This window comes from Macaca fascicularis, chromosome 7, assembly GCF_037993035.2.
Source record: "Macaca fascicularis isolate 582-1 chromosome 7, T2T-MFA8v1.1".
NCBI lineage: Eukaryota > Metazoa > Chordata > Mammalia > Primates > Cercopithecidae > Macaca > Macaca fascicularis.
This window is the reverse complement of record NC_088381.1, coordinates 165,112,629-165,184,717: the sequence shown is the minus strand read 5'-3', so window position 1 is coordinate 165,184,717 and position 72,089 is coordinate 165,112,629. Positions and strand designations below refer to the sequence as shown.

General features: G+C 45.1%; 1 long non-coding RNA gene across 5 annotated transcripts; it reads right to left on the bottom strand.

The window, feature by feature from the left end:
• Positions 1-30,669: 30,669 nt before the first annotated feature.
• On the bottom strand, positions 30,670-53,068 carry LOC123574637 (uncharacterized). 5 transcript variants are annotated; one of them, XR_010576878.2, is made up of 4 exons: positions 52,218-53,068; positions 45,803-46,012; positions 43,901-44,075; positions 30,670-35,954 (listed from the first exon to the last, which is right to left on the bottom strand). It is a non-coding gene; the product is annotated as an uncharacterized lncRNA (long non-coding RNA). The 5 variants fall into 5 exon arrangements; XR_010576876.2 differs by lacking the exon at positions 43,901-44,075; XR_010576879.2 differs by lacking the exons at positions 30,670-35,954; positions 43,901-44,075 and adding an exon at positions 36,983-37,886.
• Between the last annotated feature and the right edge of the window lie 19,021 nt (positions 53,069-72,089).

The window sequence follows — 72,089 nt, the reverse complement described above, 5'->3', positions numbered from 1 at the left end:
GCCATGGGGCTGAAATCAGTTGTGACACAGGCTTGCCTCCCTTGCCTGGTACTAATTCTGTAAGGGAAAAGGTGGGATTGACCTTCACAAGAGATTTAAATGGTCTTTAAAAAAAAAAAAATCCAGCAGGCCATCCCCCTCTAAACAGGAATGGGGCCCCTCCCACCTTCCTCCTATGGTAAAGGTTGCTCCTCAAAGTCAGTAAGTAACTTACGGTAATGGATTTCAAAGTCAAGAATCTAATGCAAATCTAAGTATTTGCTTATACACTCTCTGAATTCTCGACAGATTAAGTTTGGAAGTATTTTCATAGATCATATCTACATAATCTAATAGAGATGATTTCAGGAACACAGAAGACGTTTCCTGTGATGTGTTTGCCGGCGTGCCGCTTCTCGCCAATAACATTAATAAAGTATGTGTTTTTGTTTAAATTTTTTTATTTCATCCAATTTATAGAACAATGTTGAGAGGTTTTAAATAATACTCTGCTTCTGTTGAGGTCTTTATCTTGACAAAACTACTGGAGAGAAATGGACGATTCTGAGGATAAGGGATCTTTGTCTCTGTTAAGTTTATGTAACATAATTGACTTTGTTAAAGGACGTTTCGGAATCGTGTGATTTACATCTTGGGAGAGCTTAATACATCACCCACACGAGGTTCCACTTATTTAAATATTTCATTTTAAAAGGTGCAGCAGGCCCGTAACTTCATCAGCACCCACCCTTCCCAGCTGAAATGGATTCTCTAGCTCAATCATTACACCCGCGAATCGAACAAATGAAGTCTCTTCGCCGCTTCCCTTGACAAGGACCCCTGTGCTGTTGCATTACCTTTCTCCATCAAGTTACATGAGGCCCAGGCAGGATTTTCCTAAGCTAATGTCACTGGGGGGATCAGAAAAGATTAGACTCTTGAAACTTCAATTTTTCTTTTTTTTTTTTTGAGACGGAGTCTCGCTGTGTCTCCCAGGCTGGAGTGCAGTGGCGTGATCTCGGCTCACTGCAAGCTCCGCCTCCCAGGTTCACGCCATTCTCCCGCCTCAGCCTCCCAAGTAGCTGAGACTACAGGCGCCCGCCACCACGCCCGGCTAGTTTTTTGTATTTTTAGTAGAGACGGGGTTTCACCATGTTAGCCAGGATAGTCTCGATCTCCTGACCTCGTGATCCACCCGCCTCGGCCTCCCAAAGTGCTGGGATTACAGGCTTGAGCCACCGCGCCCGGCCGAAACTTCAATTTTTCTAGTGTAAGTCATTTTTTCAGGTGTAAAGCATGTCAATGCATGCAAGTCGATGGGGAGGTGAGGAGGACAGAGCAGCATGTGCTTAAATGCATGCTCTGAGTGCCCTGTCATTCACTCCCAGCTTCATCGTTCATCAGCTGTGTGGGCTTGGGTGTGTTGCTTGACCACTCTGAGATTCCCTTTTCTCTGCTGTACACTTACGCCAATAGTACTGAAGCCTTGCACCGTAAATGCATGCACCAGATGATGGGCACAGGCTCTGCCAAGACTAGTGTCATCAAGATAGCCAGCTCATGTCCTCAAGGAGCTCCAGAGAGTCCATTTCCTTCTCCAGAGCTCCCTCCTCATCAGAGCTTACATTACTGGGAGGGTCTAGACCATAGGCAAGTCAACAGACAACTGAAGCAGACACTGTCAGATTGGAAGAAGCATTGTGAAGAACATCAAATAGGATGACCCCCCAAAACGAGTAATGGGGCTGGGGAGATGCTTCTTTCAAGAGGGTCAGCGGAGAAGTCCTTGCTGAGCACAGACCTGAAGGAGTCTGGCCAGGCAGAGACCCAGGGATGAGCACTTCAGGCAGAGGGAAGAGCAGGTGCCACTGCCTCACGGCAGACCGAGCAGGTGTAACCAAGGCAGAAAGCTGTGCAGGTGGCACAGGGAACAGAGAGGGAAGGGAAAGCAAGAGTGGAGACGGGTTCAGGTGAGGCTGAGCTCTGCAGGTCTTGGAACAGAGCTTGGCTTTATTCCGAGGGCAGTAGAAAGCCACTCAAGAGTTTAAGGGTGGAAATGCCATAAATGAGTAAATGAATAAGTAGGAGTGAATGAATGAATGAATAAGGCCCATAAAAGAACTTTTTAAAGCATTACACACACACACACACACACACACACACACACACACACACAAAGGAGCTATGTGTTTATTGCCCTTGTATTCTGCAGAAGCCCAAATACAAGAGAAAGTTAGATCTGGGACTGCTGCAATAACCTGAAGTGACCTCAACTAAGGCTAATTTGGGATGCTTAGAGAAGTCACAGGGTATAGTCATCCCTTCTACGGGCATGAGCTTACAACTATAAGTGCTGAGCATCATTTTAACAACTATGCCAAAAGAACAGCTCAGATCACAAATACGCACTTACAGGAGAAAATGTGCAAATGGTCACAATGTTATGTGAGTGAGCACCTGTGCCTTGGGATACAGCCGCCAGAGGAACATAGATTTGAAGGGTGCTGTTCCTCAAACAACTCCGACAATCATGCTTACTGGTGTCAAAGTAGATTATGCAAGCTTCAAGTGACATGTAAATATGCACATATATATTATGTGTAACTAATATGCAAGGCCCCATGAAACGTAACAGAGCCAAAAAAACTTTTTAAAATTACTATTTTATGTTGTATGAGACCTTAAGTATATGTTAGTAAATTAATAAATTGATTATTCCAAGTTGATTTTTTAAGTAGTCAGCAACACTTTGTGGGAGATCTTTTCATTGAGAAGATAAGGGATGACATGACACTTGGGTTAATCTCATATTTATGTATGTGCAACTTACATTGAAACTCACCAATGTGGTCATTTCTAAGTCAGTGTGTGCTTGCTCAACTACTCCTTATATGAAAACGCTGGGAGAAATGTCAATGTGGCATCCAGAGTAGACAATGTATGCTGGGCAATCTCTTGCTTTTTTCTGTACCATCTCCTCTACTGCAGAGACTGGAAACGTGGATGCTGCATTTCTCAGCCTCTGTGACCAGCGGGCTTACACAGGTTCTTCCAATGAGAGGTGCTCATGCAAGATCTGGAAGATGGGAAAGAAGGAAGAGTCATTGTTACCTCTGAAGGGCCATAAGGAGCCAGAGCTTTTGCAGGCAGCTGGCATGAGGCTTTAGCACTGACGGGTCTCTGGGCAGCCCCCCATGAACTGCTGATTTCAGTGCTGCAGGAGCTGAGATTGCTGGCAACTGTCCCTGCAATTTCTGTAGCTCCTGAGCTCCTAAGCTGTTTGTAGCGGTGGCTTCCCTGACCTTGCAACCCCAGGTCTTCTAGTCATTTCAAAGCCTCTACTTGCTGTGTTATCTCTTCCTCCTTGAGATAATCAGGGTTACTTTAGTTTGCCTGATGGAAGTGTCACTGATACAGATTGTCAGTAGATCTCTCTGACTCAGGCTTCAGCTGCCCCGACCTTGGTTCTTGGCCACTGAAGCTCCTCAGCACCCCCTGCTCCCCTTTTATAAAATGCTAGAGCAGCATGAAATGCATCAGTGAACAGAATGCAGAGTTCCCCATCATTGTTGGTGTACCAACGAATACTGCAAGTTCACTAACCAACTATGTGACGTGGGGAATCTCCAGGAAGGGGGCCCTGTGGGTCTATGAGTCAGGCCCCACATTAAGACTCTGAAGCCAGAAACCTGAGCTCTAGAACAGGCTCAGCGCCTGGGGTAACCACTTCTAACCTCCTCCCCTGGATGTATATTTTACCCGACTCCTCAAAATTGACCTGTGTCTCCAAGCCCGAGGTAAGTGCAATTTTAGTGCCAAAGCAACGCCTCCATGGATGTAAGGAGGCTAGACCTGAAAGCAGAGCAAAAATGAACTCAGAGAAAGTGAGAGCTTTCTTCGCAGACAGCACTGACTCGGGGCAGGGTTCACCTTTTTAGAGGAGGGAACTGGAGCAGTCACTGTCCTTCCAGAAAATACCCTCCCCTGGTGTGTTAGTCTGTTTTCACACTGCTGATAAAGACATACCCAAGACTGGGCAATGTACAAAAAAAAGAGTTTTAATGAACTTACAGTGCCGCGTGGCTGGGGAGGCCTCACAATCATGGCAGAAGGTGAAAGGCACGTCTCACGTGGTAGCAGACAAGAGAAGAGAGTTTGTGCAGGGAGACTCCCATTCTTAAAACCATCAGATCTCGTGAGACTTATTCACCTAGGAAGTCTTTTCTTCCTCCTATTGCTGCCAAGCCAGGCGAGGTCTCCCTGTTCCTCCACCCCTCCCTGGCCTGTCATCTACTCAGTCTCATTATCTGTCTATATAGCAGTCAGCATTTCCCAAAGCCAGCATGTCTTCAAGGGAGCAAGAAATTATCAATTTATTTATATTTTTGTAACTCAACTGAATCTGTATTTGGGGTCTATATTGGTAAAAGCACAGCTTCAGTAGAGACTATAGAAGTATAGGTTCTTATGACATAGAGTTCCCACAGTATTTCCTTAAATAAGAGGGAGCTTTATTTCTCTCACGTATCACAGTCCAGAGCAGGAGGGAGCTCTGCACCTCTCCCTGGGGTGCCCAAGCTGGTGAGATGTCTCTGCCATCCTTGATGTGAGGCCCCCATCTCTGGCTGTAAGTTGGGTGGTTCAATTGTTGTCATCACATGGTCAAGTGCGATTCTTCCACTGTAGGTTTGAAATTGCAGACTTTGGAGGGTGGGAGACATACAGAGGGTGGGAGAAGAAACTTCATTTTTAAGTACAAGAAATGAAAGATGCACACACCACTGTTTTCATATCCCATTGTCCTTGAGACAATGGGCAGAATAGTGGTTCCCAAAGATGTCCTTGACTTAATCTTCAAAACCTTGAATAGGTAGCCTTACTTGGCAGAAGACATTTTGCAAAAACGTTTAAGGTTAAGAACCTTGAGATAAGGGGTGGTCTTAGATTTACCCAGGAGGGCTCAATGTGATTGTGTGAATCCTTAAACACGGAGAAGGTTTCCTGGCTATAGTCAGTCAAAAAGGCATGTCATGACAGAAAAAGGATCAGAGAGAGAGAGAGAGATGTGAGTTTTGAAGATGGAAGAAGGGGCCATGAGCCAGGGAATGCATGCCTCCTCAAGAAGCCAGAAGGATTAAGAGAATGAAGAGAATGGATCCAACTCCGGAACCACCAGAAGGAACACAGCCCTGCCAACACCTCAATCTTAGCCCAGTGAGATTGGTATCAGAATTCTGGTCTCTGGAACTGCAAGAAGGTAAAATTGTGTTGGTTTAGGTGGCTAAGTCTGTAGAAATTTGTTATAGCAACAATGATAAACTAATATGCCTTGTCACATTGCCCTACCTAGCTACAAAGGAAGCTAGGAAATGCAATCTCCGGCTTGGTAGGCATGTACCCTCCCTCAGGTGTAAGAGTTGACCTCCCATATCTCTCTGGGACCATAGGAAATGCAAAGTATTGGTGTCAGACCCTCTGCACTCACCCAACCCATATACACGAGCAAACCACTCTACATAAAGGAAGCCTACACAGCCTATGCAGGACAAAATCCCACCATCACTACAAGGCTGGGAGCAGAAACACTTCCCAGGATGCCAGCTGGAAAGTGAGGCACAGGCACCCTCTTGCCTGAGATTCCCATGTTGACCAAGGGTCTATTAGTTCTCACCCACCCCAGCCATTGTCTAATCAAAAGAGCAGTGTGCGACCCTTCTGAAAAAATGCCCCAATATCTAACTTTCTTATGCCCCTCTCCCCAGATCCCCAGCTCTCAGGATCTTTACCTGGGCTCTGAGTATAACTTCTTCCAGCCCATCTGTGCCTGGACTGAGGCTTTTGAATTTTGAAGCTAGGAAACTGATGACTTCATTTTTTAAACTCCCACGGACAGTGTCCCTTTGGGAGCCTGGGAGTCTGGTATCTGGTTGCTGGGGCTGCAAGGTCACCTTCATCTATCAGGGGGGGAAAAACACAGAATTTCTGAGTAGGAAACACATCCTGAGCTGACACCACCCCTTCACTCTGCCCCACACACTCACATCTCCTTGAGAGCAGACATGATTTTATAACATCCCTGTTGTCTGAGTTTCAGTGGGTGCTCAAAGGAAGTTTGCAGAACAAATGAGCATTGAAAAGATGGCCAGACAAGGATTACCAGCCTATTTGGAAGACGAGGAAACTGAGGCTAGACAGGTTACTTGATGAAGCAGATGCAGACCATCTTTGAGCCTGCACATCCTCCAGCCATTCAGCTTCAGGATGGGATTCAAGGCAGATGTCCAGCAGCCACTGTGGGCAGCTCTCTGTTGGGGACTGCCTCCAAGTTCACATGGCCACACATCCAGGAGGCATGGGCTGGAACTAAACCTCACCCCCTCCTTCAAGCAGCCTCGACAATGACCCACCCCTGGCTCCATCCCTTATCAGGTGGGATCATTCTAAGGCACATGGCTCACACTCCTGGCACCCCTGGGGATAGCTGTTGAGACCATGCGCCTTCTCTCCTGCCTCACTTCCTTACTACATCGCCTGTGCTCCTCAATCCCCCAAACCCTTGTCTCAAGTCTGACTCTAGAGAAACTCAAGGTAAGATGCATGCCTTGACGATAGGTACAGTGCTGGGAGGTGGCACTGTCAGAAGTCAACATGAAGGAGTCCACGGACTGACACAAATCATCACTCCTGGTAAATAAATGCTGCCCGGCGAGGGAGATTCTGAGATCAGTGCCTTCCAGCAATTTCTTCCCCACTGCAGGGAAAGACACCTCATTCCACTGTGGCCAAGCAGGCTCTTCTCTGTCCCCTGAGAATCAGCATCCACATCTGACATTTAATTTGGTCACTGGACTCCCACTCTGCACCTACCATGCACCAGAGGACACCAAGAAGGAGGAGAGCCGCTGGCTCCAAAGCTGCTCTGGCTCTAAGTAGGAGGAACAGCCAAGAATGCAGGTAGAACAACAGCAGCAACCGTCCTTCCTGGGCCAGCCAGTAAGATGAGGGCAAAGTAAAAGATGGCAGTCCCTAACAATTTCCAAGGGAGGTTTTGAGAATTAAATGAGAAATTGGATATTCTCACGCATCTGGCTTAGGGGCAGCAGTCCATTAATTTTAGCATTCAACATTATTATCTACACACTCATGTATTTATTCATCTATGTCATGATAATAATATATCACAACAAACCCACGAATCCATGATATTGCTTCCATTTTATGGATGGGGAAATTGAGGGCCAGAGAGATGCCACAACTTGCCTGAGGTCACACAGCTGCCATGTTGGGCTTTGAACGCCAAATCTCAGGCTAACATTTTCCCATCTCTCATTTTTGACACGACTCACTGAACTCCCTGGAACATTAACCTGAGATCACGTTTGCAATCCAGTCTCCATTTTTTGAGTTTCTCTAGGTTTACTTTATGGCAAGCTCATGGCTTAACTCTTAAGAGTGGGCTTCTTGGGGAGACAGAAGGGGAAATGAGGACCTGGTCACATCCTGCCTTAGTTCCTAATACACACCATTTGCCGCCCAGGCCTGGGGGTTTCCTTGACTCTGTGTAAGTGACGAATCAGCCAACGCAGCCAAAATATTGTTCCCACTAGCTCAGTGCCTCCCCATCCGTGAAATCCTAGGGTTTTGGAGACAACATCCTCCACCCAAATATATTTAACAAAGGCAGACAGTTAAGTGGTCAATGGGAATACCCACAAGCCCAGAGGAAATAAGACTCACCTCCCAAGTCAACAGGGTGTCATGGCTCTGCAACTGTCCTCTGCATCTACTAAGATGAGAAAAATCAGCAAAGTGGGACAACAACATACTCCGGATCCCCTGTGGTCCCCACTCTAGCTAAGTTAATTAGAGAAGTCTTGTCCTGGGATGCCTCCATTCTGATCTCCCTCACATGTCACCTCCCCCGGGAAGCCCTCCTGGTTTATCCCAACCCAGAACAATTCTTTCTGCTGTATGTGCCTCCTCCTAACATCTCTTGCCCACATCACCTGCTACTTACAGGTGCTTGTGTCATCTACCCAGAAAGCTCCCTGAGAACAGCCAGAGCTCATGCCTTTGGACATTACCACCCAGAAAATGGGGCATGGCAACCAGAAGGTACACCCAAAGACATTTGCTGATTAATTGAGTGATGAACTCCTATGCATCCTTCAACACTTAGGAAGCCTTAGTGTTTGCTTCATGTGCTCCAGGAAGCCTTAGAAGGATTAGGACAGACTCCTTCCCAGGTTTCAGCACAGGACCTGGCATGGAGTAGATTATGGTGTGGAATCTACATAGCTCTCATCTCAGTCCTTAGACTTGCCTTCTTCCCTTGAAGTATGTGGTGGACACAGGGTATTAAGTCTTTTGAAGACAGGGGCTGTGGTTGTGTGTCTTTCTCTGACACCCTAGCCTGTAGCCGGTGATCAGTAAATACTTGATTGCAGAATGACTTAATAAAGGCATGAGTCCCTTCTTTCTCTTCTTCAGCCCTCATTTACTCGTTCAACCAGACTTGATGGGTGCATTGTACTAACCTGGAGATAAAGGGGGCTACACAAATAATCTCTGCCCTCGAAGAGGGGAAACAGGGAGAGAGAAACTAATGGATAGTGAGCCTGTATTTTTTTTTTCATTTAATCCTCACAAGTGCTTCCTATGTTGGATAATCTCATTCTTTTTTTGTCGATGAGTAAAAAGGATTATCCAGACAGAGTCAGTTGTCCAAGGTTGTAACACTAATAAGTGATGGGGCATCTGTTTGAATCAAGGACTGTCTGACTCCAAAACCCATCTGGCTAGGCTTCCTTTTTGGAGGGAGAGTTAGAAAACCATTTTTAAAAGAAGACAAATAATAATAGGGGGAAAAGTGTGAAGCTACAAGACAGATAAACAAATTGCTGCAATTGACCAGGTCTGGTGTCAAAGGAATCAACTCCACTCCAGTCCACACCCCACAGACCTTCCTCTGGCATCCAGTCCCCACAAAGTATAGACAGGCAAACCTACCCAGGCATGAACCACACCACGGGCATCCCAGGAAGGTGGAATGGAGATGAACTCATGAGCCTCAGCTTCCCCGTTGAAAATTATTTTTAACTTTCATCATTATTATCTACACACTCATCTATTTATTCATCTATGTCATGGTAATAATATATCACAACAAACCCACAAATCCATGATACTGCTTCCATTTTATGCATGGGGAAACTGAGGGCCACAGAGATTGACAGCTTGCCCCAGGTCACACAGCTGCCATGTTGGGCTTTGAACTCCAAATCTCAGGCTAACGTTTTCCCATCTCTCATTTTTGACATAATTCACTGAACTCCCTGGAACATTGACCTGAGATCATGTTTGCAATCCACTTTCCATTTTTGGATTTCTCTAGGGTCACTGCTCCCCTCCCATCAGGACAGAACTTTCTAGACTCTTTAGGAAACTTCTTTTTCTCTTGGCATTTTCTCCCCTATCACAAGAGCAATTTTAATTTTTTCCTGTTTCCTCTTGTCTTTTCAATGTCCTGGTCCCTCCACATGGGAACTGCAGTCTCCTCCTACTCCTGATGAAGCTCTGCTCTTTCTTCAGGGGGCCACGTGAAGGTCTTCCCCAGCAGCAACTTTTTCGGCCCTTCCCCATCAGTTTCAGGGCCCTGATTCCCCCAGCCTCTCGCAAGCCCTGCTGTTACACTTGCCCCTTTCCCTGCCTCCCCCACCTTTCTGCTGGCTGCTGGAGGGGCTGCTGGAGGGCAGGGCTGTGTGCATTCATCAGACATCTCCTGCGCTTAGTGCCCACCAGGCACACCATGGGGTTGAAAGAAGAAGTATTTAAACCGGCTGTCATCATGGCTTAAAACTTTTATCATGGTTGATTTTTTACCCAACATTCTATCAATTTGTCTATTTTTCAACAAGGTAAATCATCCTCAACATTTTCAGTAGGTGTCTAATGGTCAGTCCAGTCTCCAGCCCACACACATTTACGGTGTGGCTGCCATGAGCAGGCACTGTGCAAGGCACAGGGAATCCAAAGAGAGATGCCATTTGCATCTTACCTGCCGGCTGTTAGGGCAACACACCAGCACTCAAAGATTCAAAGGATCATGAAATGGAAGTGGGTATCTACACAAACGCACCCATTTGATGGATGAGAAAACAGAGGCACGGGGGAATTTGTACCAGGTCTACCTGCAAAACCCTAGCAGAGCCCTGACTGGTCCCTACTCAGAATCCAGACCCCTATCCAGGCCTCTCGCCAGCACACTCCTCTCTCAACAAAGGAATGCACTTCTTTATTAGACTTCCACAGAGTCCTAAATCAAACCAAAGCATTCAAATTTTTAAAGTTTGATCAGCTGAGAAATAAGGATATTAAATATGATTAAATACGATTGCATTTGAGGGTACAGACTGTTCTTCCATTACCTGCTTTGATTAAAAAAAGCTATCTGGGCTGTGAGGTAGAAAAGTTAAATGCGACAAGAAGAGAAAAGTCTATCAGTTTGCTGTCATTCCTACTTTTTGTAAGAAAATAGTATTGTTTAAGATGTGTTCGTCGCCACATCAAGAACACATGAGTTAGCATCTGCAGTTAATATTTTTCTCTCCCCTTTAATTGCTAAAAATAAGAGCGATTAGGAAGAATAAAAAGTTATTCCTATGATTCTTCAGGGACCATAAGAAAGGCTACATTTTTTTTTTAATGGAACATAGACCAGAAGCTCGGATTCCTAAGCTGAAATTTAATTGGTGCAATATTGAAGTTTAAAGAGTAATAAAGTTTTTTGTCCTCAGGTTACAAGGGGAAAATTACCCATAACATTGTTTGGATTATAATATCTTAGCTGCTGCCCTGGCCTATCTTTTTCCTGAGATTATTATTATTATTACTTTTCTGATGGTTTTCCCCATTTCACCCCTTCCCCTCCAAGCTTTGCAAGTGGAGCTGAGCTTCCAGGGAACTTTTCAGGATGGCTGGGACATTATGCGACCAAAGCGGATTTGGACAAAGGAATGTTGTGAGGAAGTGCCAGTAGGGTCTTTTCAGCAATGTCAAATGTCATCTTCTTGAAAGATGAGATAAATGACCAAAAAAAAAAGGAAGGAGATAGAGAGAGAGAAAACCCTCGTGTAATAGCGCACTTATTTCCACCTTCTAATTGAAGAGTTGGCTGGAGCTCAAAACATGGCTCTGACCAACTTCAGCCCTTAAGATGCCTGCATCGCCACCAGAGGGAAAAGTAATCAATCATGAATTAGCCTTTTATTAGTGAAGGTTGAGAATGTTATTGAACGAAAGGGGGAAAAAACCCACAATGGATCATTCCTACAGTTTAAATAGTTTAAAGATGTATAAGCATCATCAGGAACTATAAAAACAGTTTATGTCAAAATCATTCAAAGATCTTCAGTTCTTAGAAACCTACACTACAACCAAAATTAGAAACCAGACGTTGTTTGGAAAACATGAGACCTGCACTCCGCGCCCCCAAGTGTTCGTGGACTTGGCATCAGCTAATTGCTCTACAGCAAGCGCCCGGGTGACTGTTTTCCCAGGGTTGTGACGGTGGAGACTTAAGTCTGGGACTTTTTCAGGACCCACTTCATCTGCAGAAGTATCAGGATGTAGGATTGCTGGATGTAGTATCAACACAGGATGATCAGTTACGTTTGAATTTGGGATCCACAACAAATCATCTTTCAGTATGTCCCATACAACTTTGGCAGGCTAAGGTGGGAGGATCACTTGAGCCCAGAAGTTTGAAACCAGACTAGGCAACATAGGGAGACTCCCATCTCTACTAAAAAATAAATTAAAACTTAGCTGGGCATGGTGTCATGTGTCTGTGGTCTCAGCTACTTGGGAGACTGGGGTGAGAGGCTCTCGTGATCCCAGGTGTTGGAGTGAGCCATGATGGCACCACTGCACTCCAGCCTGGGCAACAGAGTGAGAGCCTGTCACTATCAAAAAACAAAACAAACAAAACAAAAGCTTACAACATATGTCTACCTAAGCATTTTTTCTTGTTTATCTGAAATTCAAATTTTACTGGACATTCTGTATTTTATCTAGAGGCCCCAGGCCAGAGGCAAGCTGCACTTTAGCCTACCTTGTCTTTCCTGCATTTCCTCCTGGGGCCCTTCATAGTTGGGCCCCTGAAGACCCACAGAAGACTCAGGCTGTCTGGGGTCTCAGGCAGGAAGGAGCTGTTAATATAAGCAGGAGCAGCTGGGCATGGCGGCATGCAGCCCTAACTACTCAGAGGGCTGAGGCAGGAGGATCAGTCCTGCAGTCCTGGCTACTCAGGAGGCTGAGACAGGAGGACGGCTTGAACTCAGGAGTTCAAGTCCAGCCTGAGCAACACAGCAAAATCCCAGCTCTAAAAGAAAAAAACAAAATGAGCAGAAAGAATGAGAACAAGACCTATTTCCAAGGGTGCAACCTACAGTCCTGAGGCAGAACTTTCCAGAGAGCCCCTCCTCCATGTTTAGATGCAGAATAGGAGCAGAGAGTCCTTGGGATTCCCTGTTTGGAGTCCCAAGATACATGCTGCCTGCTGGGCTCAGGGCTGTGAGACTCTGTATTTTTCTCTCATTATTAGGCACCTGCCACCAGGTGAGGAGCGGTGCTCTCAAAAAGCCCAGGTGAGAGATTCTCAAAGTTAAAGGTGCATGAGCATCATCAGGAAAACTTGCCAATAACCCAGAGGCCCTGTCCCTGTCCCTTGTAATCTCTGATTCAGTAGGTCTCAGGTGCACCCTGTAATCTGGATTTCTAACAGCCACCACCCTCCCGCCTGTCCCGCACCCCCACACATCCGGGGATCCTGATCTAGGTAGATTCTCTGAGAAACACTGACCTGGGTTTGAGGCTCTCCCCAAAGTCAGATGGAGAAAAGCGTCCTTTGTAAAATACAGTATTAAAAACATTTTCTGCAAAGATAATATCATTCATGAATCTGGCATTTCACAATCTGATTACAGATAAATGTTATTTTAACAATATGATGTAAAAATCACAGTAAACAGTAATTTTTCTACAAATGGATCATTCTTACAGAAATCAATTTTCTTGTCTCAGCCTATATTTTTGTTTCTTAAACTTAATACAATTTTTTCCATGATGAGGACTAAAGTTGAATTATTTATAATAGTTTAAAGACAGGCATATATGTTACTTCTGTGCTTGTTAGATAAATGTAATTACAAAGTTTTAGAATAAAAAAATGAAAATTATAAGATGAAAATAATTGCAGAATTTTAGACTCATGATGTAAAAAGAAAGCCGTTGACTTACAAAAATGCAAGTTTGACTTTAAAGGGCATTTTCCAGATTAAGAATTAAGAAAATTCTCCTAATTATGTAAGTAAGAACTGGTATTCTTGTACATATATGATAATATAAAAATAATGCAACTATATTATTAAATTCATATGTAATATCATTAGACAAACCACTACTAGATACTAATAAAACAAGCTCTTCTCATCAATGAATGTATGTCAAAATACGAGGAGGAATTTTGCCCTTACTGTTTTGAAAGTTCCATATGACCTAGACATTCAGTGTCAGAACAACACAGTATTTTCCCACAGGCTTTACACAATGGCCTAGCTAGGAAAACTTTTGTTTATATTTTAAAGGTATATAGAAAGTTCTTGGACTATTTTGAATACAGCACTTAGATAACACTAGAAAACATCATCTAAAGAAAATAAATTAAAATTGGAAAGTGTGGTATTATGAGTTGGTCAAATTGCCGCATCCAAAAAGATATGTTGACGTTCTAACCCCTGCTACCCGTGACTCCAGCTTTATTCAGAAATAGGGTCTTTGCATACGTAACCAAGTTATGATGACTTCCTGAGGGTGGTCCCTAATCCAATATGACTGGTGTCCTTATGAGAAGAGGGGAATTTGGACACAAACTCACACTCAGAGGAGACACAGTGGGAAGACGGCCATGTGCAGATGAAGGCAGAGATCAGAGTGATGCTGCCAGGAGCCACCAGAAGGGGGAAGAGCCAAGAAAGGATCCTCCCCTAGGGCCTTTGGAGAGAGAAAGACCCTTCCAACACCTTGGTTTCAGACTTCTGGCCTCCAGATCTGTGGAAGAACACGTTTCTGTTGTTTTAAGCCACGCAGTTTGCGGTGCTGTGTAGGGCAGTCCTGGGAAACTCATGTATGTCGATTTTATTACAAGTCCACGGAAAAGGCTTCATTTTCTTTTTTCAAAACAATAAAGTGAAATGATTAAAAAAAAAAAATTTAAGTCCTCCAGGGACAGTGGCTCACGTCTATAATCCCAGAACTTTGGAAACCCGAGGTGGAAGAATTGCTGAAGGCCAGGAGTTGAAGACCAGCCTGAGAAACATAGCAAGACCCCTGCCTCAACAAAAAATTTAAAAATTAGCCCAGCATGGTATTGCATCCCCGTAGTCCCAGCTACTTGGGAGGCTGAGGCAGGAAAATCCCTTGAGCCCAGGAGTTTGAGGCTGCAGTAAGCTGTGATCACACCACTGCACTCTAACCTGGGTGACAGAGTGAGATTTTGTTTGTAAAAAATGAAAGACAGAAAAAGAGGAAAAGGGAGGGAAGGAAGGAAGGAAGGAAGGAAGGAAGGAAGGAAGGAAGGAAGGAAGGAAGGAAGGAAGGAAGGAGGGAGGGAGGGAGGAAGGGAGGGAAGAAAGAAGAAAGAACAGAAGGGAAGGAAGGAAGGAAGGAAGGAAGGAAGGAAGGAAGGAAGGAAGGAAGGAAGGAAGGAAGGAAGGAAAGAGGGGAGGGAGGGAGGGAGGGAGGGAAGGAAGAAAGAAGAAAGAACAGAAGGGAAGCAAGGAAGGAAGGAAGGGAAGGAGGGAGGGCTGGCGGGAGGGAGGGAGGGAGGGAAGGAGCGGGGAGAGAGAGAGTGAAAGAGAAGGAGAGAGGGAGGGAGGGAGGCAGAGAGAGAAGGGCAGAGAGAGAGAGGAATAGAGAGAGAGAAAGAGAGAAAGAAAGAAAAACTTGGAGTGAAATCCCTCCCAAATCTGTTAGAAAATAACAGCTTCTTGGGCAGCCCCAGTTTACTCTCACAAATGGACCTTGAGCTGCCCGATGGGTTGGTTCTTCCACGTCGGTCGGAATGCTGCGTTTACGGTCCTTGGCGTGTCTCTTTTTGTCTAACTACTCCTCAATCTGCCTCCCTTTGCCAAGGAACTACAGTTCTAATGTCCCCTTCAATCCTGGAGGGGCTAACAAGGGTGCATTTTGCTGCCCTCTGGAGCACTGTACCCAAACACACTCCCTGCTGTGAAGCAGGGTCACCCAGCACTGATAACCAGCTTGTTTGCATCCAGTGAGACAGAGCACCCCTACACAACGACCTACAGGAAGAAGGTTTATTCCCAGCAGACAGGCAGCAAGGGACAACAGATGTCTAGGATTCATTGGAAGCTGGTCCCACACAAGGCTCCAGTAAGCTGCCCAGGGCAGATGGAGTCTTATCTGCATGTGCCCCACTTGCAGCACAGCTGAGGGGCCCAGGAAAGCCATCTGCCCTGGTTTTACACCGTGGGGAATGTGACTCACTGGGCTCAACTGTTGAAGGACATACCATTCTTAGGGGGACTGGAACAGGGCCTGGCCATCTCCCCCTTACCTCAAGGTGTTGCATGCCCAGCACCTTCCACAGTTACCCCTTTTTTTTTGGAGACAAAGTCACACTCTGTCACCCAGGCTGGAGTGCAGTGGCGCGATCTCGGCTCTCAGCAACCTCTGTCTCTCAGGTTCAAGCGATTCTCCTGCCTCAGACTCCTGAGTAGCTGGGACTACAGGCGCCCACCACCACACCAGTAAATTTTTGTATTTTTAGTAGAGATGGGTTTTCGCTATGTTGGCCAGGCTGGTCTTGAACTTTCAAAGTGCTGGGATTACAGGCGTGAACCACTGTGCCTGCCTCCACAGTTATTCTTGACAACTACAAGCAAGAAATGGAGAAGTGGCTCAGTCCAAGGCCACCCAGAGAACAGCCCCGCACCTGCCTCTCTCCAAAGACCCTTGATCATGCTTTTCTCACTCTAAGCTTTCAACTCCTCTCTCTAACCCAGCTCCAGGCTAATTCCCTTCTTGCCCAGTATTTCTCAAAACAGCAAGACCTTTATTTTACGAACGTCTCGGCCTGCCTGTATAAAGCCACACTAACTACTGCTTATAGGACAGTTGTACAGAAAAGATGAGGCAGGCAAAGCAGCTGGCCCCGAGCCTGTGCATGGCAGGTGCTCAACAAAGGCAGTCGTAGGTGTCTTTATATCACACAGGTGGAAGGCCTGCTCAGCCTGAGCCTTAGAAACTGAAAGCCAGACAGAAGGGAATGGGATTCTCTTTATCTGGCAACACTAGGACACATATCAAAAAGGCAACATGCTTCTTCACTGCCTTTTATTTTTGAAGTCCCCATTTCAGATACTTTCAAAGTCACTCAGTCAGAAATTATTGCAAGCCTGACTTGTGTGGGCCAGTGCTCCAGGCTCCTGAGGGAGAGACATGGAAACCAGGCCCCTGCCCCAGGACACTAAGGATCTAATAGCCGATACACTTGACAAAACCTGCAGGAAACATGGGCCTTCAAGAATAGACTTATGAGAGGATTCGTTTGAACACTGTCAGGTAGGGTCAATCCTTTTAGGCTTCCTGGAGGAGGTGCTTGAGGTATGTCTCAGGGCCTCAGAGTTCATTGTCAGTGTGAGGACTGGGCTCTCCTGGATCCTCCCAAGCATTTGTGGAATCCAGTTCATGTGCATTCCATACAGAAAGCAAATTATTTGTGAGGTCCCTGGATGGGAGAGGGGGATTTTGATCACCAAGATTTGCCCTTAAATATCTCTTCACGTCCTACAGGGGCTAGCCTTTCCTAACTCCAACCTCCTGGCCCCAACTAGCCAGAGCCCTGAATTTATGCCCCCATGGCCCCCTTCCTTCTCCTCATGGAGCTCATCACAAATGTGATTGATCATCTGTGTGGTCTTTGCCTCAATGTCTGTTCTCCCCAAAGGGTTGTGATGACTGCAAGGTACAGATATTCCTGACTCCCATCTCTCTGTTCCAGCTGAGCCTGGTACAGTAACTCACACAGGATAGGTTCTTTCAAAAAAAAAGTTTGCTAAATTGATAAAATCCTCCAAGGTCTTTCTTCTTTTTTAACTTATATTTTAGGTTTGGAGGTACATGTGACAGTTTGTTATATAGGTAAATTCATGTCACAGGGCTTGTTGTACAGATTATTCCATCATCCAAGTATTAAGCCTGGTACCCAATAGTTATTTTTTTCTGCTCCTCTCCCTCCTCCCTCCCTCCACCCTCAAGTAGATTCCAGTGTCTGTTGTTCACTTTTTTGTGTTCATGAGTTCTCATCATTTAGCTCCCACGTATAAGTGAGAACACGCAGTATTTGGTTTTCTGTTCCCGTGTTAGGTTGCTAAGAATAATGGCCTCCAACTTCATCCGTGTTCCCACAAAAGACATGAACTTGTTCTTTCTACGGCTGCATACTATTCCATGGTGTATCTGTACCACATTTTCTTTATCCAGTCTGCCATTGATGAGCATTTAGGTTGATTCCATGTCTTTGCTATTGAGAATGGTGCTGAAATGAATGTTTGTGTGCAAAGTGTGGTCACTTAACCAGCAGCATGGATGTCATCTGGAGCTTGTGAGACGTGTGTCATCTCAGGTCCCACTTAGAGCTGCTGAATCAGAGCTGGGATTTTAACAAGCTTCCGGGTGATTCACGCACACTGACATCTGAGAAGCCCCAAGGCCCAAAGGAACATCTGAAACTTGGAGAGGGGTGGGGAAATAGCAGTGGAAAGGTAAGAGTTGGATGGAACTATAGACCTTTAGCAATCTGCCCAAATGCCCTCCACTGACTGTCCTTCCATCCCTCATCCCTCATTTCTTTGGATCTTAAGCACCTCCTCCAGGAAGCCCTCCCAAGTCCCACTGGATTGAGTTAGAGACCTCACTGGCACGCACCCTCCACACTACAGTTTTATTTTAAATTTCCACCCCGCCCCAACTCCTCCAGAGGCTTGGGAGCAGAGGGCAGAAATTCGTTTTGAAAACTTCGTGTCCCTAGTGGCTAAAAGAGTCACTGGAAACAGGTAGGTGCTCAGTAAATAATTACTGAGTGACCGATTGATCCTTAAGTTTCAGTCTTCTGACTCTACAGCCACGTCCTTTCCACCTCCCCAGCGCGCATCTCAAGCGGAGGACAGGCTGGGGTCCTAGCCGCCAGCACTTCATCTGTGCAGGGATGCTCAGATGAGGCACGTGCGTTTATTTAAAAGTGGATGTTCCCAAAGGGAGAGGTTGTATTTCTTGGTGTTGAGTGAAGTATGAAGGAAAGGAAAGGGTGCATGGCTACGTGGCGAGAAGCTATCAAGTTCAACTCTAAGACATCTGTTTACCCAGGAAGGGTAAACAGAGCTCTGAAAGAAAACACTGGAAATCACTCCAACGTGGGGTGGGCTTTCCTGCCAGGTGCCAGTCACTGAAGCAGCTGCTGACGAATCACCAGGCAGGGACTCCAGCACGCACCCACAGGGTCAGGGAGGGCACCTCCAAGGTTCTTTCCAATTGAGTTTCAACATCTAGGCCAAGTCTGCAAATTTTCTTGGAAATGGGCAAGGAGGTAAAAATCTGGGGTTTGCGGTTGACGCCGTCTTTGCTCCAACTACTCCCCTCTGCCACTGTGGCTGGGAGGCAGCCTTAGATAAGATGCAAACCAATGGGCGTGGCTGAGTCCCAGGGAAATGCTAATGACAAAAGCAGGTGGGTGCCCCACGGACCCTAGTTTGCTGACCCTTGATCTAAAATAAAACTGAGACAAAACTAAAGTAAGAGTAGACTGCCCACTTTGGATTCTCAAAGGCTAAGGGCAGACGCTGTGGTTGTCTCTCTGTGGAATTTACCCCATCTTGAACTGATCTTTTACCAGGGGACATTGAGCCCTCTGGGAACTCTTCCAAGCCTTAGAAACAGCTGATGAAAACAAAAGTATTTTAACTAAAGAAGATAAACCAAATATGCCCCCACTCCCAGTTGAGGATAAAAAGAGGTTGTGACACCCACCTCTTTGTATTGCAATCAGTTATTTCCGTCAGTGAGGACCAACATTTCTTGACCATGCACACACAGAAGGGGCACACACCAGACAGAGAGAGACAGAGAGAGAGAGAGAGAGAGGAAGATGGAGATTAGACATGATGCCTATCTAGTGGATATTTAAAATGTTACAATTAGTATTTCCCTCCAGTTAAAGAGGCTCTCCCATAAAATGTACAAATGGCGTTTGGACAATAAAACTGATGGGTTTATAGAGTCAAGTCATCGCCCTGTCCAGGATCCCATTAAGAAGCTCTGCTACTTTGATGCAGAGCTATGGCCTCCTGCCTCTATTATATTACCCTCTCTTGCCTCCATCCATAATCATGCTTCACATCCACATTAGAAGGCTGAAAATGCTTGGCTCGTAGGCATCCTGTATGACGAGAGCATTCATTTTATTTATTTAAAGCTTGGCTTGCCTAGATGGTCCCTAGAGATAAAGCATCTTATATTCCTGGGGGTCCAGGTACCGTTGGAAGAGCATTTATTCCAGTATCACTGCCTTTGAGCCAAGGCTAAATGCACTTTCTCAGACATAAGGAATCAGGAAATCTACAATGGGAGCGTAATGTTAATATCTCTGTTAAAATAATACCCAATAGCTCTTTCAAACGAGTATATCAAATGGGTGCTTCTCGAGCCATGAGTCAACTAGCTTCATTCATCAAGACCAGAGAGGGGATGGGTAGCAGGAGAAGGCTGCGTGCTTCCTTCCTGCGAAGCTCTCTTTGCAGCGATGAAACCAGATAATACCAGGCAGCTCGGTTTTCCCTTAGGTTCTGTTGCTTAAATAATTCATATGGTCATGCACAGAAAGCTCAAAACACAAATGAGAGCAATAAGAACTCACTTTGGGTGACTTGATCTGTAAGTTTCTTCAGCAAATACTCATTTCATATGAACTATGTGCTGAGAACTATTTAGGCTGTAGAAGCAGAGAAAAAGAATAAAAATAAAGCTTTTCTCTCCCAGTCCTCCTAGTGAAAATGGGGAAATAAACAAGTAATTCGAATATAGACCAAGCTGAAATAAAAATAGTACGATGGTAGAGGTGCATAGAAAAATGTTAAAGTTAGGAAGGGGTGTGAGTGCAGAATTGGCAGTTGCATAGAAGTGATATTTAAGCTGGTTTTTGAAGTTTAAATCAGAGTTTACAAGGCAGAGAATAGCACTTGTCCTGGGCAGTAATTCTCTTAATTTATTTCATGGATATATCTCCACTGACATTGTGATAGATGTTAACCAACTTCCGCGGAGGAATGAAGCCGCCTTGCAGGGCCACGCGGACCCGCTGGGAAAAGAGCAAGGATTAAATAGCCAATTACAAATGAATATTTACCTGATAGATTGGGATAGATTAGGAGGGGAAGTAAGAAGGATGAGTGAAAATTGCACACACTGAGAATGAAGAATGGTCTGTAATGGGAATGGGACAAAGGGCCAGCGGAAATGAATTTGGAAAGGCAGCCTAGAGGTCATAAAGGGCTCCACTGGCCAAGATAAGGAATTCAGGGCTTATCTTGTGAGCCAGAATTTACCAAAGTATGCTCCATGAAGCAATTCCATAAGGTACTAATAGGTTTTACAAAAATAAACTTGGGAGACGCTAGGATGAACCCTGCAGGACTTCTCAGAGCCTTTAATATTTTAGTGCACACAGGCATTCCCAAGAGGGATACAAAAGATATAATAGCTCCCCAATATTTTATCATAACATCTTCTTTTGTTATTTTAAGAGAGAGATCTCATGGGATTTGTGTTCTAAAGAATAGAAATTGGGAAATGCTACTAAAGCCGCACAGACCTGTAGAGTGTTTCTGGGAAGAGGAGTAATGTGTAGAGTTTTAGGACGGAAGCGTAACCCTGGCAGCAATAAAACACTGAAACAGGATGGGAGAAGGATAAAGTTTTGTGACCGATTTCACATGCAGAATCAGGAGCCAGTGATGATTCGTGGTTCTGACTTTGTCACTGAGAAGATGCTGCAGAAAACTGAGGTAAAGGGGAACCCAGGAGGAGGAACCCGTGAGACTGAGCCGTTTTGGCCAAGTTAATCCAAGAATGCCCCTTTCACCATATTACTCAGAAGACAAGTGACTGATAGGCTCCATCATTATTTTAAGCTCATTTTCTTCTGAAAAATCGAGGAGGGTGAAATTTTTAATGGAATGCTATGAAACGCATATTATTACCAGGACTTGAGTCTTTTAGTGAAATACATATTTATAAACCTTTGTGGAGCATAGATCATTTACCTAATAGAGCAAGACTGCTCTAAAGTCAACCATCCTAATCTATCAGGTAAATATCCATTTATAATTGGTTATTTAATCCTTGCTCTTTTCTCAGTAGGTCCGAATGGCTCTGCAAGGCTGTCTCATTCCTCCGCGGAAGTCTGTTATCATCTATCACAATGTCAATAGAGATATATACATTAAAGAAATTAGGAAAGTTACTGCCCAGGACAAGAGCTAACATTTAGACTGAGAGAAATGCAAAACATAATGAAACAGCTGCTGTGGGTGAGGAGGACAGAATTTTTCATTTTAATAACCAGTCATACTCCAGTGCAGAGAGGCAAAAATAGAAAGATGGCAGCGGTAAGCTGTATTTTGGCTAAAATTTTCTGATCATCCTGAACAAGTTCCTGGACAGAACCCCTACTCCCACAAAAGGAGAAAGGCATGGATTCTGTACCCCTAAATCCTTCACTTTGTACCACCACCTCCTTATACACACACACACACACACACACTTCATTTTATTCTATGTATTTCAGGAATCTCAAAATTAGGCCGTTCATTGAGCATCTATTTATCATGTGCTGGGTGCTTCTGCTTGTTAGATCTCATTTACCAAAGAAAAATCATAGTATTCTTTACACTATTGGGGAAATTGAAGTTTGGAGAACTGGAGGGACTGCCCTCAAGTCCCACAGCCAGTAGTGGCAGAGCTGGGATTTGAACCTAGGTACTGCTGCTTTCCCTACAGTTGCTTCTCCCCCTAGGACAGGATGGTCCAGGAAACACTCCAGGTACATTGGTCAGGAGGAGACCCTGGAGTCAGGAGCATTTTCTGAGCCAAAGGAGACTTGGGAGCAGAATGCTTGGCAGAGAGGGAGTCAGAGGTCTTTTGTGCCCCAACACAGGAAGGCACCCCACCGGTCTCAGTGGCCTAGAGAGACAACCCAGAGGAATTCAAAGATCCTGTGGAAGTTGATAATTATTCAGTTTCCTCCTGCTAATCTAACTGGTCCTGAATCTGAGACTTGAAAACTTTTGTGTTTGGTTGTTGCTGTTGTTTTACAGGACTCATTTTGTCAGTCACACTAACATGGCACCCACCCCAACTGAGAAGCACATCAGACAGCAGCTACTGCTAAAGTGTGGTGAGGGCCTGGAACTCAGGATTTATGCTCCCCAGTCCCCCACAATGGTGCCCCCCCCCCACCATCTTCTGTGCCCCTGGTGGCTCCTAGGACACTTCCATGGAATCCTGGTCTTGGAGACCATTGATAGCCATGGCTCAAAACCACCAAGTAGGGCTGGCCTGCAAGTGGCCCACGTGGCTCTCCACTTGGGCATAAAGGCCACCTGAGAATGGTGAGGAGAAGGGTTTCCAAATCTATATAAGCCCGGCTGATGTTCACTCCCTTCTGGTGTCAATGTTTTCAACATCAGAGTCCTCAGTTGTATGCTGTGTGCCAGGACTTACAGATAGTTGTAGAAAAGGATGCTTGGGATCAAAGACCAGCCACACAGAGCCAGAGGTTTCAAAGCAGGCTGAGAGTTTAGCTTCAAATGCTGTCAGTCAGACCCCTGGTAGGACGAACACTGTTTGCAACTCTGTGGGAAATTGACACAGGTGGTCGAAGGAAATGAAAGGGCGTTGACTGAACCTCCATGGATCTCGTTTCATCTCCACTGTAGAAATTGCTGTTCCCTTATTATAGATGGAGAAACTGAGGCACGGGGAGCCCAAGCCTATATCCGAGGTCACAGAACTACTGAGCAGGGAAACCTCTGAAGGACTGGGCCCTGTCTGTTTGCTAAATAGTCTTTCTGCCATCAAGTCCCACTGTATAGAGAAAATACGGTAATATCTTATTTCTCTGGGATCGTCAGAAAATGAACTGTTTCACCAAGTAGATTTTCCAGGTAACTGAAACATATACCTTTGAGCCCCAAAACGTTTTAAGATTTTAATTATTTTAATGGAAACATTTAGTCTGTTCTTAAAACAGCCTATTCAGTGTGATTAACCTTGTCTCGTTGGCTCAGGGCCATCAGTATGAACTGCGGCTGTGTGCTGGGGTGTAACCCAGTGACAGAGCAGCACCAGGAGGTTCTAGCAGCAGGTCGTCGGTCACCTGACCATTGCAGCAGTTTCCAGCTTTTTCCCCCCAGCCCTTCCCCAGTAACCCCTTCCCCCCGGCAGTCAGAGGGCACCTTCCAAATGCCAGCTGCCCATGCATTCCCTGCCTAAAACCTTCAGTGACTTTCCATCACCTGCTGGCTGTGGCATGGGCCACCAGGGATCTGGGTCCTCCCCACCCATCACTTCAGGGACCCCTTTCCACTGGGGCCTTTCCCAGTATGCTCTGGTAATGCTGAGCTGCGCGTGATCAGTTCCCCAAACAATGCGGGCTGTGGCCTGCCTCCTGGCCTTAGGAGAGGCTGTCCTCTCTGCCTAGGGTAGCCATTCTTAAAGTGTGCCCTGAGGACCTGAGATCACGTAACCTCTCAGGGGGCACCCAGGTCCTCCACTTTCCTGTTTGCTTTGTGTATAAGAACAGATCTTTTTCCTATATACATCAGCTGTACTTCAACCAAAGCAACATCTTACAAGAAATGTGGAGCTGGATACGAAGATCCAACTGCCTTCTGATAAGTCAGGCATTGAAGAAATGTGCAGAAATGTTAAATGAGGTCATTTTTTCACTAAGGATTTTTTTGTTTTGTTTTGGAAAAAGATTTTTGTAAAAAAAAAAAAAAAGAAAGAAATACATGTATATTTCAATTTACATTTGCAGTTAATGGATTTATTATTATTTTTAATGAATTTGTAAGCATTTTAATAATTTCTCAGTTTTTATTTCTGACATAGTAAATATTGATAACTATCACCCACATAAAAGCTCTTTAAGGTTCTCATTAATTTATAAGCATGTAAAGGGGTCCTAATGAGGTACGAGGTGGGATTCTAAATGTGGGGTTTCGACACTGGACCAAATTGAGGACTAGCTAAAACAGGGCCAGGACAGAAGCTGCTTTCGATAAGACATGCCTACCAGTGCACCATGTCAGTTACCACCGCCATGGCAACACTGGGGACTTCCTGTCCCTTTCCATGGCAATGACCTGAACACCCAAAAGTTATTACCCCTTTCCTAGAAATTTCTGCATAATCCACCCCTTCATCTACATGTGATTAAAAGTAGGCATAAATACGACTGCAAAACTGCCCTCAGCTGCTACTCTTTGCCTTTTGAGCCCCAGAGTAGGGCTTTAGAGCACATCTTTATGATCACTTTTTCAGCTCTGGAAAGACCTTTGTTTATGCTTGAGTTCATGGGAGTAATGTGGAGAACTGAGATTGTCAGGAGCCTGTCCTGTAGATACCAAGGGTGCAGCTGTGATGTAAGAAAAGAAGGGAGGCTGGGCGTGGTGGCTCACGCCTGTAATCCCAGCACTTTGGGAGGCTGAGGCGGGCAGATCACGAGGTCAGGAGATAGAGACCATCCTGGCTAACATGGTGAAACCCCGTCTCTACTAAAAATGCAAAAAATTAGCCGGGCGTGGCGGCGTGCGCCTGTAGTCCCAGCTACTTGGGAGGCTGAGGCAGGAGAATGGCATGAACCCAGGAGGCGGAGCTTGCAGTGAGCCGAGATCACGCCACTGCACTCCAGCCTGGGCGACTGAGCGAGACTCCGTCTCCAAAAAAAAAAGAAAAGAAAGGAAACCCTGGGTGCAAAGGGAAATTCTACCACCAGGTGCAAGCTATATGACTTGGGGCAAATTGAATCTCAGTTTCCTCATAGAAAAATAGAGATCATCATATTCTTCTCTTAGCATTTTCTAACAATTAACGAAATCCCACAAGGTGTTTATTGTAACCATGGTTACATAGCAAGCACTCTATACATGGAAGTTGCTATTACTGTTATTATTACTGTTATTTTGTGGATTTGCCAGTCCTATCAGTGACATTTATTCAGTATGATGAGATATGAAAGCTAGTTTGGAAGTGTCACATGGAGAAATGATGGCATATGTTTAAGGGATTTTATGGGCCATTCAAAGAATACGAAGCCCAACACCTAGTGCCCACTGCCAAGGTGTCTGTCTCTCCTTCTCCCCAGGCACCGATTTTGAAAACCTATCAGCCTTGTGGAACCAGGGTACATCGTGCAACACTCACTGTGTCCCCCTTTCCCTGCAAAACACCAAGAGCCCCACCCAGCTACCAGGAACTAATTCCGGAAGAAGCAGGGAAGTACATGTCCAGTGTATGCTAGGCTCCATTTTCATTGTGCATCATTCATTCATTCATTTAGCAAATATTTACTGAATGCCAACTCTCTGTGCTGGGAATTGCGCTAAGATCTGGGAATTCCACAGCTAACAAAATGACAGATTCCTGGCTTGTGGAGTTCACATATTAGTGGGGAAAACAGACAAAACCAAGTAAAAACACAAGTGGAAAAATATAAATTATAATAAATGTCAGGAAGAAACAATAATTTATCCACCACTACGATCCTATGAGATCATGCAATTATTATTCCTAGATCATGCAAATTATTATTTTCTAGATGACAAAACTGAGGCTCAGTGAGGTGTCACTGTGAACATGTGGTGATGACTCTAACCATCCACCTGCTCCCACGCTGAGGAGCGCCTCTGATGGGGACATGGTTAAGAAGCTGTAGATATTGCCACTAAATGGCTGTGTGACCTGAACAAACTCCCTAACCTCTATGATTCTTCATTTGCTCTATTTTTAAGAAGGAAAAGAGAAATGCACGAAAAACTCTTATCACAGTACTTGTCATTCAGGAAACACCCCAAAATAATAACAATTACAATTGCCATTAGAGTAGCTTCTATACGACTACTAAAGTGTTGATGGGTAGATATCTCAGAGGATTCTGTATCCAGGGATAAATAATCCACATGCCAATGAAACACCCCACTTAGTAAACTGTGCCCATCTCAATCAATGTCTTGGGTGAGCTACCCATGCCGCCTGCAATTTCATTTATTCTACAAGAAAAAAGGAAGGTGAAATCCAATCCAACCTCTCTCCAAGTGATTCCCAACTCAGAACAAATGAATTTTGAATGAATGAAGACCTAAGTCCACATTTATTTGGAAGATCAATAACAACATGCAGAATTGAAAGTGAGAGTATCCAGACTTCCCACAGAGGGCTCTAGATGGGCCACTTCTCAGGAACAGCTGTCTCAGTTTAGGAGGAGGGCTCCAGATGAGCCTGGCCTCCAAGCTGAGCCAATTCTGCAAAATGGCAGCTTCCCAGAGGGCTCTACTTCCATTTCAGATTAGGGGCATGCAATTATCTTGAAAGACCCTGGGTCTTTATTCCAGGTCGATCTACTGATGCCCAGATCCCAGCCCCCTGGAACAGGAAGCCCTGCAGAGCCAGTCCTGGTCCCCATTAGAGCCCTGTCCCCCTCCCTGCTTCCTTCTCGAGCTCCTCTTTTAGCTCCCAGCCTTATGACTGTGTCTTCCATTCTCCACTCTGCTCTTGGCCTTGGGTATGATGGCTTAACCCTGGGCAACCTCAGTCGGACAGTGTCTGGGTCCCCATTCTAGCTTTCATTGCTCTTTGACTGGCAATGCTGAGACCACCCCATTTAAGGAAGGACCTTGTTATTTGGACGCTTTAGGCTGAGCTGAAAGCAGCTCTCTAGCTGGCTATCCATCACCTGACATAACCCTGAGTCAATCATTTATTTCAGCAAATATTTCTTGGGCATCTACAACGTGGTAAGCATTAGACTCAATTCTGGGTGCACAGACATGAAAATAATAGTGCAGCACAGTGCTCAGAAGCCCAGGTTCTAAGACCAGATACCCTTGAGGTTAAATCCCAACCTCTCTGCTTCCCAGCTGCAACCAGCCCTGAGTGGGCTTCGTAATTTGTTCCAGCCTCAGCTTCCTCATCTGCGGGGGGGTTATTAAGAGTACCCATTGCACAGGGCTATTCCCAGCATCAAAAAAGACAGTGCACAATAAGCACTCGACTAGTACAAATTCTTATTAATATTAGGGCATGGTGCTGGTCCTCCAGGAGATTATTGGGGCAGATCAATAAGCAAATGGCTTTAGTTTGTCTTCATAAGGCAATTGAGAAGATAACAAGTAAAGACAGATGAGAGGTGAGAAGAGACAAGGGGTTTCTGCTTTCGTGGAAAACCTCCTGAGATTCAAAGAATACTGTGCTCCAGTCCAGCTGGCTCATGAGAGAGTGTTCCTATACCTACAGAACAAACACAGGCAAGGTGAAGACGGTGTGTCTGTCTCATGCTTGGACCAACTGGGGTCCTCAGGGCTTGGTCTGATGAGAGTTGCCAAGAAGGAGCAAGCCTGACAAAAATCTGGGGGGTGGAAAAGATGCTGGGCAGCAGAGTCAAGCTCCCCAGTGGCGTCTGTGGACTAAAGGACATTCCAACAAAAAGAATTGTTGCTGGCCTAAATGAAAAGCTTGTACATGGACCTTCAGAATATTCTAGAATGTGAGGCCAAGAACATTGTTTTGTCCATTGCAGTATTCCTCGAATCAAGAGCATAGCACAGCCCAAAGAAAGAGTGCAATGAGTATCAGTTGATGAATGAATGACATGGAGGTTGGTTGTGTAACAGGGGTCTCAGAACCTGCAAGTGATGGAAAGAATTGGTGGTTTTAGTCAACAGTAAACCCAATATGACTCAAGACTGGTTTGCAGCCTCTAGAAAAACATCTGCCTGAGGCTGAGCTATAAAAATACAATACCTAAGGTGGGAGCAGGGATAGTTCTACTTCCTCCAGAAAGCACAGGTCATCTGGAAGGACGGAGAAGTCTTGGGCACAAGCCTTGGGAAGGGACACAAAACAGCTGGAGTGAAATGATGTCATGGGGCTTGAAACTACGTCCGGTTAGAAATGGTGGAGGACTAAGGACATTCAGGGTGAAGAGAAGAAGACCCATGGGACATGTGAGCTGTGTCCACATGCTTCTCAATGGTTGTTGTAAGGGATGGGGAACAAACACATTCTGAGGGTCTTCCCAAGAATAGTGGTCTAATGGTGGCAGATTACAGTGAACGCGCTGAATCAGAAAAATCTTTTCAGCCAGGTGCAGTGGTGTGTGCCTGTAATTCCAGCTACTTGGGAGGCTAACATGAGAGGATTGCTTGAAGCCAGGAGTTTGAAACCAGCCTGGGCAACATAGCAAGGCTCTGTATCTAAAAAGAAACAAACAAAAAGATCTTTTCAATAGGCAGAGCTGTCCAAGGCCTCTATGCGTTCTGTGGTTAAAACTGAGTTCCCCATCACTGAAGGCACTCAAGCAGAGACCGGACATCCACCTGCCCTGAGCCAACAATGCTGTGTGCATCTTTCTGTCTGTTCTTCTGTCATTACACTTCCCCCAACTCTCTTCTTTTCCCTCTCCCTCTTCCACATTGAAGGATGCTTGTGATTACTTTGAGCCACCAGATAATCCAAAATAATCTCCCTAGTTTAAGGTCAGCTGATTAGCAACCTTATTTCCATCTGTACCATAATTACCTCTTTGTCATGTGAGAGAACACATTCCCAGGTTCCAGAGATTAGAGTGTGGACATTACTCTGCCAACCACAGCAAGTGCTCCATGCACAGTGCTCACATTGTTGTGATTCACAGCATGTGAACCAAAGGCCTCTAAGCCTTGTGTAGTTGCCAAGCCCCCTCCAATGTCTGCTCAGGGCAGGGCATGCAGTAACAGGTGACCGGGGCACAGTGCCTACCGGCCCAGCTTCGCCTGTCACTCCTAGGGTGTTTATTATGGTTAATGTAGGACTGAGAAGCATTTGCCTCCTGTCACTCTAGGACCCCTGTACAAGGCATGTGGAAGGACAGAGCACACACGTGCCCCAGAGAGCACCATCAGGAACTTGTAGCCACTGAAGACGCTGCATGTGAGAACAGAGCCTAGCAGAATCTGTGTAGATGCATGAGGGACTCGCTTTCAGGACAGATGTTCTCTGAGTACATGAAACTGCAGCCACAACCTCTTACCCTCTTATCCAAAAGGGCATGATTAGAAAAATGCAACATGTTCCTGAGGTTTCAAGTAGAACAGATTTGAAAGATCAGGGTAGGGTTCTGGCACATTCACCTGACCCAGGGACTGCACCTGTTGCCTTTGCATAAGCTCCCTCATCAGTCCTCAAGGAAACCTCATCAGGAAGACTTCTTATGGTCCCTGCCTTTCAGAGGATCAAAATGACCTGAGCAAATAAGTAATCAAAGCTGGAATCAAATTCAGGTCCCACGGTTTGGAAGTCTTTGTTTTTCACAACACGCTTCATTGCCCAGGGCGGAGAATGTCACATCTTTTGTGCTGCATCTTCAAGCCCATCCAGCAGGTGGAGATGAGGAGGGGTCCTGGGCTATTCAGATTTCTCAGTCCACAGCTAAGGATGTCTCCCACACCTCACTGATCCTAGGGAATTACCTCTCAATAGCACTACCACTTTAACTCCTGTTCAGTGCAGAAAATTTGAAAAATATAGAAAAAACAGGAAAAAATTAAAATTACCTAGAATTAGACATTATTATCATTTGGGGTATCCATATAGATATGTATTGCTTTTTGATAAAGTAAAATTTTTCTGCTCATAGGTTTTTTACGGCTTATTTTTCACTTTATAGACCATAGACACTTTCCTGTATCATTATCTCTTCTTCCATCATATCCATTTTATGGCTGTATATGGATATAGCACAATTTATTAAAACATCCTCTATTGTTGGACAATTAGATTTTTGTGGGGTTTTTTTTCATATTATGATTTTGCAATAAAATCCTGGTAGATAAAACTGCACATGTAATTGAGAGTTTCCACAAGACACATTTCTAGAAATAGAATGGAGCGGCCAAAGCGTATGAACATTGTTAAGGTCCTTGTTGCCGACTAACAAAAAGCCTACGGATGCTCCCCTTGACTGTGTATGAAAGTGTCCCTTCTCCCACAACCAGAGTAATGCTGAATTTTATCTTTTTAAAAAAATCTTTGCTTCTGTAGGCTTCGTGGTTTTAAGGGGTCCCATTGGGCATTGCATGGATTAAACAGAAGTGTATGTGCGATGGTCCTCTTCTCCTAGGATGTAACTCAAAAATCAGCAAACTTTCTGTAAGGACCTGTTAGTATATATTCTAGGCTTTGCAGGTCATACAATCTCTGTTGCAACTGCTCTGCCAATGAAGCACAAAACATATAAACGTTGACTATTGAACATATATGAGCAGCTATAGACAATAACTTATAAATGAGCATAGCTGTGTGCCAATAAAACTTTATTTATAGATACTGAATTGTGAACGTCATATGATTCCCACGTATCATCAAATATTATTCTTTTAAATTTTTTTTCAACCACTCAAAAATGCAAAAACAGTCTTGCATGGGTCATACAAAAACACATGGTGGGCACAGGCCATACTAAGCCCAAAAGGGCTTTCATTTGCCAGTCCTCTGGTTTAACTGAAGGCCACATGTGCACAGTTATGCCTTTAAATGTCTCTACAAGGAAGGTTTTTTTCCAAATGTGTAATAGCTTTCAACATTGGCTACATATTAGAGTTATCTAGAAAGTTAAAAAAAAAAAAAAAAAAAAAAAAAGCCAGTCCTGGACACCACCCCAGCTGAACTAAATCAGGCTCTCTTAAGGTGCATATGGACATGGCTAGTGTAACTCTCTCCACGTGACTCTAAGGCTCAACTACAACCATGCTTCAATTAGTCAGACAAACCCAGCTCAGTTCCACTAGGCCCCATGCCTGGGCCACCTTAACTTGCGATCTGAGAGGCTGCCAACAAGATAAACAATCTGATCATTAGTCAGGCGTGGTGGTGTGCACCTGTAGTCCCAGCTACCTAGGAGGCTTAGGCAGGAGGATTGCTTGACCCCAGAAGGTTGAGGCTACAGTGAGCCAAGATTTTACCACTGCACTCCAGCCTGGGTGACAGAGGGAGACTCTGTCTCAACCAAAAAAAAAAAAAAAAAAAAAAAAGTCTTCAGGCCACCGATATTGGCTCAAGCTCTGTGGTTAGGAAATCAGACCCAATCAGCTGCTCAAGCCTGCCAGGCTTTGGGGCATTCCCTGGTCTTCTGCATCTGCCCTGGAGATTCAGGCTTTGGCTTCTCTTGAGGCCAGATGTGGAGATGGTGAACAGCAGTTCCTGCCTTTTCTTCTGCCCAGCCTCAATCTGCGGCCAGCCGTGGGCATTGAGCGGATGTTCCATCCCCACCCGGCCTCTCTCCTTGGGTCCTTCCCACTCTTTGCTTTTCTTTGCAGATTTCAAGGTGATGACAAAAGAGACAACAGTCTTAGCATTTGTTAATACCCACTTGACCCACAAGAGAAAATTCGCCAGCATTCCGCAGCTTCTAATTTAAAAACCATTAGACCGCTCCGCTTGGCGGACCAGATCTAAATATTCTTAAAGGAACGGTTTAATTTAATGATTACCTTAACAAGCCCCCTTTTAAAATGATGATCCGCCAAATTCGAGGGATTTGTTTTGGAATCTGATCCAATAAGTGGCTTTGCACAAAGAGGAGCAGAACAGAATCTGATTTGGTTCAGAACGCAGTGAAAATCATGGAAATTACTTTGCATATTTAATCACTGTAGAAACATGAGTACAAACTACTTTCTAGAGATTACCTTAGGAGAAAGAAAAAAAAAGCTCCAGGCTTTGCAGCCAGCATGCCAAGTACTTTGATTTACAATGAATTATTTGGATTTTATAGAACACACTCAGTGTTCCAAAGACTTCAACCTCCTCAGCCCCTGGCAGGAAGACATATTTTCAACAGTGGAGCAAAAGCTGGACTTTGGAAACAGAGGCCGCAGTGAGGGGATTTGTTGTACAGGCCTGCAAGGTGGCCTCAACTTTTCTACTTTTTGCAACCAGAGTTTGAGAAAAAAATACGAGGACAAGTGACAAGAAAAACCCCCTGGTCAGGTGTTTGGACTGAAGGCACCTGGTTCATCTCAGGGAAGATGGTCACCCTTCCATCCACCCAGTAGCACAGAGCAAGCATGGAGCTCCACCAGCTCTGCCAATGGAAGCTTGCAGGCAGAAGCTTCATCAAGAGCTAGGGCTGTAGTCTGAGCCCAGTCCTACTGCTACGGGGCCTTGTGACCACATCTGAGTCAATTCACCTGCCCATATAGTTCGCTTCTTATTTATGCTTCACTTCCTCTAGGTTCTACTTAACTATCACTTCATCAGTGAGGCCTCCTCTGAGCACCCTATCTTTATTTAGGAAGGTAATATCTTTACTGAGCTGCAAAACCTTGGAAAATCAATACAGTCTTCTTTAATACAATAAAATCATATATTTGTGGGAGTCATGGATTACTTTAGTGATAATTTTCACTCCAAAAATATTTAAGCACCAAATGAAAACACTGTGTTTTTGCTGTTGTTGTTGTTGTTGTGTTTTTTGTTTGTTTTTGTTTTTTTGAGACAGAGTCTTGCTCTGTCACCCAGGTTGGAGTGCAGTGGCACAATCTCGGCTCACTGCAACCACTGCCTCTTGAGTTCAAGCGATTCTGCTGCCTCAGCCTCCAGAGTAGCTGGAACTACAGGCAGGTGCCTGGCTAATTTTTTTGTATTTTTAGAGAGATAGGGTTTCACTGTGTTAGCCAGGATGGTCTGGATCTCCTGACCTCGTGATCCGCCCACCTTGGATCCCCAAAGTGCTGGGATTACAGGTGTGAGCCACCGGGCCTGGCCCACTGTGGTTTTTTTAATGGTGGTTTATAGCAGATCAAGTTATTTTATACAAATGAGTAGCTTTTAAAACTCTACAATTTCTCATTTGGGAGTGAGTTCCTTCATGCAAGCTGTTGAAGTTTCCAGCACTGGGGCAGCTGTGTGTCCATAGAGGTGGCTTTGCTTTTTTCCAGGGTTGGCCCAAGCCCAGGTAGAGTTCCAATATGTGAAAAGCTTTAACATTTTACCTTAAAGAGATTCAACATCAATACCAATTTCCAAGTCCTTTTTTAAAAATGTTAAATTTCTCCATAAATACTGAAATCCTCAAAATTAGCCAGTCATTTCAAACAACACTACTATCAGATGATCCCTTTTATTTACAAGTACTGCATCTTTTTGTTTTGGTCAAAAGTCATATAGCCTTACCAAGCACCCCATCTTAGGAGAAACACCCCAGACAGTTTTCCCCCTTCCTGCTCTTTTTCTCCTGCGTTGCACACACAGAAGTATTACTTAGGAACTTGTTTACACTCCACCTTCCCCTATTAGAATGAAGCTGGTATTTAGAACTTAATCTGCTCTGTTCATGAGCTGTTTCTCCAAAATTTTGAGCAGGGCCTGGCTCAATAAATATTTGAATGAAAGAATTAATAATGTCCACCTTCTTGTTACTTGTGTAAAGGTGAACTGCAATCGAAGAAGTGTAAGTGTCTAATAAAGCAAAAAAAAAAAAAAGTGTGCATAGAAAGAAAAAAAAAGGTGGCATTGAATACGGATTTTGAAGTAGAAGGGACCTGTGTTAGATCCCAGCACTGCTATCCTCTCACTCTGACTCTTGATCCCGTCACAGATCTGCCTTTCTGAGCCTCAGTTTCACATTATAAAATGGGACCACACTTACTCCTTGGAGTCATTGTGGAGGTTTGAGATCATGCAAGAAAAAGGCCAAACCCAGTGCTTGGCATGTGCTATATGTGGTCAAGAACTAAGTGTCAGTATCGTGACTTCCCAGATATGAAGGTTGATTGTGTATGTCCACTTGGCTGGGCCACAGGGTGCCCAGATAGCTGGTTAGACATTATTTCTGGATGTGTCTGCTGCGGTGTTTCTGGAAGAGATTAGCATTTGACTGGGTGAACTCAGCAACACGGAAGACCCTCTCCAATATGAGTGGGCATCTTGCAACCTCTTGAGGACCTGAATAAAACAAAAAGGCAGAGGAAACTTGAATTCACTCTCTGCCCGATTGCTTGAACTGGGACATCAATCTTACCCTGCCCTCGATGCTCCTGGCTCTCAGGTCTTCAGACTCGACTGGAATCTACACCATCAGCTCTCTGGCTCTTAGGCTTTTGAACCACACACTGGATTTCCTGGGTCTTCAGTTTGCAGGTGGCAGATCATGGGACTTCTTGGCCTCCATAATCACATCAACCTGGTTCCGTTTTTCTTGAGAATTCTGACTAGCATAAAGCGTAAGGAAACAACCACAATGACGGTGTTTCAGGAGCACCTCTGCCTAGCCATCTGGGGACATTCACTATCACATTTTCTTGGGGTTTCCTTCCCAACCAACACCCCCCTTGTAGAGAAGTCTGAGCTGTATGCTGGAGGAATCAGAAAAATAGACAGATACTTTAAAAAGCTCTCCAGCCGGTCACAGTGGCTCAGGTATGTAATCCCAGAACTTTGGGAGGCCAAGGTGGGCAGATCTCTGGAGGCCAGGAGTTCAAGACCAGCCTGGCCAACATGGTGGAACCCCATCTCTACTAAAAATACAAAAATTAGCCAGGCATGGTGGCGGGCACCTGTAATCCCAGCTACTCAGGAGGCTGAAGCACGAGAGTCACTTGAACCCGGGAGGCAGAGGTTGCAGTGAGCTGGGATTGCACCACTGAACTCCAACTTGGGCGACAGAATGAGACTCTGTCTCAAAAAAACAAAAAAAAAGAAAAGAAAAAGTAGATAAAAAGCTCTCCAAGAAGTGCAATGTTTTTAGATTGGTCCCAAGTTCCGACAGCTGGCAGGCAGTTCCCATTGTAAAACACTGGTTTGCAAGCATCTGTCTGTCTATATGTGTGCACTTCTCCAAGGCGTAAACGTATGCAGTAACTACACACTTTGCAAGATGTATGTGAGCTGTGAGTGTGGGTGTGTGTATGTGTATGTTTGAGTTTCTGTATTTCTGAAAGGGATTGTAGAGACCAGATGTGCACACTGCATGCATGTGTAAATAAAGAGAGCAATGCATACACACAGCATTCCCATACCTGCTTTCAGGTCCTCCCTGTGTATTCCTTGAAGCGTCACAAGCTTCAGAGCTCAGCAGTCGAGAGGTTAATGAACAAGCTTTCTTTCCCATATGCACTGAACAGATAATTTTCTTTTACTCCTTACGATAAGTTGAAGCAGCATTTGAGTGACAGGACAATTTGTCAATCAACAAAAAATAGAAGGGGAACCTCCTCTGCATAATTTTACACACAGAATCCAACGTGATCTGGTACCGTACACCAAGCTGGGACAGCAAAGAGGATGAGTCCAGCAGGGCCTGTCAAATCCATGCCTATTTCCTCCTTCCAATTTGCTCTCTGAAGCTGCCGAGGATTTGTCAAAAGTCAGGAAAGTTCATTTGGCCTCGCTCAGTGAAATCCTTCAGTGACTCCACCTCACCCTTAGCCAGATGGCAAAGGTCCTTTCTCACCTGGTGCCCACCTCCATCACTCCTTCCGACTTGTGCTTCTGCCTAGTCCGAGTTACCTAGTGACTGTCCTCGGACACACCAGTCATCACGCCGGTCCTTCCTCCTCCAGGTCTTCCTCTGTGCCTGCCACCTGGAATTCATTCATTCATTCATAAATTCACTAAATTGCGGATGGGAAGCCCACTGTGAGTCAGGCATTGAGACAAACATGGGACGGAGAGTGGGGGAAAATAATACAGATGTTCCTGAGCTCAGAGGACACCCTCCTGCAGAGTAGTGGCGGCACCCCCTCCCCCCGCACTCACCTGGAAAACCCTCGCCTCTCAAGGTTTGGCTCAAGTGCCCACCTTCTACCTATGAAATGACCCCTGACCCTGCTTTCCACCCTCTGGTGGAACTGACCACTGCTTACTTTTCACCTCCACTGTTATCGGTGTAGAATTGTCATTGTCACACTTGTATCACTGTCTCACACATATTCATTATCTCCCTGCCTTTCCCCATGAGACTAAGCCCCTCATGCTCTCATTCACCTTCAGACCCCCAGCGCTTTGCACAGAGCACATGGCACACGATATGGTCTGAAAATATTTGCGGATGAAATGCACCAGACAACCCATGGATGGGAGAATGGAAAGATGGATGGATGGATGGAAGAATGAAGGTGTTCAAACGACCAGTAAGACAGAGCAGAGACAAGGCATTCAGATACCTTTCTGGCACATGTACTCAAGGCCCACCCAAATCTATAAATGGTAACATCATTATTATTAATAATTAAGTATCACTGTCATTGTGATCTGTTTTATCCTGGGAATTTATAAATATTATTTCAAACTTTCCTAACAACTTTACAAAGTAGTATTATCATTATCCCTGAAGATGCTGAAAATCAGAGAGGTTAAACAACTCTTCCAAAGTCACACAGCGGGTAGAAGGCAGTGCTGAGGTTAGAATTCTGGTTTGTCTGAATTCAAAGCCACTACTCTTTCCACACCATCCTCCCCCACCACTCCCACCACTCTACATCAACATCCGTTGGTATTTGGGCCTTGAGGGTCATCCCAGACCCTCACCCAGGGACCTTTGGCTGGCTTCCTTCTTAGCCAATGTGAGAGCTGCCTTTCCTGGAGAGTCCCCCTTCTCTAGCACTAGCCATTTCATTTTTTGGTAAAACCTGCATTATGGAAATAGATTGTCAATTACCCTGGGTGGCTGTGTAAAAGAATTACTGCAACAGTCATGGTGAAAAGAAAACTTTATTTTCACCACTTTCCAGTAAAAGCTAATTCAGAATAACTCCATTTAACAGTTATTTTATGCTGAAATACTGAATACCTCGGGGAGTCTTTTAGGGATTTTAAAGTCTCTTTATTTATAAATGATTCATGCTGCATTTTCAGAAAAACCTACAATTAGTGTGGGTAGCACAGAAGCTCCTTAGGGAAAGGTAAAAAAAAAAAAAGAAGAAGAAGAAAAGGAAAGAAAGAAAGAAAACGAAAATATACATGCATTCTCTGCACCCTTTTATCCATTATTGTTTTGCAGTGGACTATAAAAAGAGAACCGACGGAAAAAACCAAGGAGGTATTTTGTCTAACCTTTTAAATACATGCCCCATTTGACAGCATTTGTACAGCAGTTGTTGCCATGATCTGCTCAGCCCACAACATTCTTTTAATGCTCATTTCAACTTGGCACAGACTCTCCAGGCCAGCAGAAGCTTAAAGGAATCAGAGCTACTTCGGGAAGATCGCATCTTAACAGCATCTAACACGGGCCATCTGAGAGAGAACTGTGCTCTTGGGGGTCAGTTCAGTGCCCAGAGAGAAAGCAAGGGAAAGACTTCCAGTTCTCGATCTAAAGCCATCCGGGAGATACCTTAGGAAAAACAGCTCCCAGGTCCCTGGTCTTTCTGAGTGTCGTTTTCTTCACATGTCCAAGGAGGTGCACCATATCCACCTTATGGGGTTCTGCCGTTCCACATTCCTGTAATGTCTTATGCGGAGACTCCTGCTCTGTGCCATATGTGAGACAGGCCCTGGCTTCAGAAGCACACAGTCTGGTGGAAAAGATGGATGTAGAATAGCCGATGGTGGGGAAGAGGCTCCGAGAAGCTTAGTGAGCACAGAGGGACACGCGACCCAGACATGGAGTCAGGGAAGACTTCTTGGGGGAAGCAACGATTAAGCCAAAATGTGAGGGGTGAGCAGGCACAGAGGGAAGCAAGGGCATAGGGCTGGAGGTACCAGTATGTACAGCAATCTTGAGACCAGAGAGAGTGAGGAACATACAGGATCCTATAAGCAATTTAGCCCAGCTGGAGACATTCAGCCTCAGGGGCAGGAAGGTGATGCCACTGAGCTTTAGAGGATCCGCAAGATGATGATTTCAATGAGAGGGTTTTGTAAACTCTAAAGCCATAGGGCCCTGCACAGTGTAAGTTATTATCCAACGTTATTACCCTTTTGGACAGACTGGGGGCGGGGGGCAGATCTGACTCGGAGATAGAACTAGAATTTGCCGGTGTCATTGGCAAAGGATCTCAATATTTTTCCAGCTGTTCTTACCCAGTTCATTGATTAAAATGTGCCGGATGGATGGGGGGTACCCCATTCATGCATGCATCCGTTTGGATATCTGAGTGTGTGCATAACTCATATTTTAGTTTTACTGGAAGCAAATATAACAGAACTTAGAGTTGTTGAAAACCACAGAAAAAAGAAAAAGAAACAACTTCCCATCTGAGCAACCTACAGAATCCATGCCCAGCATCCCTCTTCCCTCATCTGGAAGCATCCCCTTCCCATGATTGTTTACACCTGTCTCTGCTGAGAGAGCAAGTACACGGCCAATGCTGTCTTATGCATTTTCTTGAATTATATTCAATGAAATGAGCATTTTTCTAGCCTCTATTATGTGCCACGTAGTGTGAAAGACCTAACAGGAAGATAGGCATGAAAGAGGCTAGTTCCCGCCTTTAAGAGCTGTGTTAGTGTAGGGACATGTCACACGAGGCTGAGACACCTGCATGGGGAGCTGTCCACAGCAGCAGGTACACAACAATTCAAGATTCTGGGGTCAGACCAAGCTGAGGCGTATTATCTAAGAGGTTGGTGGGCTCTGGTACTGGGATACAGTCAGCCATAGTCTGACACTTACCACCGCTATGACCTCAGGCTGGTCACTCGACATCTCTGTGCCTCAGTTTCTTCATCTGTAAAATAAGCATGACAATCCTACAATCCCCACTGAATTGTCCTGATGACCTTATTAATAGATGTAAGGTGCTTTGAAGAGTGCCTGGCACATAGTAAGTGCTCTGAAAAGGTACGTTAATCTTATCATCGTTATTATCATCACTAAGCAGACGCAAAAGGCCCTTACTCTTAATTACCACACTCTATACACTCCCCCATCCTGAATGAAAGGAGCAGATCTTAACCAGTCACTGGAGTGAACAGATAATGGGTAGGTTCAAGACAAATTCAAAAGAGACAGAGAGAGCTGAGGAGCTGTCTAAGGAGCTCACCAAGATTCCAAGGGCAAACATGACACGTGAAACAATTTCTTTACTATGTGATAAATTTGCAGACTTCTTTTGTGTATGTTGTGACATTGGAGCCTTAAACCACTCAGGAAGATGTGCATGAAAGGGTCATTATCTCTGCTTTGTAGATGAGCTAACCCAGAGAAGAAAATTATTGGCCTGGGGTCTTCCAGTTTGTAAGTGGCTGGGAAGACACTCAAATCCAGTGTCCTGAATCCAAGCAAGATGGTTTTGCTCTTCCATTCGGCTGCTCTCTCCCTGCTATCAACTGAATATGTACCCCCCACCCAGAATTTATCTATTGAAACCTAATGCCCAATGTGATAATATTGGGAGGTGGGGCCTTTGGGAGGTGATAAGGTCATGAGGATGGATCCCTCATGAATGGGATTAGTGCCCTTATCACATGGAGAAACGTTATCTCTACTGAAAATACAAAATTAGCTGGATGTGTTGGCACATGCCTGTAATCCCAGCTACTCAGGAGGCTGAGGCAGGAGAATCACTTGAAGCCCTGAGGTGGAGGTTGCAGTGAGCCAAGATCATGCCATTGCACTCCAGTCTGGGCAACAAGAACAAAACTCCATTTCAAAAAAAAAAAAAAAGGACCCACTAAGTGGGCTCGCCCTTCTACCATGTGAGGACATGGGGAGAGATTGGCCATCTAAGAACCTGAATTTAGGCCCTCACCAGGAACTGGATCTGCTGGCACCTTGATTTTTGGACTTCCAGCCTCAGAACTGTGAAAACTAAATTTCTGATGCTTATAAGCTTCCCAGTCTATGGTATTTTGTGACAGCAGCCCGAGTGGACTAGGACACTCCCTGTTGAGGTTGAGAATCCTGACAATGCTGTTTCTTTGGAGAAACTGAAACTACAGATGGGAGACCTGGAAGTGAACTTAGGTGACAGCAAGGAATGTGTGCAGCCTGGTGGGGGAGGGGCAGCCAACAAACGTGCTCTGGCCTCTCCACGGTGACCTGGCAATTGGTGCAAGAGGGTATCAATAATTCATGATCCTTGTCCCCTATACAAAACTAACTCAAAATGGATCATAGGTCTAAATGTAAAACTTAAAACTATAATGCTTCTAGAAAAAAAAACGGGAAAATTGTTGTGGACTTGGGTTAGGAAAAGATTTCTTAGTTACAAGACCAAAAGCATCATCCACAAAAGAAAAAAATGATACAGTGGATTTCATCAAAATCAAGAGCTTCTTTTCTTCAAAACACACAGTTAAGAGAATGAAAAGACAAACCACAGACTGGGGGAAATATGTGCAAAGCACATATCTGATAAAGGACTTGTATTCAAAATATATGAGGAACTCTCAAAACCCAACCATAAGAAAACCAACAACTCATCCTCAAAAAAAAAAAAAAAAAAAAAAAAAAAAAAAAAAAAAAGAGATGGACCAAAGACCTTAGCAGACGTCTCACCAAAGAAGATATACAGGTGTCAAACAAGCACATGAAAAGAGTCTACATATCTTATGTCAGCAAGGAAATGCAAATTAAAACAACAATGAGATACTACTGTACACCAATCAGAGTGGCCAAAATTCAAAACTCTAACAACATCGCATGCTGGCAAGGATGTGGAGCAACACAAACTCTCATTCAAGTTCTTGAGAATAGAAAATAGTACAGCCACTTTGGATGACAGTTTGGAAGTTTCTTACAAAGCTAAACATACTCTAGCAATATGATCCAGAAATCATGCTCTTTGGTATTTACCCAAAGGCGTTGAAAATTTATGTCCACAGAAAAACCTGTACACAGATGTTAGCACCTTTATTCTCAATTCCAAAACTTCGGAGCAACCAAAATGTCCTTCAGTAAATGACTGGGTCAATAAAATGTGGTACGCCAGGCATGGTGACTCACACCTGTAATCCCAGCATTTCAGGAGGCTAAAGAGGGGCAGATCACGAGGTCAGGAGATTGACACCATCCTGGCTAACATGGTGAAACCCCGTCTCTACTAAAAATAAATAGAAAAAAAATTAGCCGGGCATAGTGGCAGGTGCCTGTAGTCCCAGCTACTCAGGAGGCAGAGGCAGGAGAATGGTATGAACCCAGGAGGTGGAGCTTGCAGTGAGCCAAGATCAGGCCAATGCACTCCAGCCTGGGCAACAGAGTGAGACTCCATCTCAAAAAAAAATAAAATAAAATAAAATGTGGTACATTCAGAAAATGTAATATTATTCAATGTTAAAAAGAAATAACTTATCAAGTCATGAAAAGACGTGGAGGAATCTTAGATGCATATTACTAAGTGAAAGAAGCCAATATGAAAAGGCCATATACTGTACAATTACAACTATATGACACTCTGGAAAAGACAAAAATATGGAGTCAGGAAAAAGATCAGTGACTTCCAGGGGTACGCGGGGAGGGAAAGATGATCCAGCAGAGCACAGGGGATTTTCAAGCAGTGAAACTACACTGTACAATGCTCTAATGGTGGATGCATGTCATCATGCGTTTGTCTAAATCCATAGAATGCACAACTCCAAACATGACCCAATGTAAACTATGGACTTAGGGTGATAAGGACAGCCAGTGCAGATTCATCAATTATAACAAGTATACCACTGGTGGAGGATGTTGATAATAGGGGAGGCTATGCGTGTGTGGAGGCAGGGAGGATATGGGAAAGCTAGCTCTGCACCTTCCACTCAATTTTGCCGTGAACATAAAACTGTTCTTAAAAGTATAGTCCATTAAAAAAAATGGATATAGAATGCGATCAGACATTTCACCAAAAAAAAAAAAAAAAACCTGCACACACAAGAAAAGATACTCAATATCGTTGGTCACTAGGGAAATGCAAACCAAAACCAGAAAGAAATACCACTATGTTCCTGTCTGAATGGCTAAAACTAAGCAGGGAAATGATAATAGCAAGTGTTGGCAAGGATGTGGAGGAAGTCGAATTCTCCTATATTTCTGGCGGGCCTGCAAAATGGTACTCTGCAAAACAGTCATTCTGGAAAACAATTTGAGAGAAATCAGCTATCTAAACATCCTATAAAGTTAAAAGTACGTTTACCATATACCACTGAACGAGTCGATTCCTAAGTATTTACCCAAATAAAATGCAAATCTATGTTCACATAAAAACCTGGAGGAGAATGTTTGCAGCAGCTTTACTCATAACCACAAAAACTGGAAACAACCCAGATGTCTCTCGACTGGGGATTCAATAAACATGGTACATCCATGCATTGGAATACTATTCGATATGGTTTGGCTGTGTCCCCACCCAAATCTCATCTTGAATTGTAATCCCCACGATTCCCATAGTCCCCATGTGTCAAGGGAGAGACCAGCTGGAGGTGATTGGATCATGGGGGTGGTTTCCCCCATGCTGTTCTCCTGATATCGAGTGAGTTCTCGCGAGATCTGATGGTTTTGTAAGTGTTTGGTAGTTCGTCCTGCGATCATTCTCCTTCCTGCTGCTTTGTGAAGAAGGTGCCTTGCTTCTCCTTCGCTTTCCACTATGATAATAAGTTTTCTGAGGCCTCCCCAGCCATGCTGAACTATGAGTCAATTAAACCTCTTTCCTTTCTAAATTACTCAGTCTCGGGTAGTTCTTTTATAGCAGTGTGACACTGTTAATCAATAAAGAGAAAAAAAACTACTTATACATAACAACATAGATAAAATCTCAAAGTCATCATGCCAAGTGCAATAGGCCTGACTCAAAAGGCAAAATTCTGTATGAGTTCCTGTGTACTGAATTTTTGAAAAGGCAAAATTATAAGGGCATTAAATGTAGCAGAGGGTTTGGGGGCTGGCCAGGGAGGGGAGATTTGGCAATGAAGGGGCACAGGAATATTACTTTACATGATGGAATTGTTACGTATCTTAAGTGTGGGGGTGTTAGACACTGTAATCATTTGTCAAAACTCCCAGAACTATACATTAGAAAGAATGAATTCTACTTATGTAATTACACGTTACTGTTGAAAGGGGGAAAGATGAAATCATTATTCATTTTTTTAAAAATCCATAGGAAGACACAAAACCACTCCTTTAATAGAAGAGCTCTTCCTTCATAGAAGTGAACTGAGCGATTCTTTAAACTTCACAATCTTTTGTTTTTAATATTACAATTAATATTGTAGGAAAACAATAACTTGTAAAGGGACTCAAAAAATGCATTAATGTGCATTAAATTTTTATAAGGAAGACAGAGATCCAAATATTTCGCTGGCACCCACGATGTGCCTGCAGAGCAATAGGTGTTTTCTGTGCTAGGACTTCGTTAATTGCAGGAACGGAAGTGAGGCAGTCACTTGAGCAAACTTTCTGTTCCTTGCTTCCTAAGTTTTGTTCCCCAAAACTTCCTTCTCAGAGAGCGGCATCATGCTGATGCTTCCTCTCCTCCTTTCCCCCTTCCCCAAAAAAAGTTCTTAATTCAGTCAATCAAGTGGTCTATGTGACAGCAAACTCCAGGTTGACTGATTTTTTTACCTCCTAAACTGACAGAATCAAATGGTGATTTATTTATTTACTTACTAATAATTTATATCTTGTCTCCTTCCAAAAAGGATTTGAGTGCCTCGCTCGATGTCTTGGTATTACCTCCAAAAAGTGTAAGCATATCGGGGAAGAAAATAGACACTGGAGAAGTGGTCTTTGGTTTCATTGCAGATTCTACGGAGTCACACGGCAATGCTTAATGAGCCCATTACTGCAGAATATAAATAATAGAGAGTCTGACCTGGCTGCTATGTTAAAATGGGACATCGGATCTAAAACCACCTCCGTGAGGTTGTCTGCACAGGTGTGGGGAGATTATCTACTAGGTAATTGGGCCCAAAGACTTGACACATTGGAGAAATAGAAGCTTTCTTCCCTGAGCAAGTCCAATAAGCTAAGAAGGAGTTACCTACCAGCCATTAAAGGTGGTCTATGGACCAGCACTTACAGAAAGAGTTTCAACAACCAGGCAAAGTAGACATTAGGACTCTGCGAAAAACCAGAGAGGGCTCAGAGAGGGTATGTAACTTGCCAAGGGTCACAGAGCTGGTAAGAGGCCAAGCTAGGACCTTGAATCCAGGTCTTCCAGAATCCACAGCCTGTGCTTCTCCCCTTTTCCAAGTTGCCTCTTGGCTTTTGAGCCCAATCAACTTATCTGGCACTGGCTACCTGTAATGCTCTCATTTATTAATATAGTTTGACATCCTTTGCTCAGTTTTGGACACTGCTTCAAAAAATGTTTGCCATCCCTGCCATGGGTTACGATAATCTCAGCTACAAGCAACAGCAAGCTCAAATTCAAACTGGCTTCAACAATGAGATGATTGATTAGCCCCCAGCAGTGGAGGACCAGAGGCAGGGCAGGTTCCAGGCACCATATGTTAGAAGATCTGCTTTGCTGCTCCAAGGTTCCCCATGCTTGGCCCTTTTCCATGTGTGTGCTTCTTCCTCAGGAAGGAAGGAATCAGAATGCAGCAGTGGTAGGGATTTCTCCAAAGAAGCAATGGGCTCATCATCTCCTTAAGTGTGAGAGAGCCTCTCTTATAAGCCCCAGCTGTCATCACCTCCAGACGCATTGGCCAGGGATGGGCTACACACACATTGCCAGGTTACATCCCCATTCTTAAACCATCACTGGCAGGGTTGGGGGATGACCATGTTTGCTGTAGGAGAAACTTGGTAGATGTTTTCTAATCCATTACCCCTCCAAGAGAAAAGAGTCATTTTCAGAACCCAAGAAGACTGCCTTTCCCAGCCTCTCTTACAATTCAGATTGAGCCATGTAACCAGCTTCTATAAATAGAATGTGAAAAAGTGGTGCCACTTCCAGGCCTGTCCATAAAATGTCTTGTGTGGTCCTCTACACTCACTTTCATCAGCAGCTGAAGGCAGAAGACTCACAGCACAGTAGAGAGGTAGAGATTAAAAGATGCCTGAAAAGATGGCAGCACAGTAGAGAAGTAGAGATCTGAATTCCTGAATCACTTCACAAGAGGCCAAATGCTGGTCTAGACACATAAAGGTATTATGTCAAGCCACTCAAATTTTAGGGTTATTTGTTCCTGAAGCTTGCGCTAATTGCCCTAACTAATCCAGGTGGCTTCAACTAATTAGCTGGGTGGAATAGAAGTTTGGGAGTCAGCCATAAAAACCACTCTGTAACAAGTCATGTGCTTCACACATGGCAGAAAGGCCCCATGTTCAGGGTCTCCCATGGCCAGGGAGATGGAAGAAAGATATTAGTGAGCTGCTTTGAAAGTTCAGCAAGTTTAATAATTACAGGACAGCTTTAGAGACTAACTTTAGTCTCTGTGTGACCTTGGGAAAGTCACTCCCAAACTGGGGGCCTCAATTTCTCCAGAAGAACATGACATTTACTCTCTCCAGGCTCTGAGACCCAGTGGGTCAGGGCAGCTCAAGAGGTTGATCTGTACTTACCTTGGGTTTAGTGCTGTTGAAGCAACACATAGTGTGGCCTGGAAAAGGGTCATTTTCAGAGCTAAGGCCAGGGCACCCATTCTGGAGAATCTGCACCAAGAAGTTCCAGGCCACCCAGCAACCTTGGGACAGTCACATCTGTGCGTGTTGATCCCCAGGGCAGGCTCTTTTCTCACTGAAACCATTACTCCAGTGTATTTGATGTAATTCCTACAAAACATGATTTTTATAACTCTGATCAGGGAACCAATTAATGTAACTATTATTTATTGTGACTGTCTAGGCATAAAAACCCCACAAATCAAACTGATTCCCCAAATCCACTTGGATCCCTGCACTGCGAAGTCACATCCATTACACTGCTTTATAGTCGCATTTGTATTTTTTATTATTAATGCTATCAATACAATATTTATTCACCATGAAATAGCCTTCCACTTAGGAGGGAAATATGTGTACTTGTAAGTGCTCCTAATCATACCAAACTCTGCTCATGCTGGCTGGCGGATTGATGATGACTGGGACACACATTTTTTGAATAACGATAATGATCGCCAGTTATTGAAGTCCTACTAAGCACTAGGCTATGCCTTATATTCATTATCTCTTTGACCTTATCAATAATCATACCTTTCTCAACTTCATTTTACAGAAGGACACACTGAGGTTCAAGAAGGTGAGGTAACTTCCCAAATATCCCACAAATAGTCAGTAAGGAGTTGAGTCTTTCACCCAAGGACTCCCTGCTTTCACACAATTGCCCAAGTGCCTTCTAGGATTGACAGAGGGAAAGGGAAAAGCATTCAAGATTGAAACCAAAAAACACACAAACACATTACTCACTTTAATTGTGTCTCCTTCCTCATGTATTCTTCACCCAGAAATTACCATTGTCTCCATTTCAGTTTCATGTGAACTGATGCAGGAATCTGGATCACAAAGGCAGTGCGGCAAACTCACCTACACTTTGCACATTTTGGAGAACATCCCCCTCAGTGATCTCAGGCCGCATGTGATGACACCAGCACAGGTTACTAAAAAAGTGTCTTTCTCCCTTTCAGGGACCAATAAAGGCAGTGTGCGCCATGTTGCTCTGGAAGTTCCCAAGAATTAGTAATATTTGAACAGACAATTTCTTGATATCGTTCCACTTCACCACTCCCCACAACTTAGCCCTGCCCACCGCCAACCTCTCCAGTCATACCCACCTCCAGGCAGCATGAATAGTGTTGACAATGCTAGGTGACAGCAGGAAGCAAAACATACACCAATGAGGGCTGCCAGATAACATACAGGATGCCCAGTTAGGTTTGAATTTCAGATAAACAAGCATGTTTTTAGCACAACCATGTCCCCAATAACTACGATGGGAATTCACATTTAACCAAGTATCCTGTATTTTTATTCGCTCAATCTGGCAACTGTATCAACGTTAGAGAGAAAACTTCTATTTTCTCTGCTAAAGCTCCTTTTTTCTTTTGGCCCCTTTCCAGACCACTGCCAGGCATCAAAGGAAGGGAAGTGGCTAATGTGCTGAGTCAGACCCCAAGATGCCCCTGGTCTGAGCTTCACCAGCTGGTAGAGTTCCTCTGTCGTCATGGCCAGTGTGCGTGCACACGCTTCCCTCTGCTATTTCTACTTGTCAAGGGCTAAGCAGACCAAAGCTGGACGTGCTGCGTTTTTCTAACCTGTTCCAACTCTGCTCTCCTGCACCTGGGTGGGGAAAGCAGGCAGGCCATCCTCTGCTCACACAGCCATCTTAGACTTAGGAAGGGACACGAGAAGCAAAGGTTTGGAGCCTCCCCTGCAGAGTCCAGCTGCGCTATCAGAGGGCCCGGCACCGGCGATGTTGCAGGACCTGCCATTTGAGTTAGGCATCTGTGGAGAACGATCAATCCCTCCTCCAAAAACCTCCGCCTGGAGAAGAAGAGAGGAATGAACCAGGCCTGAGCTCCGCTGAGCCCTGCTGTCCAGTGACCTGCAAAGGGGCAGCACTCTGCCCAGAAACCACAACACACAGGAACAACCACTGCAGAACCTCAAACAGCCTGATACAGAGTAACATGCACAGGCTCTGAGTTTCTCTGGAGAGCGGGTTCTGTGGACAAAATCAATAATCAATGCTGACTGGGGCCAATAGTTAGTGGGACTGATATAACAAACCCATCAATAACTCTCCTCTATTCTCTTCCTGAAACCCAACCCTTGACCAGCACCAACCAGCTCTTTCCACACTAGTGAACTGGTTATTCCTACAGATGAGTCCATTGGCATAAGGTCACTGATTACCTTAAAGAGCAGGTGCCCTCGCCATTATTTTCAATCATGGAACAATGAACGGGCCACTTGAAATCTGACCCCAGACCTCAGACGGTCTTACAGGCATGGATCAACATATAGCAACATTCTACCTGTGGTCCCTGATAGCATCTGACCAAAACCTCCTGCTAGCCTTGCACAGGGTCAAATCTCGGTGCTGTTCATTTTCTCTTCTCTAAAAAAAAAGTGGCTTATCCACTATGTCAAACAGTACAGAGATTCCTCAAAAATTAAAAATAGAACTACTACCTGATCCAGCAATCCCACTTCTGGGTATGTATCGAAAAGATTTGAAATTAGGATCTCGAAGGGATCTCTGCACTCCCATGTTCACTGTGGCACTATTTACAGTAGCCAAAATATGGAAACCATCTGACTGTCCACTGATGGATAAATGGATAAAGAAAATGCAGGGCCAGTATGGCGGCTCATGCCTGTCATCCCAGCCCTTTAGGAGGCCGAGTTGGGAGGATCATTTGTGCCCAGGAATTGGAGACCAGTCTGGGCAACGTAGGGAGACCCTATCTTTACAAAAATAAAAATATTAGCCAGGCGTGGTGGCACATGCCTGTGGTCTCAGCTACTTGGGAGGCTGAGATGGGAGGATCGCTTGGACCCAGGAGGTTGAGGCTGTAGTGAGGCATGGTTGCACCACTGCAGCCCAGCCTGGGCTGCAGAGCGAGACCTTTTCTTATTTAAAAAAAAAAAAGTGATATATACACACAATGAAATAATATTCAGCCTCTAAAAAGAAGGAAATCCTGCCATATGTTACACCATAAATGAACCTTGAGGACGTGATGCTAAACAAAGGACAAACACTGCATGATTCCACTTATATGAGATATTTTAAAAATCAAACTCCTAGAAGCAAAGAATAGAATGTGATCTCCAGGGTCTGAGGGAGGGGAAAAGTGGCGTTGCTATCAATTAGTGCAAAGTTTCAGTTATGAAAAATGAGTGAGTTCTAGAGATCTGTTGTTCAGCCTTGCACTTGTAGATAACAATACTGCACTGGACCCTTAAAATTTGTTAAGAGGGTACATCTCAAGAACACATGGACACATAGAAGGGAACAACACACACTGGAAACTTTTGGAGGGTAGAGGGTGGAGGAGGGAGAGGATCAGGAAAAATAATTAATGGGTACAAGCTTAATACCTGGGTGATGAGATAATCCTTACAACAAACCCCCATGACACAAGTTTACCTGTGTAACAAACCTGCACATGTACCCTGAATTTAAAAATAGAAGCTAAAAAGAAAAAGATGGTGGATCTCATGTTAACCGTTCTTATCACAATAAAATAATTTTTTTAAAAAAGGAAAAGAAAAACTTCTCTGTGGTCGAGGCAGGAAAGGAGAAAAGTCAGCGTCATGCCTACGTCTGGAGGACCCCAACGTGCAGAAAAGCCAGAGTCAAAATGTGTAACTACCGTCCAGGAAGTGGGAGAAAAAGAATCAGACTAGGGGCCCCCGTCTCTACTAAGAAATACATAAAATAGCCGGGCGAGGTGGCAGCGCCTGTAGTCCCAGCTACTCGGGAGGCTGAGGCCGGAGAATGGCGTGAATCCGGGAGGCGGAGCTTGCAGTGAGCTGAGATCCGGCCACTGCACTCCAGCCTGGGCTACAGAGCGAGACTCCGTCTCAAAAAAAAAAAAAAAAAAAAAAAAAAAAATCAGACTAGGGAGTTATTTTTAGATGCATTTGTCCTCCCCACATAATGCAACTTTCAAATATGCTTCTATTTCTTCAAGTACGGCGAGTCCCCAGACGCCCCGTTCACACACTGTGTGCCGCCTGTATCGGAGAAATATCTGCTTCTCACAGATAACCAACCCTCCTAATTAATAACACAAAGTCACAGGAGGAGCTCGCTAACTGAAACCGCAGCGGGGAACAGATAAGAAAAATATACTGGAGATGTGGGGTTGAGGGTTGTTTTTCTTTCCCCCCTAATTCCCAAAGTCCTGCCAGTATTCTACTATGTCTTATGAATTCCAGAATAATGAAACATGACACAGTGTAACCCAACGTGAGGCGTCAACATGACATAAGCAAATGCAAAAGGATTCATGATCACCAAGCATGTCAGAAACACACCCGGAATTTTCTTCCTCTGCCCCTACTCCTGGGTGACAGGGTTTGGAGATTGGGATCTGTGGGATAACGGCGGCGCAAATGAGAAGAACTGCCCCGCCTTTGTGTGGGCAGCTTCCTTGTTAGTGGCCCTCAAGGTGCTTTGTAGAGTTCACGAAGCTAAGAACCAGGTAGCCACACTTGGAAAACAAGGGTCATTTCACCTGCCAGGGACCACACACGGACACAGTCCCGCCTCTTTACCAGCTGTTACCACCAAAGCCCCATCATCAGGCCAGCCTCCTGACCTAAAATTACAGCATGTGGAGCTTTTCCAAGGAAATTATTTATTTAAGATTGTAGGAAATTCCTTGAAAACACTGCTATTTTATTAGTTAATGGATATGTGTCTGGACTATTGGGGAATGGTAGAAAATCGCATTGGCATTTGCCATCCCTCTACAGTTGTCTAAGTATTTTGCTTAAAAATAGTCCCTTTGGGCCGGGCGTGGTGGCTCACGCCTGTAATCCCAACACTTTGGGAGGCCAAGGCAGCCAGATTGCCTGAGCCCAGGAGTTCAAGACCAGCCTGGCCAACATGGTGCAATCCCGTCTCTACTAAAAATACAAAAATTATCTGGGCATGGTGCCGTGTGCCTGTAATCCCAGCTACTTGGGAGGGAGGCTGAGGCATGAGAATCACTTAAACCCGAGAGGCAGAGGTTGCAGTGAGTCAAGATCGTGCCACTGCACTCCAACCTGGACGACAGAGCAAGACTCTATCTGAAAAAAAAAGAAGAAGAAGAAGAAGAAGAAGAAAGAAATAGTCCCTTTGGATCCTCACAAATTCCCTACCACGTGGGTTCAGACCCATCTTGTGGCTGGGAAAACTGAGGCCCAGAGGAGGATGTGGCTTGGCAAGATGGAACAGCATGTGACCAGCAGGGCCTGGACAGACAGGCGTCCTCTCGCTGGCTCAGGGCTCTCTTCGTGGCACCACGCTGCCTCTCCAACTCAGCTCTCACCCATATGGGTAGCTCAGACACCCTCCCTCCCGCATCAGGCTATCACAGCCCTCAGGAGCTGCAATTGAGCTTTTGAGATATCACAATATATGTCTTGCTTGGATTCAGGATGTTGTTGAAGCTCATCAGAAACAGCAATTTGGGGACCAAATAGAGAATTCCTTAAAAATGTCGTCCCTGTCAGAGAGAAACATTCCCACATTCCAACATGTCCCAAACTGCAATTTGCAACTCTCTATGTTTGAAGGCAACTCAAAGGCTTTCTTCTCAGGGTCCTGGATGGAAACAGCACTGGTCTGTCAGTCATCCTGATGTCATCAGAAGCCACTGGGTCACCCCGAAGGATCCAACATTGCTAACTTTTAGTTTTGTAGAGAAGCAATTTGGAAATGTTGGCAACAGAGGAAGTGCTTCCAAATCAATACATCCCTATTCGTTATCAGAGAAAGTTTTCCAAGACTCATAGCCTCAAACAACGCCTTTCTCCAGCATAACAGTGTATGCCTTTGTCTACAAAAGGTGCACCCTATTCAACCCTCATAACAGCATACAGCTTGTGTCAGAAAAAGAAAGAGAAAGAAGAAGAAGAAATGGAGGGAGAGAGGCAGAAAAGGAGGGAAGGAGGAAGGAGATGAAGGGTAGAGGAAGAGAGGAAGAGACAGAGAGAAAGGCAGAAAAGAGAGGAAGAAATAATGAGAGAGAAGAAAGGGAAATTGCTCCTAAAAGATGGCAATATTAGTATTATATAAAGCTTCATAGTTTATAGACTATTCACACGATCCTCTCACTTCATTTGGCCTCCCCAGCAGCCCTGAATGTTGCTTATATAATAATTTTGCTCACATTGTTCAAATTACAAAAGCGAGGCTCTGAGAGATGGAGGCCCAGCTAAGGGTTATCCAGCCGTGAACACCCCAAACTCTTGCTGTGGATGTGACCCCATGGTCATCCTAAAGGGTCCTTCCGTTTCCGTGACTTTTGGGATTCAATACCTTTTTGTTTGAGGATGACGTGTTCATTCTCTCAATGTATCATGAGATACAATATTTGCGTTTTAATGCTGCTGATCCAGAAGGAAAACGGCATGTTTGAAGCGATCCGTCTCAGAGGTTTCTGCAGAGCCACACCAGCCAGACAGGGAGCTGTGACCAGTCACAGACGGGCACCCTTGGCCCTGTGTCCTCGTTCTTCAAAATCCTTCCGCTCTGAGCTCCTGCCACTCTGGCTCTCTGAAAGCCCACGCAGGGGTGAGTTGTGTACCCTGGGGGTGGCTCCTCGTTCCCAGGCTCCAGGCTCTGACCTCAGGTGTCTCCTCTTCAGGCGTAACAGCCCTGGGTAGGGCTGGAGCTCCACTTCTGCCTTCTCCGCCACCACCCTGAGTGGCCTTTGCTTGTCTAAGGCCTGTGTCTTCTCCCTTCTGTGAGCTCACCTCGTGAGTCCTGAAATAAAGGTGGTTATGTTGAACAACTTTATGCCATAGGTACTATTAACCTGATTTGCAGATGAAATAAACAAAATTCAAACCACGCAGCCGAGTAGGCATTGACATGGAAGAATGTTTGAGGGGCCTTCAGTAACCCTTTTCACTATCTGACCTGCATTCAATTCCTGTGGCTGCTGTAACAAAGTATCACAAACCAGGTGACTGAAGACAACAGAAATTATTCTTTTATACTTCTAAAGGCTAAAAAGACCAAAATGAAGCTATTGGCAGGGCCACACTCCCTCCAAGGGCGCTAGGGCAGGATCCTTCCTTGCTTCTTCCAGTTCCTGGTGACTCCAGACATTCCTGGGCAGCTTCACGCCAGTCGCTGACCCCGTCTTCCCAAGCCTGTCTTCTCCCTGTGTGTCTCTGTGTCCTCTCTTCTTATAAGGACACCAGTCATTGGATTTAGGGCTCACCCTAAATCCAGGATTATTTTATCTGCAGGTTCTTAGCTAATTACATCTGCTATAACCCTATTTCCAAGTAAGGTCACATTCTGAGATTCTGGGTGGACGTGACTTGGGGTGGGGGGAACCCTGTTCAACCCATCATACAACTCCCAGTTTTATTCTTTGTAAAAGAGATTTTAAGCAGCTGAAAGAAGTAGTTTTAAAAACTGGGAAACTCTGACTATCACCCAGAAAAATCCCACAATGTAGGCAATTGTCTTTACAGCCCAAATGCATGGCAGGTACAAGCACTAGCCATTTGCCACCAATGCCCCTGGGAAACCAAGAGACACCCAGCCCTGTGGGGAGTCAAAACTCCAGCCCATTTCTATGCAAATAGCATTATAGAGCCATTCAGCATCTGATTCCTTGTAGATGAATCTGTGCTTGCCAAACGCCACCCGGAATTTTTCCACGGGAGAGACTCTGCAAGATATCAAACAAGATCTGACAATACATTCATCTTTAATCTGCGCAGTGCACCTTTACTTTGCAAGTCGTTTGCTTTGCATGGCATGATACGATTTCCGATAAATTCTCAAAATTTGCAGCCTCTGTCTAGACGGAGGAAAAAACCCAGCAGGCAGAGAGGAGAGGAAGGGACTGAAAGTAGCAGATTTGCTGAACTCCGTGGAAGTCCAAAGCATGCAAAAGTGAGCCCCAAAGGTGCTTCTCAGGAAAGGAGCCATGTCCATTTGCACCAGGGTCTCCTACCCCTGTTTCTAAGAGACATGCAATGAGGCTGAAATCGGGAAAGGCACACAGCTCTCTCATTCACTGCATCTGGAATTAATGCCTTGAAATATAAAACACACACACACATACACACATACAAAATCCCCACTGGTGCCCTCTCTCACAAATGAGCATTTTGTAAGGAAAGATATGACCCTTGCCGAAAACAGGATAGGGCATTCCTGGGTAGAGTTTAAATAAAACCTCTGCCTACTATTGCTTTTAGTTTCTTACAGGGATGATACAGGTTATAAATCCAATATTCAGCTCCCAAATAAGCTTCAGGAGGAAAAAACTCATATTGCCACATTAATGTCCAATTGACACAAACTTTGAAAAAGTGTATATATATAGAGAGAGAGAGAGATTCACATATGTATGTGCACATGCATTGTGTGTGTGTATGTGTGTGTGTGTGTACACAGATCTATACATACATATTTGGGGGTAATTCTAAATCCTCCACACCATACACCAATGTCACATTTTAATGTAATATCATGTCCAATGCATATTCATGAAATAGAATCTTGGCAGTGGCACAAGAAAAGTGGGATGAAGTGTGTTTGGCGGAGTGCGTCACGTTTCCAGGCCAGCGGATTTTTTGATTAAAGTCCCTTATCCGTTTTATCATGCATATCCACTCTCTGATTAAAGTGATCTGGAGCTGACACTCACAATGTCAGTATGCACGGAGACCCTTCACACAAAACATGGCTGGAATTTATATCCTTAAAAAAAAGACCCTGTACACCCAACGACAGGACGAAAACAGGGCAACGCTCATTTAAATATAAGTCTACGTCGGATGGCTCTGCGAGTTGCCTGTTCCCTAGTTCAAAGAGGTTTAACCCAGAATATCAATCAGTGTCCAACTTCAGATGCTAAATTTTATTTCTTTTTTTTTTTCTAAGTTAAGTATTTTTTCTGATTTGTTGGGCTTTTTATCAAATGTTTCCACTTGAGAAAAACATAACCTGGAACTCCCACAGCAGCGTATAAATAATGAATTTCCCCCAGCTGCCGGCCTCTCCAGCACCATGAACGACAGACAGCAGGTCACACTTTTCCTAAGGCCCCATGCAACAGCACTTTCCATCAGGTGCCCCCCGCCAAGAAGCTGGAAGGAGAGAGGAAAGGGGGCAACCAGACCAATGTCCATTTCATGGTGGCAGAGACCAAGCAAGCCTGAAGCCACAGACAGGATGGAACTGGGCACGAAATCCTCCACCTCCCACTGGAGCTCCATGTCCCCTTGAGTCACTTGGGCCAATGGCTGAAGGAAATGACGCAGCTTTTGAAAGCCAATTGATGTCAGAGAAAACAAGGAGAGGGCAGCTACGCATGTGGCAAACGATGCATCCAGAGAGTCTGGAGTGAGATGCTTTCGGAGAGCTGGTGAAGTGTGATCCAAAGTCCTGGGTCACATTGGAGTTGACCAACCAGGTGGCCATAGGCCAGTCATTCCATCCTTCCTCATCTCCAGATCTTCTGTCATGGAGATAATCACGTCAACCCATGGGCCTCTTGTACAGCTCCAACAAAATCACATCTGAGAAAAGAGTTCATACCCAGGACAGACGTTCTCAAGGCAGGTCATACGTGTGGGTATGACCCTCAGAGACAGTGAGATCTCCAAACAAGCACTGACATTCTGTCACACGTTTCTGTTTTCAATTCCCAGGCTCCCAGGAATCTATTCCTCTAGCCCTCTGAGCAGCTCCCATGAAGAGCCAGAAAGTTTTCCCCAGCAGCCAGCCCCCACCCCACTCCCACCCACACCCAAGCCGGGTGAGAAGCTCCTCCTCCGCCCATCTCCATGTGCTCCTGTGACACCCTGCCACCCGCTTCCAGAAGCCCCCTGCTCACCCTCAACAGGCAGGAGGTCAGTCGTGTGTTTATCAGGACCCCTGCTGGGTTGAAAACCTGGGACTGTGCATGTTCACTGCATTTTCCCAGTGTTCTATGCAGGGGTGGTGCACAGTAGGTGGTCCATGGGCTTGGTTAAGTGAATGGATGAATGAAGCCAGGCCTCATTGGTTGGGTACCCTTAGTGTGCCAGACCCCATACTGGTCCTTCCTTCTCTCTAACTTACCCCAGCCTAACACACGTTGGAGTTGGCCTCATTAAGTCTAGTTCACGGAGGAGTAAAAGGAAGCTCAGAGGAGGGCAGCCACCTACAAACCCAGCAGAAAGGGGCAGAGCCAGAACCACGAATGCACCTGGGGTGCCTGAGCTGTGGCTGATCAGTAGCCCCGAAAGGCATTTGAAGCGTCTAATTCATGGAACCTCCCTGAGATACCTACAGCAGTGGTATCCAGACCTGTGGGTGTCACTGAGCAGCAAATTTTAAAATTAAAGATAGATAGATGATAGATAGATAGATAGATAGATAGATAGATAGATAGATAGATAGACAGCCAGATAGATAGATAGATAGATAGATAGATAGATAGATAGATAGATAGATAGGTAGATAGATAGATAGATAGATAGATAGATAGATAGATAGATAGATAGATAGATAGATAGATAGATAGAATTGACATAGAGTTGTCAGCTTTTATTTGGCCAAAACTTAAAAACAAAACCAAGTACTATATAAAATGGAGTAAAATAGAGAAAGAACTTCTTCCTTCCATAAAATAGAGAACTTTTCACACCAAAATTCTAGAACAGGCACAAATATGTCTCAGCCTAAAGAATGGCTCTTTAAAAGGAAGACGTTGGGCCTGTTGATGTTCCTCATGTTGCAACTGACCTGCAGCTCCTCGTATTGCAGCTGACCTGAGGAAGCACCCCACAGCCAGCCCTGGCCCTGGACGGTCACTGGGGACAATGCTCCTGATCTTATTGGTCGTTTTCTTGTTCAGGGCTTGTGTATTGCACAGGCCCAGGCTGAAGGTTGAGTTTCTTCCTCTAAGATCAGAGCTGAGGTGGGGCAGCTGGATGGCCAGGACCACTCGTCTGCTGCCACGTATCTCTGCCTACTGTCTGTGTGGCCCCGGACAAGCTCTTTGCGTGCCTATGTGCCACTGAGGTTCCCTATCTGGAAAAACAGGATAAAGGATCCCCTGATCACGCTGCTGTGAGATCATGTGTGTGGAGCCCATGATCTGCCTCTGAGCATGCACTTTGCTTTCAAGAATAACCCACAGGCAGCCAGGTGTGGTGACTCACGCCTGTAATCCCAGCACTTTGGAAGGCAGAGGCAGGCGGATCACTTGAGGTCAAGAGTTCAAGACCAGCCTGGTCAACATGGTGAAACCCCATCTCTACCAAAAATATAAAAAAATTAGCTGGGTGTGGTGGCTCATGCCTGTAATCTCAGCTACTTGGGAGACTGAAGCAGGAGAATCACTTGAACCTGAGAGGCAGAGGTTGCAGCGAGCCGAGATCGTGCCACTGCACTCCAGCCTGGGCCACAGAGTGAGACTTCATCTCAGAGAAAAACAAAACAAAACAAAACAAAAAAGAACCTCTCACACACACACCCCGCAGAACTCACTGCTCCCCAGTCCCACCCGGGCAGACGTCCCCAGGCAGGGGGCAGCAGTCACACATTGAGTTCCAAAGCCAAGTCTGGTCTCCAGCAAATCTATCTATCTATCTATCTATCTATCTATCTATCTATCTATCTATCTATCAATCATCTATTTATTTTATTCATCTATCTATTTATCTGTCTATGTATCTATTAACCTTCTATCCATCTATCTATTTCTCTTATCTACTTACCTATCTATCTCTATCTTATCTGGGAAGCAAAATGACGCTCCCCAGAAATGCTTCACAGAGAATGAAAATCTTCTCTCAGGGATCTCACTTCTGACTTCCCGATGAGCAGAGCCAGTGCAGTCCTGCCCTATTCTTATTCCGGAAAAGTACACAAATAACCCCTTTTCTGTGCATAGGTTGTTGGGAGGAGATTCCTGCCCACATCACCAGCGCAAGCACTTGGTGGAGGTTCCTGCGAGGTCCGTGCATAAGAACCTGGCAAGGTCGGCTCTATTAACACTGATTTACAGATGACAAAGCTGGGTTTCTGAATGACACAGTGACTTGACAGAGAAAACAGTAGCTAGAAGAAGACAGGATTTATCCCCAAGCCTCTATGACACCAGTAACTCTACATTCAATAAATAATTGTCCCTTTCTCCCTTGCATGCCCATTTTCTACTACCATATATTAGTGCCTAGTGGATGGATGGGAAGGAGGAAGGGGGAAAGGAAGGAAGGAAGGAAGGAAGGAAGGAAGGAAGGAAGGAAGGAAGGAAGGAAGGAAGGAAGGAAGGAAGGAAGGAAGGAAAGAAAGAAGAAATTAGGGAGGGAGGGAGGGAGGTAGGGCATTCTTGTTTTCTTAAAATTAAAACTGGGAGAAATCAAATGTATGTCACTTGAGAGTCTGGATACACAGAGAAAGTCAGGAGAGGTGTCCTCTGAGCGGCCCTGCCCCTCAGCGTTTGTGTCCTAGCCATCCAAAGGCAGAGACAGAAAAGAAACAGGGGACAGGCGATGTTTAAGAGGATACTGGGATTCTTCTGTCTTTTGTCCTTTGCAGACTAACACTTAGTTTCAAGATTCAGAAACTGTTCTGATATTTTAGTCCTTTTCTAATTTGATCTCTTCTTCTTCCCCCACCCACTCAGAACCCCGCTGAGATCTGTCTTTTGTGTCCTCCAACTTTAACCTTGGATTAAACTCCATCCTTCTGAAATTAGCTCCATCCTTCTGAAATGGGGAGAGAGAGAAAAAAAGAGGAAGAAGAAAGAGGAGGAGGAGGAGGAGGAGGAGGAGGGAGGAATGATGAAGGGAAGGAAGGAAGGAAGGAAGGGAGGGAGGGAGGGAGGGAGGGAGGGAGGGAGGGAGGGCGGGCAGGCGGGCGGGAGGGAGGGAGGGAGGGAAGGAGGAAGGAGGGAGAAAGGAAAACAGGGAAGAACTTTCAGCCTCTTTGTAGGCCCCATGGTATTGAACAGGATGCCCCCCACTCTGGTCTGACCCCCACCATCCTGATTTGGCCCCTCCACCCTCTTCTGCACACAGAGCTCCCAGGTCCAAACACACTGTCTACCAACAACCCCTGGTAGACAGTGTGTTTACTTGTTTTGCATTTTTGCATTTTTCTCCTCTGGACCCTCAGAAATACCATCTGTTTCCCAATTCCTGTGCCTAACTCTGTTCCTTCTCTGCCTACTGAAGTCCCCACTGTTCATAGCCCAGTCGAGGCTTCAGCTGGAAGCGATGGCACCATCCTGGGACCTCCATGAACCTCTGTCATATACACCCATCCTTTAGATGTTCAGTAAATGCTCCTGGATGCTGCCCCAGATGGCGACAAGAGCAGACAAAGACATTAAGTTGAAAGATGGACTAACAGGTACCTTACCTGCCAGAGCCAGGAAATCGCAAGGGAAGGAAGAGGAACCTGACTCATGTTGAGTCATCCACGTATCAAGCATAATCCCTGCCATAGCCCCATTCTGCCTTGTCCTCATTTTACAGATGAAAAAACTGAAACCATGACTTGGGGAAGGTTAGAGACCAGCAAGCAGCTGAGCAAAGACCCAGCACAGTTGTGCCTGGCCCTGACACCACTTCTATTGGGACATCTCACCCCAGTTCAAGACGTTCCTCAGGTTGATCCCCTCTGAGATTCTCCTAGGATTCTCCAGATACATAGGATATTTGACAAACCTCTGTGCATGTTTAAGTTCATGTCTCAATAAGAAGCTATGGAAATTGCAAATTATATTAACAATCATGCAGTACCACACACTGCTATATTTTCCTAACATGATTTTGATGGGAAGAAATTTCCATAAATTATGTGACTTCGAGTTTTGAGAGCTATGAAGGAGCTTGGAGATTCCTTCACATCTAACTCCCTTATTTCATGTGTATGGAATTTATTTCTTCCTTCACTCACTCAGCAGGTATTTATTGAGTATCTGCCTGTGTCAGACATTATGCTAGATGCTGGGGATGCAGACATGAACAGGTCTTATTCCCCTGTCAAAGAATTCACAAAGTGACTGGGTCAATGAACAATGCACAAATAAGGAGAAATGTGTGGGGAGAGACAGTGATAAATCAGCATGGCCTGGAGACCACAGAGCCCTGTGATTGAAATCTTGTGACCTGGAAAGCTTTGTGGCCTTGGACAAATCCATTTTTATAAGCCCCAGTTTCCTTATGTGTAGAATGGGGAGAAGAGAACTCGCAAGGTTTTAGGAGGACTGCATGAGACAAACTACAAGCACTAGGACCCAGGAGGTTTCTCAGAGGAGGAGTTGCTGGAGCTCAGAGGGTGTGAAGTGACTGGGCTACTGGCAGAGACAAGAGGCTATGCATTGCAGGAACAGCTGGGTGTAAACACGGAGAGATGAGTGGGCTGGCCTGAGTATAGAGGGTAACAGAAAGGGGAGAGGATGGGAATTTTTTTAAATGATGACAACAATAAGAACTAGCAGATGATAGTTATCATTTCTTAAGCAAACTCTCTGCTAAATGATCTGTGCGCATGATATCTGTTGATCTCCCCAACCACTTTTAAGATAGGTGCTGTGATGATTCCCATGTTACAGACATGGAAACCAAGGCACGGAGAGATGAAGTAACTTCCCGAAACCTGCACGGCTAGGAAGTGGCACATCCAGAGTTTAAGCTCAGGCCTGCAGACCAGGGCTGGGGAGTGATGGATTCAAAAACCCTTTGGGCGGCCAAGTGCAGTGGCTTACACTGTAATCTCAGCACTTTGGGAAGTCAAGGCGGGTGGATCACCTAAGGTCAGGAGTTCGAGACCAGCCTGGCCAACATGGTGAAACTCCATGTCTACTAAAAATACAAAGAATTAGCCGGGCATGGTGGCAGTGCCTGTAGTCCCAGCTACACGGGAGGCTGAGGCAGGAGAATGGCGGGAACCCGGGAGGCGGAGGTTGCAGTGAACCGAGATCGCGCCACTGCACTCCAGCCTGGGCAACAAGAGCAATCAATACTCCATCATCTAAAAAAAAAAAAAAAAAAAACACTTTAGGAACCGTTATGCCTTTTGCAGATATGATGAGGAATTGTCACTATTTTCTGCTCTAACTTCTTCCTATTCCCAGTGACCTCAATCATGTCATCCAGCCAAAAGGGAGGCGGGGGAAAGGATTCACATTGCAAGCTAAGAGTGAGATTATCCACATGGAGTCTTGCTTTCACACCTTTTTCGACATTTGCACGGCTTAATTAAGGAGGTGACCAGCTGCCACAGCAGGTTTTTTGTTTGTTCTACAGCAGCAGGAGGTACAAGAGAGGTCCTTAAAAGGCCCAAAAGTGGTCACAAGGGCTCAGAGAGGGGCTCAAGCCAGCAGATTTGCTGCTGGAAGCCAGCTTCCCTTCAGTGGGCCACGCATCAGGCAACACCGAGCCCCCATACCCAGGCCCACGGCCAGCCTGGGGCAGCAGGAGAGAGCAGGATCTCAAGTTCAGCTCTGCTGGGCAAAAAGCTGTGAACTGCATCCATGAGTTTAAGGGTTTCTCCTGCATCACATGTCATCCGCCACACCACGTATTATCTCACTGAAACCACTCGACAGCACTGAGGGACAGATGCCACTCTTATTAGCCCCATTGAAAGATGGAGACACTGAGACTCCAGGGTTAAGTCATGATGCCAAGACCCCACACCTAGCAGGTGAGGGGCCAAAGCTCAGCAGGGATCTTGTTCCAAGCCTCTGTGCTTGACCTCCTCACTGCTCGGGCCTTGCCTCCCTTGCGGGTGTGCTCCTGGGAAGACTGTTTCACCCTCACCCTCTGTCCGTCATACCTGGGGGGATGAGGTCCACCTTGCTGGGTTGCTGAGGGATACCTAGAGATCTTCTCTATGAAGCACTTCTCATGCTGCCTTGACTGAGCTCAGGCCTCTGCAAATGGGAGCTGTTAACTGCTATAAAAGGGCTGTCCAGGTGTGTTAGTTTGCTAGGGCTACCATAACAAAGTACCCCAGGCTAGAGAACTTAAATAACAGAAATATATTTTTACACAGTTCTGGAGGCTGGAAGTCCATGACCAAGGTGTCGCCAGTGGAGGTTTCTCCTAAGGCCTCTCTTCTTGGCTCGTGGATGGCCGCCTTCTCCCTGTATCTTCACACGGCCTTCCTCTGTGTGTGTCTGCATCCACATTCCCTCTTTGAATAAGGACCACAGTCTTACTGGATTAGGGTCCATCCCAATGACCTCAATTAACCTTAATTACTTCTTTAAAAGATTTTATCTCCAAATACAGTCACATTCGGAGGTACTGAGGGTTAGGACTCCAACACAGGGATTTTGGAGAGGGGCACATTTCAGCCCATTAGACCAGGGAAGCCAGACAGGCTGTGTTTCAGCAGGTGAATCCTTCCTTTGCAATTCCTTAGTGTTGGTTCGGACTGCCCCACACCGTGCTTTTACCCAACAATCGCCTTGGAGAGGGAGCAGGGCTTCTGCCAGATGCCACAGTGACAAAGCTGAGTCACTTGCTGTCCCTGCCCTCCGGAAGCTGGCAGTGTCCCCAGTGACTCAGATGTGAGGTGTGACCTACCGTTCACACATCACTTTTCATGTTCTTTATACTATTTAATTCTCCCAACTCTTCTAGGGGAAAGGTTCTAGCACTGTCCTTGCTTTCAGCTGTAGAGACTGATGCTCAAAGACCAGGGGATTGGCTCCAGACCACAGTGACCATGCATTAAAGCTGAATCCCAGGGTTCTCAGCTCTAGTTCAGAGCAGTCTGGAATATTCTTTCTTCAGCCTATCTGGAATATTCTTTCTTCAGCCACAAATTTCAATATCTGGTCAACAAGAATTTATTGAGTTTCTACTTTGTGCTGGGAGTTTACATAAAAACAGAGGGTGTTGGGATAAAGGAAGGAACCAACAAATTACAAACTACAGAAATGAACAGATCAGTGTGATAGATTATAAGGGGGAGAATGACTTTAGATGATATGAACTTGGAAGGTCCCTCTGGGTAGGTGACATTTAAGCAAAGACCAAAAGAGGCAAAAGAGGCCATGCAAAGGCCCTGGGGTACCCTGGTTTGAGATGATACTGGAGAGTTAAGCAGGGGCCAACTCACACATGGCCTTGGAAAATATCATTCTAAATATAGTAGAAAAAAACCTTGGACTTGAACCAAGAGAATGTGAACTGTTCATCCGATGATGTTTGCTAGTCTCTCTGGTGTTCTCTCTCCATTATTGTAGGAAATGGGAGTAGAGTTAAAGATTTCTCTGGGATTGAAATTGTAGTCAAGACTTTGGCTTTCTGAATCCACAGGGCAATGACAGTCAAGTTCTTTGCAACTAAAGGGATTTGCAAGGGGTGGATGCATGGAACACAATGGGTTTCAGTGGAAGCTTTACTCAGGTCAAACCAAAGACACTATACTTTTCAAGTCGAGTTTATGGAGGGACCCATTGTTGCCTGGGTCTCCCATCAGCCTCTGGGGTACAGATCAGCTTGAGTACTAAAACAGGACAGCCAGTTCCCTGTGGCTGTGGTTGAGGCTGGATGGAGTAGACCTGTGGATGAGAAGCAGGAACAGAAACCTGGCTGCCCTCCCGACAAGCGTCTACGGGCGATGAATGAAGGAAAATGGGTGACCCGGTCCCATCTCATTGTGCCTGCTCCGGCAATATGAGGCACATCACGCCACTCTAAAACAGCAGGACTATTTTCTCCGTCCTAATTGACGAACAGCTGTGCTTTAATAGACTACAACGTGTAGCTTCACTGATCTCTCCTTAGGCCACCCTGTGAACTGAAGGCTCCCCAGGGAACCGGGGAAAACAAAATTTTGCCTTTCTGAGTAGGTGAAGGGGTAGTGTTAGTGGGGGTAAAATTTGTTGTTAATAAATTAATAAACAGATAAATGAAAAACTCAGCAAAAAGGATTTCGGAAAGTTGATTTTTTTCCCCTTTTACTGGCCATTTAACAATAGTCATCACCGTGAATTCTGGTTTCCCCTTAAGGAACAAGTGAGGACTAACACGATGAAATAGACAATGTTAAGACCTTACAGTGGCCTGGCCCTTTGTGGTGTCAATCTCCTTCCAGATTAAGGAGTTTAACCTTCATTACACAGACTTTGATTATTCCACAGTGTCTTAGTTTGTTTTCTCTTGCTACAACTGAATCTCTGAGACTGGGTAATCTATAAAGAAAACAAATTTATTTCTTACAGTTCTGGAGGCTGGGAAGTTCAAGGCTGATGGGGTCACATCTAGTGAGGACCTTCTTGTTGGTGGGGTCTCTCTGCAGAGTCCCAACGTGGTGCAGGGCATCACATGGCCAGGGGCCTCACAAGAGACAGCCAAACTGGCTTTTTCAGCAGTCCCACTCCGGTGATAACTAACCCACCCCCAGGATAACAAATTAACTCATGAATTTATTTATTTGTGAGGGCAGAGTCCTCATGATCCAACCACTTCTCAACATTGCTGTGCTAGAGACCGTGTTTCCAACAACACATGAACTTTTGAGGGACACAGTCAAGCCATTGCACACTGATGTTTGTGCCTATCTGCTCTGCACAGGAAATATGCTGGAGATTTTGGGAAGAGCAAAGTACACACAGTTTCTGCCCTCCAGAGGCTTAGAGTCTAGGGCAGCACTTGGCAGACTCTGGCCTGAGGCCTCATCCAGACTGCCACCTGCTTTTGTATAGCCCTCGATCTGAGAATGGTTTTACATTTTTAATTGGTTGAAAAAAATCAAAAGTACAATAGCATTTCATGACTCATTAAAATTATATGAAATTCAAATTTCAGGCCAGGCTCAGTGGCTCACGCCTGTAATCCCAGCAATTTGGGAGACTGAGGCGGGCGGGTCACCTGAGGTCAGGAGTTCAAGACCAGCCTGGTCAACATGGTGAAACTCCATCTCTACTAAAAATACAAAATTAGCCAGGCATGGTGGCATGCACCTATAATTCTAGATACTCGGAGGCTGAAGCAGGAGAATCACTTGAACTCAGGAGGCAGAGGTTGCAGTGAGCCGAGATCACGCCACTATACTCCAGCCTGGGTGACAGAGCAAGACTCCATCTCCAAAAAAAAAAAAAGAATTTCGAATTTCAGTGGCCACAAATATAAAGTCTTGTTGGAAGACAGCTGCACCCACTTGTGTATATATTGTCAATGGCTGCTTTCATGCTACAAGAGTACAGTGGAACAAGAGGGAGAGAGACCGTAATAAATGTACTCTCTAGCCCTATAAAGAAAAGGCTTGCCAACACTTGGTTAGGGGAAACGATGATTCAGAAAGGAAGCAGAAGGCAGCCTGCCTTTACTGAGTGTGGGACACCTTAGAACCATCAGGTCATTCAATTGTCACCACCAGAGAGTGTGGCTGGGATTACTTTCCCCACCTTATGAAGGAGGAGACCAAAGTTCAGGAAAATTAGCAACTTGCCCAAACTTCTAGCAGAGTATTGTTCACTTTACACCATAGTATTTAAGTTACAGGATAGCAAGAAGAGTGACATCACCTAAGGAATTTGCATCATCTTCCGACAAAAGGGTTGGTGTATTTTTGCTTGGTACATAGTATATTTGTATTATGTTAGGAGTAAGTCTGACATCATTAATGTTTTTATTCAGAGATTAAGAATGGCTGAAGAACATATGTATGGGCACCAAGTTCACAAGAGGTTAACTTGTGATGGTTAATTTTATATGCCAACGTGGCTGAGCCGTGGTACTCAGATATATTGTCAAATACTAGTCTAGATATTGCTGTGAAAGTATTTTTTAGATGCAATTGACATTTAAATCAGTAGACTTTGAATAAAGCAGATTCCCCTCCATAGTAGGGTGGGCCTCATCAAATTAGCTGAAGGCCTTAGAGAGAAAAATTTTCTGAGGAAGTGGGAATTCAGCCAACAGATGTTCTTTGAACTTGAATGGCAACGTCAATTTTTCCATGAGACTCCAGCCTACTGGCCAGCCCTGCAGATTGTGTACTCACCAGCTTCCATTATCACATGAGCCAGTTCCTTACATCTCAGTCTCTCAACTGTCTCCACACGGGTATAGAGATGCAGATGGAGAGATAAAGAGAGAGGGAGAGAGATATAGAGAGAGGGAGAGAGAGAGACAGAAAGAGATGCATTCTCTTTTTTTTTTTTTTTTTTTTTTTGCTGTGTCGGAGACTGAAGTTTTATTGTTATTCAAATCAGTCTCCTGGAAAACTCGGGGACTGAAATTTTTTTTTTTTAATTAATTTATTATTATTATACTTTAAGTTGTAGGGTACATGTGCATAACGTGCAGGTTTGTTACATATGTATACTTGTGCCATGTTGCTGTGCTGCACCCATCAACTCGTCATTTACATCAGGTATAACTCCCAATGCAATCCCTCCCCCCTCCCCCCTCCCCATGATAGGCCCCGGTGTGTGATGTTCCCCTTCCTGAGTCCGAGTGATCTCATTGTTCAGTTCCCACCTATGAGTGAGAACATGCGGTGTTTGGTTTTCTGTTCTTGTGATAGTTTGCTAAGAATGATGGATTCCAGCTGCATCCAAGTCCCTACAAAGGACTCAAACTCATCCTTTTTTATGGCGAGATGCATTCTATTGGTTGTGTTTCCCTGGAGGTCCATAACTGACACAGATTTTGGTAAGCAGCAGCTGGGAATTAGAGACAGGTCTATTAGCGGAACCACAGCCAGAACCACAGTTTCCTGACTCCAGTCCAGTGCTCTTCAGACTGAAGACTGGTTTTTAACCAGGTCTGGCAACTGCTGAGTCCTGCCATCTGTAAAGCATAGGGTCATAAAAGCAGCAACATCATGGTGATGTCATGAGGATTTAATGAGATGAGGCATGTATAGCACTTAGAGCACAGCCTGGTGCACAAAGAGTCCTCAGTAAGTATCAGCCAGTGTGCTCATTAATATCACTAACTCTGAACCTTGATCTCTCCCAGCGGACAAGGGCCAAGTCCTTGCTCACCCAGCAGCCACTGAGTATGCTCTTCTGGACAATATCTCATTTCCATCAAGTCCTGGATCTGAGCGGGCGATCAGTTGTCTGAGTCTGTCTGAACCTTGATCACACATCGCCTACTGACTGCTTGAAAACCTACTATTTATGTTTAAAGGTGCAAGAAACAGTTAAATGTTTCCTATTGTTGTATCAGTGAACCAGTTCAGAGATTGCCGACTCAATTCAATCAAAATTAGTGACAAGAGAGCAATTTTCCCATTCCGTTCAGCATGGCGAGCTTTTTGTTTTGCTTTGTTTTATTGGAGGTGATTCGCTGTATCTTTCCTAGAGGTAGAGCTGAGTAACTCCGGCAGCTTTGTGCCTCCTTTTGTCTAGATAAGTGTTATCCAGTAAAATGAACACAATGAGACTATGTTTACCTTAATGCTGTTTAAAAATCACATCGCCATAAGAGATCAATAGCTCTCCACAACAATTTACCGAAGACCCGTCTGGGGAAGAGAAATTCAAATTGCATTGATTTTTTTTTTTCCTTGAGTGTATGTGTGCATGTGACAGTAATAGTCCATGAGCAGGCGTGTTGACAATATGGCACATGAGCATTGAATCTAAAACACAAGGCGGAAGGAGCCAAAAGGAGGATTGCTAAAGTGTTGTGGCTGTTACCCATTGCCCTGGGAATTGGTAGAGATTCAGTAAAGACATGAGAGCGGGTGGATTTTTCCACACACTTCCCATTTTTCCAGAGCTCATAGCCTTGGAGAATGCATTTCTAGAAAAAAAACAGTGGGGATGACCCAAGGCCTCCTTCCTCTTCTGTACAGATAGAAGGTGAAGATCAATGGCCATGGGGCTCCTGGGGTTGTGTTTCCATGGGGGTCCATGAAAAAGGAGTTGCGTCTCTAAAGGCAGAGGCCACTTTTCACTCACCTTGGACCCTGGAACACAGCAGGTACTCAGAAAAGGTCTTTCGAATAACTAGACAGAGCCAAAACAGGAAGGGAGGCAGGGAGGGAAGGGAAGCAATGGACACGTCTGGTCGACCTGAGTTAGGTTCTGACCAACCCACACTAGCTCTTGACCTTGAACATGCTGTCTTTTCTCTCCAACCACATCAACACCAGGGTCGTGAGAAGTAAACTGAATTGTCACATATATACTTCCTGGTGTGCAGTAGGTGCCTAAGTAATGGCAAAACAGAGTTGAGACTAGATCTCGCTCTGTATGCCACAAACATCACATTGAGTCTAAATTCCTCTGAAGGAAAGGTTTCCTTGATCCATGAACAGCGCCCACGACATGCAGGGGGACCACCCTGCTCCACGGCTACAGCTGGTGGACAAGAAGCAGGGCTTGCATTTGCCTTCCTGGTAGCCCTGCAAGCCTGCTCCGACCACTTTGAAATATGCTTTGGAAGAAGCGGAATTAAAAAAAAAAAAAAAAAAAAAAGAGGAGGGGGAAAGGGGGAAGGAATGTAAGTGGAGAAATTATTGGAACTGGAGAGGGGTTTTAATGGCAACGTTGGCATCCTGCAATTTCACACATTAAAACATATTTTTAAAGAAACGACTACAGTGCTGATTGTATAAGGGCAAAGCTTTCCACTCTTCAGACTATTAATAAGAGCTTCCCATAGAGAAGACAAATACATGCTTGATGCATTTTTAATCCTTTGCCAATACATTTGACTAAAGCTGTTTGCTGTTTCAATGACAGGATTTAACTTGCCCTTCTGTATTCAACGTTGCTGATTATTAATGACATTTAGGAAACACAAGCTATAGAGTTACATTCTGGTCGAACTGCAGCTTCTCCTCCACGTTCTGTGGAAGGGAACACACATCTGAAGTGGGGGGAAGCACTCTTCCACAGGCACCCAGCACCATGGACCAGGGCAAAGGGAGCATCCCCAATCCTGTGCTGCCCCCTGCCACCTGCATGGGAGCTGGTTCAAGGTCAGGGCTGAGCACCGGCACCCGTGGTTCCAGCTCCTTAACCTTGACAGCCATTTCCAGGAGAATCTCCGACCTATCTGGCGATAGTACCTTGGCAATATTAAACCAAATTCACGGAAGATATTTAGATTTCTCAGGATCTCCCTCATTCAAATGCCAATAATGAAATCTTCCAGGAAGAAGAGGCGGCGAAGAACCTGAATAACTTTGAAACAAGGGATCAAGGGATCAAGAGAAAGCCCTTGGATCTTAATAGAATACAAGCAGAGAGAAAAATCCTTACCCGGACACAGCTGATTATTTTGTGCTTTTTTATTATTTTAAGAAATAAATTAATGCTCGGGTTAAAATGAAATTACATGTGCGGATACCCTGCAGGCCACTTCCTTTATTCAGCCGGGTTATGGTATGTTAATAAGAGCATTAACCAAGTGAACACAATGGAATGCCATCAAGAACGGCTGCAGAGGAAAAAGCCAGGGGCTGGGGTGGGGGTGGGGGTGCAGTTAGCTTTGGTTTTAAACTATTCCTGCTCTGAGGGGGAAACGGGGATCAACAGGCAAGTGACAAGGCAAGAGGAATCGAAAGAGAGAGTTGGATTTACAGACAGTGTCTGAAGAGGACCCCCCCTCTTTCCATCCACGAAGAGTCATTCGCACAAAAGCCTTTCAGCCTCCCAGTATTATATGCTCAGCCCTGACCCCCTATTGTAATGAAAAGCAGATCCCCCTATGAATCACAGAAAATCAATACTGCATTTTACTAAGTTTGCGTCAATTTTGCACCTTTCAGCCTCCGGATGGGAATTATTGCCGCAAAGATGAGAAATTCTCTTCTCCCCCGCTCTGCAGTTGTCTGAGTTTCAGGTTTGGAAAACCCTATCACTATTTAAAAAGAAAAAAAAAAAAGGACGATGAAGAAGGAAAAGAAAGAAGGGGTGTTGAGGGGCTTGCAGTTTGAGAGATTTTAATAGCTAATAATAGGAGAGACCATAAAAGCACAGATCCAATTTAAGCAAAAGAGTCCCTGTGTAAGCATTGCTTGTCAGTCTTGGGGTGTACTGTATAGGGGCCAGCTCCTGAGCATGGCAGCCCAGAAATATAAAGTCCAGATTTAATTCTGATACAGAGAAATACAATTTCAAAACCGGACGTCTTATCATCGGCATGTCCCACTGGAGAACTCATTTCCCTAGCAAAAGGCTGTCAATGCCATTATGTTGTACAAGGAAGCAATTTACCACTACAGCTAAACAGGGCTACCAGGGCTGTGGAAACTTAAGCATTTGAAGTTATCGCTAGGAAAAAAAAATAGCATTTCAAATGTCAGTGAAATGGGAAGGAATAATTGAAAAGTATCAATCAGAGAAGCAAAGGGGTTCCGAAGGCTGACGGCAGCCTGACTCTTGGGCTCCATTCCTTTCTCTTTCTTTCCTGCTCTTTCTCCTCCCCTGCTCACCTTACAGCCACCCCCTCCCCATTTTCTCTCCTTAACCCTACAGCCTCCCATTGCGAGTTCAAATTCAACTCAAGAGAAGAAAAGATAGCTGCTTGGTCCTTGTTCCATGTCAGACATGAAGGGCAACCTCGTGATCTCCTAGTCTCCAGTGGCCAGCCTTACATGGTGCAGATTTCCTCCCGGCCAGGGTCCCAAACCACAACTAAGCTCAAGATCGATGGGAGGTCCAACTCTCTAAGTCCTGAGGATCAACACGTTCTCACCAAGCACTGAAATGGTGGACCTGGGCCCAGTTCCTCTTTACAGCTATTGAGAACATTTTGATGAAACTTGGGGTATAGAGAGCGCTGAATGGCATTTTTACCCTGGTCCCACCACTGATTAGTTCTGATTCACCCTGACAAGGTAATTTCCCTCCCTGCACTTTAGTATCCTTGTCAACAAAATGAGGATAATGGCATCTACTTTGCAGGGTTGGTGTCGGGATAAGACACAGCCTTTATAAAGGAACTGGAATTCTGCCTGGCACGGGTGCAGCTGTCAACATGACTATCATCATTCCCCTGCAAGTCGAAGAACATTCTAATCTCTTGCCAGCTAAAAGGTCGTGTATGATCGGATCACCTCTGAGAGCTCAGTGTTTACCACTGTCTCCTGGCTCTCTTCTGTCCTTCTGGCACTGCAGGCTCATGCCAACCTGCAAGCCTTTGCATTTGCTGTTCTTTTTCTGGAATGCTCTCCCTATAGGTCTCTGCATAGCTGGCTGCTTCTCATTCAGTTCTCAGTTCAGCTTGCATCTCAGAGAGGCCTTCCCTGACCAACCTACTGGAGGTTATACCAGCAACCAGCAATTGCTCTCTTATCCCTGGGCTTTATTTTCTTCGTGATACTTATTTTTGAAATCACTGTCTGTCTTCTCCACTGGAATATAAGCCCCATGAGAACAAGGCCCTTGTCTGTCTCATTTTCTATTGACTACTTTCCTCTTGGATCAGGCACCTGGTATAAAGCAAGTATTACATAAATACCACCATTTGTTGATGAATGAATGAACAAGTGAAGGGGAGACCATCCCGCTTGAGTAGAAACTGAACTCATTCAACACAGCCTGGGAAATGACAGGCATTCCATACATGTGATCTGGCCCTCCCTTGCTGTGTGGCTGGTCCTGGACGTACCCATCTTTGTGGGCAAAGCCATGGGGATATGTAGCAGCTGGTCCTGCCTCTTCACAGCCCTCAGAGCTGAATTACAGACTCATGGTGGAAACTCCAGGTGGGCTTGGGTGAGGGTGGTATGCCCTGTGCTGGGGAGGCCCTTGCCTCCAGGCCTCACACTAGGCCCATAGTAGGTTTGTTCAGCCTGCAGTGAGCTCTGGGCCCTGAACCGGGCACTGGTTTCTGTTCCTCGTGCCCAGTCCCAGTCCAGGGCCCTAGGAAGCACTCTTGCTCTCTAGTCTAGCACCCAGGCCATCTGCCATGGGGCCCGGCCTACCCCTCCGTCCCCCACTCTCCACCCACACAGCTCCTCTCGCTTGCCCAAGTCCCGCCTTTGCTTGTGCCAGAAAAGCTCTTCCCCCACCTTGTTACCTGCCCAGTTCCTTCTTGTCCTTTCTGACCAGGTCCTGGGTTCTCCCCTGAAAAGCCTCTCCTGGGCGTCTGGGATGACTGTCACCTGCCTCACCTGTGTGCTCACTAGATTCTAACTTTTGCTCAGCACTTAGAATGAATTAGGTTTCCCGAGTTTGTCCCCACTGACCTGTCCTTGGGCTCAGGGATTTTGCCTGTCTGCGATGCATCTACC